At 43.6% G+C, this 72,089-nt stretch overlaps 2 protein-coding genes across 12 annotated transcripts; both read right to left on the bottom strand.

Annotated features, from left to right (window-relative positions):
- Positions 1-31,927: 31,927 nt before the first annotated feature.
- Positions 31,928-57,979, bottom strand: RWDD3 (RWD domain containing 3). Of its 9 annotated transcripts, XR_012804082.1 has the most exons (5): positions 57,729-57,979; positions 40,616-41,100; positions 38,907-39,022; positions 34,470-34,593; positions 31,928-32,596 (listed from the first exon to the last, which is right to left on the bottom strand). XR_012804082.1 is itself a non-coding variant. In XM_075616468.1 (4 exons), the coding sequence occupies exons 1-4, from the start codon at positions 57,811-57,813 to the stop codon at positions 34,530-34,532; spliced, it is 750 nt and encodes a 249-aa protein (XP_075472583.1). In that variant the 5' UTR covers positions 57,814-57,979; the 3' UTR covers positions 31,928-34,529. The 9 variants fall into 9 exon arrangements, 8 of the variants coding, with proteins under 8 accessions (XP_075472583.1, XP_075472582.1, XP_075472584.1 ...); XM_075616468.1 differs by having other exon boundaries at positions 31,928-34,593; XM_075616467.1 differs by lacking the exons at positions 31,928-32,596; positions 34,470-34,593 and adding an exon at positions 35,512-37,612.
- A 3,455-nt stretch (positions 57,980-61,434) lies between these two features.
- HCCS (holocytochrome c synthase) lies at positions 61,435-67,469 on the bottom strand. Of its 3 annotated transcripts, none has more exons than XM_075616460.1 (7): positions 67,333-67,469; positions 66,533-66,677; positions 64,919-65,058; positions 63,638-63,786; positions 63,075-63,194; positions 62,161-62,247; positions 61,435-61,807 (listed from the first exon to the last, which is right to left on the bottom strand). In XM_075616460.1, the coding sequence occupies exons 2-7, from the start codon at positions 66,654-66,656 to the stop codon at positions 61,609-61,611; spliced, it is 819 nt and encodes a 272-aa protein (XP_075472575.1). In that variant the 5' UTR covers positions 66,657-66,677; positions 67,333-67,469; the 3' UTR covers positions 61,435-61,608. The 3 variants fall into 3 exon arrangements, with proteins under 3 accessions (XP_075472575.1, XP_075472576.1, XP_075472577.1); XM_075616461.1 differs by having other exon boundaries at positions 67,285-67,434; XM_075616462.1 differs by lacking the exon at positions 67,333-67,469 and adding an exon at positions 66,875-67,188.
- Between the last annotated feature and the right edge of the window lie 4,620 nt (positions 67,470-72,089).

Below are 72,089 nucleotides of genomic sequence, written 5' to 3'. Positions count from 1 at the left end.
AGGATAGGACAGAACTAGGGAGGCAGAGAGTGATGAGACCAACTGGTTCTATGCTCAGCCGATGAGTTAATAAAGCTGCAGGGTATATATAGGCACGAGGGTCCAATGGCCGAGTAGCAAGGTGGGGGGGTGTGAATGGGCCAGACTGAGGCAGGGATAGGTCCAGAGGAACTCTTGGAGGAGGGAGTAGACGAACGGATGCATTTGATTGCAGCATTATAAATGGGAGATATGCCTTTAAGAGGCTGGCGCTCCTCTATGTGGGCGCGCCCCCGTGTGGCCGTCCCTGCGGGCGCGTGACCGGACACACGCCCAGACCCGACACTAGAAGGGAAGTGCTGGCGTGCGCGCGCGCATCTAGGCAAGATGGCGACCGGCGTCATGGAGGGAGGATCGCTACGAGGCGCGGGAGAGCCCGGTGGGACCGCAGGTAAGTGAGGAGCATGCCGAGGGCGGCGTGACTCCCAGGTCGTGACACTGAGTACCTAAGTTACTTATATAATGTTATAAAGCACTTCACCAGGTCACGGAGAGTGATTCAGATCTATCCCGGACTAACAAGGTCTTCAATAAGATGGATATACCTCCTCTCTATGAGCCTTCGGCTCCGTCAGCGCCCACACTGAAGTTATGATGTTCATCTTGGTCCCTGGCAGTCCTTTACACACTTCCGCCCACACCTATAAAGAGGCAGCACTTCCTCCAGGATGTTGCCAGAGCATAGTTCTTGTATGTTCCGGTCTGGATTCTGTGTTCCTGTTGATCTTCACCCTGCCTTGTTTCCAGCCGGCGACCCCGACCTTGTACCTCTGCATTGACCATTGCCTATGACCCTCATCTTGCTCCTCTCCAGCTACTGACCCGACTATTCTATTCTCAATTCAGGACTCTATCTCTCGGTTCAGGTCGGTGATCTATATCCTACCGCAGCCTTGCGGGTCGCTTCTTCTTTAGAGGCAAGCATCGTTACACTCTCATACATGATGAATAACCAGGAAATGAGATCCCGTGGGGGAAGAGTATCAACGGTGCACAGCGTGATGCAAAAATAGATAAGGCTGGGTTGTGAATGTATAAAAAATTATTTATTTGGCCAGTGGCAAGTAGTAAAAGAGGGGATAACCCAACACACAAGCTCTGAAAGGTTTACCCAACCGGGCTTTGACATTCGTTTTGAAGCTAGAAAAGCCTACCTCGCAGAGACTAAGTCCCGTCTTTTGCGGCCGAGTTCTACAAATCATTGAAGCGGTCGCGGTCAGAATTTTGTGCTGAAATTGGTTCCAGTAGATTCAGGACTAGGTCCCAGACAGGATTTTCTGCTCAATTTCAGTCCAAGACGTCCGGAACAAGGTTCCTCTCAGGGTAAGCCCTCGCAAGCAGGCGCCCTGCACCTAAGAAAGGCTAGGTCTCATACCCCAGACACCAGTAAGTGTGTATATTTCTGTATTGTGTGTTTCTGTGTGTTTCCAAGGTCTTTATCCAAATAAACATAATTTTATTTCACTGCCTTGTTTTGCCTATTGACTAATCCCTAAAATATAAATGTGTTAAAAGAACTGGTCTACCGTGACAGTTTTTACTTTGGACACAGAGTCCCAGCTGTTCCCAGGTAAATCCCTCTGGGAACGTGAACCTGCGTCCTTGCAGGTTCCGGAGATTTGCTTCTTTGCAGGCTTGTAAAAGTGTGTTATGCAGGGTTTTGAGTCCCTGTTGTTTCCAGGTAAATCCACTGGGCTCAAGAAGCCTGGGTCCCTTCAAGCTTGGCTTAGGGTTAGGGTCACCCTAAGAGTGTGAATCCCATTTGGTCCCTTGCTGACAGGGAGTAGCTGCCTGCCTTTTAAACCCTGCTTTAATCAGGAGTTGATTAAAAACACCCTAGCAGACCTGAAAGCTAGGGTTTGGTCTCCTGATCCAGTCAGAATGAGGGTGTTCACCCCTTCACTCCCTCGCAATCACATTCTGCGTTTCATTGCATCATTCTTTTTGCCTTTTATTTGCCAAAAAAAAATCCTCCATATCCGTAGTGGCATAAGTCTAATATACTTAAATATACATTCCCTACCTATGCTATAGCTCTGCTCCAAAAAAGAAGCTGTGCGTCTAAACACACTTTTCTCTGCACCAATACATGGACCCCTGCATTCGATGCCATGATGGGAGCTGGTAGGAAATGCTGGATTTTATTTTACAGCACATGAGATCACTTATCACACCTATCCCATTAAAGTTGCAATCCCAGAGGTTCATTTATTGTCGCATTTGACATTCATGGGGCAGTATTTAAAAGTAGCAGAGGTAGTACTCATTTCTAGAATTTAGCTTTAAATTGAATGGTATGCCCCATAGGAAGCTGGTGGTGGGACCTGCAGAGCAGAGACAGCGTGCTAAGTGTTCCAGAGCAGGCATATATAAATGGAGGAGACACCGGAGCAGTGAGACTGGCCTCGGCGGTCACACGTGGGGAGGAGAGCCCCTGTAGTCCGGTCCCGCGGTGGGTCTGCCTGGTGAAGGACACATATTACTTCTACTGACCCATGCTGGCTTGTTGTGAGTAAGGTTCCAATTTTTACCCCACCGGAGCAGATTATATGAGTCCATACTCCCTGCATATGCTTTATTTTATAGTGTTTGTTTATTAATTCATTTTATTAAATTGGTCTTGTCCAATTCATAGTTGTTAGTGTCTATTGTTATAAATGTGGTCTGTGTTCGTTTAAAGTTTGGTCCGTGTTGTACAGTATGTGTGTGTTTTAGCAACATTCTATCTGGTATACGCTATGATTGGTTGTTTTCTTTCTTTTTTTTTCTCTTTTACATATTGTGATGTCACCTGCGAGATACGTCTGAAGGACTACAGGTTTCCAAGATTGGACTTTATATATGGTCAGATAATTATCTGCACTTTATTCACATGTATTGAGGTGCCGGATTATTTGTTTGTATTTAAATTTAATGTAAAACAACCAAATAATTATGAGAGAAAATCAGATGTCTTGATCTATATGATTTGTCTTGGTGGATGTAGCATTGGGGTTCTGTCATTTGTTTGACCAAACATTTTCACAGCATAAATGACCCTAGGTAACTAATTCAGAGACTTTCCCTGAAATCATGAACAGAAACGTCTTGAGTTCTGTTATTAATTACCGCAAACCGTTTTAAGATAGCTCCTATAATAATTAATGTATTAAGGCTTACAATGGGGTGAATAATTTATGGACACCCTGTATATTTCATGATTCAATGATCTCTCTATATATATATATATATATATATATATATATATATATACACGTTGCATCTACCGGCCGAGGAGGAGATCTCGGGGGAGCTGGGGCACAGAAGATCAGTACCGGACCTGGGTTCGTGTCCTGCTTCCGGGGATCCTGCAGGGGGGGCTTGGTCACAGAGATGCTGTGAAGAGGGGAGGTGGGTGATTGCGGAGGTGGGTGCCTGTCCTCGGTGCGGGAGGAGACTCTCGTGAAGTGACTGTGGTGGTGCATGTGCTGTTGTGAGCTGCCAACACTCGCTACGGCGTCCTCTGCCAGCAGTGATGTCACTTCCGAGACTGCACTACCGTCTCCATGAAGGTGATTTTACTGCAAGGGAAATTTTCGTTTTGGTAGGTGCCAATAAAAGTTTCACTTTAAAAAAGGTGCACAACTCCATAGAACAAAAACTGGGACTAAAACTATTTATTGACTCATTCGGATAGTGCATGGCACATGCAGCAAAGTCTCTAACGCGTTTCGCACAAACAGCGCTTTGTCATTACTGTACATGTTTAGAATAAAACCGGCAGTGAATGTCTACCATAGAATTTTAACCTATAAGTATATTTAGGAAATTATAAGCATGCTATATTTACTATAGTGTTTTAAAACTGCAGACATACAGTAAAGTAGGAATACTATAAACGAGCCAAACATACGGCAGATCATGGTAAATAATTTTTACCAAGTCAAGGCAATTGTGCAATCTTTGAGCTTCTCATACCGGTGATTTTCAGAATTTGATTTTACACATCACACACTTACAAACAAATCATTCTAGGAGAAAGGAAAGGTAGAAAAAACTATGTATAAATAAATCAAATGCTAAGTGAAGTGTAATACAAGACATGTTGCAGTGAGCATGGGTAGTTTTACATTTGTTGATGCCTGATCTAGGATTTGATAGGTCTTCAAAGAAGTTTAATAATATAATATGTAGGAAAAGAATTCAATGGTGGTAATATACTCTGGTGTAATGTCCATTTGTTCGCATAAAACCCAAATAATGCCACCGGAAATGTTTTGGACCTAATTGTAGCCCAGCCTTCCAGTTTTGTACACTTGCTGTGGCTCTGAATGTTGCATTATTTGTAGCATTAAGTGGAAATGGAATAAAAATGTGTATGTATGGAAACATCAGCTATTTGATATTGCAGCAATGGAATAGAGATTTGAGCTGAGGATGTAGATGAGGGGTGGACAACTCCCATCCACAAGGGCCACCAACAGGTCAGGTTTTAAGGATATCCCGGCTTCAGCACAGGTGGCTCAATCAGTGGCTGTGCCACCTGTGCTGAAGCAGGGATATCATAAAAACCTGACCTGTTGGTGGCCATTGAGGACGGAAGTTGCCAACCCCTCATGTAGATGAAGATGTCATGGTTATCTCCATGTGTGTCATTTCCTGCGATCTGTAGTTCTTGTAAACCTTGCATTTACCAATTTCCCACGAGAAATATCTAGTCGTCCTTTGTAGTTTGATTTATTTATTTTCCCTTTGATCCGTTTTTTTTGTTTGTTTGTTTGTTTGTTTTTTAGAAAAAACAACATTTAAAGGTCTGTAGTTGTGTTTCAAGAATTGTGATGCTGTGAAATTGTGCTTCCTCTTTCTAGAGACCTAGTCCAGTTGTGTTGTTATTAGTTAAGAGCAAGTGCAGAAATGTCAAGACATCCCTAAGCATATTTCAAATATTTAATTTCTTAAAGTTTTATAATGTCACACAAGCTCCTTTTTGCAATCTTTGTCAATACTGCTTAAATCCTTGCAGTTCTAGTCAAAAGTGGAGACAAAGAACAGTAGGTTATAATTATATGTTCACAAAGTTACACCAGCTATTGCTCCATATATCTGTGTAGACGGACGTTCACAGAGGTACACAATTGGAGGCTTTTATAAGGTGAAATTATAATAAGGCTTTATTGTGCCTTTTCCTTTTCATCAGGAAATCATCCAAACACAGGGGGGGGGGGGGGGACAAAGCTTAATTCACTTGGGCACTTGGGAGTATTTCTAGTGAAATCCCATGCAATTCACAACTCCTAGTTAAGCAGGTCTCCCAGCCCCAAACACATAGCATGACATAAGCAGAAATAAGAAGTCTCTTTAGAATGAAAGTCTTATCTGTTAGCTGCTGTAGAGTAAGCTTCTCTGCTCTCCTGGAACCGCACCCGTGCGTGCACAGAAAATCAGCATCCAGGTTTAGAAGTCTTATTGTTACGCCGGTGCTGCCCGCAGACCAGACCCGTCCCCTGTGCTGAGGTGGGACGTAGGGATACACGCACCCGCAGCAAAGGGAGCGTGTCCGGAGTGTGGTGTTATTGTTGCCAGGCCAGGTATAGTAGTGAAGACAATACTTGCCGGTACCGGTAGTAGAGAAGGAGTAGTTATTGCCGTTGCCAAGGTCAGGGATGCCAGAAGTCACGAAGTCCAAGTAGAGCCAAAGTCGAGAGCCAGAGGGGTAGTCGTCCAATCCGCGTCAATACCTGAGGAGTCACTGAGAGAATAGTCAAATGCTTCCATACAGAACTATGTCGATTGACGAGTGATGGGAAGCACAGGCATAATAAAGCTGGGCAGGCCAATGGGAAAAGGAGGCAGGCCTGGAGGACTGCAAGGAGTCCTCCCTGATAGGAGAGAGGTGTTACAGCCCAGCTGAGTGTAATCATTGATTTGCCTTGAACTGTGTGATGCTTGGGGGCGACGCCTCGCTGCAGAAGCAGTGGTTAAAAGTGCTCTGTTAGGCGTGTGCTCTGTAAACTGAGAATGCATGCACATAACGTCTGGGGCTGGCGTGCGTGTAGGAGGGCGTGGGCGCGCCCGGCGCTGAGCAGAGGAATCGCCGAGGGGAGTGATCCCGCGACGGCGGCAGGGGCGAGGAGCCGTGGAGCCCGGTAAGGCAGGATTATTTTGTGTGTCCAGGGACTCCTTGCGGAGAGGGAGTGCTTTGTGTGGGAAGCGAGGAGAACGCCGATTCCTGACACTTATTTGGTGTCTTGCAATCAGCTATGCTGTCTCTTCTTGACAGAGCTCAAGACAGGTCAGCTCCAGAGATTTGTGTTCTCCAAAGTTCAGCCCACAAGTGAGCTAAGGAGTCACTTCCTGTCTCAAAGGCAGGCTTTTTCTACCACCTCTAATCAGGCAGGTGGTGTTAGTTAATTTGCTACCAGCAGTTAACCACCATCTGTTCCCCACTTCTTCTTCTCTGGATTAGAGGCACATTTGTGAACAGGGATAAATCCCCTGTTACAATCTGCCTTAGGGGTTATTGAAATATATATATATATATATATATATATATATATATATATATATATATATATATATATATATATATATATATATATGCTGCAAATATGACACAACTAGTGCAACAAAAGAACATTACATTATCAAAAAGAAAAATTCTCTCTCCTGTTTTTTTTTATAACCCTCATACTTTCTTGGATAACTGTAATGCATCAGGTTTGTCCCAGTTGCAGTTTGAAGATTCAATTGACTTTAAAAGATTCACATTTTGATGACTCTTAGATGTAATTATTTCAGAATAAAATGACCAGTCAAGGATCTCAATACATGGTCCCCATTATGCCATATTATATCCGATGCAAAGCCTTCATAGTTTCATCGCTGAAGCAGTATCCTAACATTTTGTTGAAATTACCATTACTGGAAAGTGGTGATTTTTTTAATATGATTTATGCAGAAAAATAAATGATACTGAACAAATCTGCCTGGACATTTCTTAGGTTCTCCTGCCTATTCCCTGTAGGAGACATGTCTTGCCAGTTGTACTTTTCCTTAGCTATTCATTTAGCTATTTTGGTTGTAATAGTACTTGAGAGTTTAAATTTCACAGCAATATCTGAGTATTGGATGTTTCTTAAAATGACTTTCTAATATGCCTATCATTTGTCTTTCAATTATAATTTTAATCCCTCTATTAGAAAATGTAACACAACCTGAGAATGATCCACATGAAGCCACTTGTATCTATAGACATTTCCACTATGGCTTACAATGCCCACACTGAGTGACACTAATATCTAATTATAATGAACAATAAAAGCTGCCTACAGTGAAGATTCTAAACTTGTATGGTATCAGATATCACCGAAATAATGAACTCTTTTGTGATGTTATGATGTATTTTGAAATATACATATTTATGTTGCTATATTTCTGAGAAACTATTTTTTTTTATACTTTCTGAGGTAGATTAAGAACTCTGCTGGATGCCATTGTATGGCTTCCATTCTGTCCGTGCAGTCCTGCAGTTATTTTGAAGGAGTTTCTGATTGTTTTTATCCTGATTCAAAGACTACTCTAGATTTAGACAATGTTATTATTCATACTGTGGTTCAAATACAACCTCTAGCTGTTTTATTGTATTTTAAATGAAAAATATCTGGACAGGGCTATTTTCCACACTGTGTGAAATCACTAACTGCAGAAAACAAATAATAAAGTAGGGATTATCAACATGGACATCTGGGGTCCTATTTGGGGAAACAATATTATAACTGTAAAAAAAAGTACAGTACTAATTAAAACAAGGAAAGGTAACTTTATAGATAATCCTTTCTACAAGGCGAGACTCAGTATGGTTCATGATGTATAGTTTTGTCAAATAGAATAACTTCCATGGAGTGACATAAAAGGTATGAGCAGAACTCAATATGTGTAACAGCTGTTATTACCAAAAACAAACATAAGATTTGGGGAGTTACTATGACTTATATTGCAACAAACTATAATACTTTATACAGTAGGAGATATTACTCATATAATTCAGGGCTATAGTTTGGCCAGTAGTGCCCGAACCTAAGGCAAAAGCGAGCCAGAACCTTGTTTTCACTTCAGGTTTGGAGGATATACCCTCCTCTCAGCATTTCCTCAAAGGAGGTACACTCCCTTCTCCCAAACCCAAATCCTTTCTCCCAATCCCTAGTCCCTCCTCCCAATCCCTTGTCCCTCCTCCCAATCCCATGTCCCTCCTCCCAATCCCTAGTCCCTCCTCCCAATCCTGTGTCCCTCCTCCCAATCCTGTGTCCCTCCTCCCAATCCCTCGTCCCTCCTCCAAATACCCCTCCTCACAATCCCTAGTCTCTCCTTCCAATCCCTCGTCCCTACTCCATGTGTTCTTCTCTGGTGTCTGCAGCTTGCTGGCATCGGCATCTGGACAGAGCCCTCCTCTGCTCTCGCGGGGACAGACCTCTGTGATACTGTAGCTTCAACCTCCATTTCTCAGACTGCCTGTGGGAGTGTAATTACAACTGCAGATTCAGACCTGCAGATTCAGACCTGCAGATTCGCCAGGGGCTTGCCCAACTGTAGCATGCAGATGGTGGTGGCAGATTCACATGTTTTCAGATCGAATACGACCCAAATTGGTGATGAGCAGGAATATCAGCAGATAGTCAGCAGTGAATGCGTGGGACCACCCTACGCGTTTCGGAAGACCCAGCTTCCTTCCTCAGAGCTAAGTTACCGATCGATCGGCGAAGATTCGGCACGGTAGTTTACTAAATGGCTGTCAGTGCAGCAGAAGAGGACCAAAGATGCAAAGTTCTGTGGGGACGATCATGAAACCAGGCAGTCACTAGATATAATTGGTGCACTGCTAGAGAGAGAGCAGCGCTCAAAAAGGGGTGTGGCAGAGCCTGTTTCAGAAGATGAAATATTTTCTCATAGTACAGAACTAATTTATTTTAAAAAAACACACATCCTGTAGGATATTGCTTGAACTGCAGCTTTAAGGCAGGCAGTCAGGAAGACATCATCTTGGTTCGGTTACCGCCATTTTGGAAATACCATATCACAGTGGTGCGCAAACTCGGGAGCGCGGTGGTTAGAAGCCCCACGCTCTTCCCCACGGCATTTAAATTAAATGCCAGGGGAGGCGTGAGGCCCCTCTAACTCCCTTACCTGCTCTCTGCCGGGTCTTCGGCGACACATCGCCATGGCAATACAGCTTCAAATGACGCCGCAGGGTCATGTGACACATTGCCATGGCAATGCGCATCAAATGACGCGGGGTCACGTGATGTGACGTCACATGACCCACGGCGTCATTTGACGCCGAGTCTTTGGAGAGGGGGGGCGCGAACGCTGCGGCTGCCGGGCAGGGGGGCGCAGCTCAAGAAGTTTGCGCACCCCTGCCATATCACATTAATGTGAAATCATGTTGCCCATTTGAAATGTTTAACATGTGCATGTATGGACCTCCTATTAGTCTTATCATTTGCAGATATATACAGATAGGCATACATTTTGCTATAATACAGATTGATACTTGTTGAAAAACATCTTTAAATAATGATAAAGAACCAAATCATTTTTTTGCTCCTTAATTGAGTAACTTCAAATTAATTATCTTGTTCATTAAAAGGGTGAAGCGCGGCGATTATATATTTGTTTTACATTTTCTGTTGGGCCGATTTTAATCCTTAGCAGCACACTCATAGAGGGCAACACTAATATGGGGTAATTAATATATTTAGCCAATCACCTGCCACTGCTTATTGAGCAGTCTGTGGGAGACCAGACCCTCCTTCTTCTACGTATATAGTCTCCTAGCAAGGTCCCTGTATTTTACTTGCAGACATGTGAGTATCTGTACTGGTATATACCAGTTTTTAACTGCACTATGTTATAATATAAGCATATGCTTGGATATATTAACCCTTTCACATAACATTAGTTTGCATTTAGCGTAGGGACCTACCTTGACGTGGTTAGCAGGCTTGGCATTATTTGATCAAAGGATGCAAATCAAAAGTCTCCTTTATCTTATAGATTTTCACACACACACACACACACACATATATACATATATATATATATATATATATATATATATATATATATATATATATATATACGCATTTATTGCTATCCCAAAGAGAGAGGCGCAGGGATTCACTTTCTGGTTTTCACATGTGTATGGCCAATCTCTTCGCCAGCTGCATGCTTCTTACATGGAGAAGCGCGGCGGTTTTATATTTGTTTTTCATTGAAAGGGTACATCATGTATAGAACAATTTACCTGAGTATCTCAAACCCCCCTATTTAAAATCTTTCAAATCTTTCTAATAAACAGAAGCACAAAAAACACATGTGGTGAAGTTCTGTGAGTAAAATGTACTATTTAAATAAGCGAACACATGGCCTTCACTGGAAAGCTAATTATCAATTGCTTATCAGCTAGAAGGTGCTCGTGCCGGTCAGATCGCTATACCAGTAGTGCACAACCTCCATTGTAAGCGTGGCTTCCTTGGCGTCTGTGATCCGCACACACTGACAAGGTTTGGTTGCTGGCCATGCTACGTGTCATATAAGACAAACTACTTTTTATTTATTTATACCTTTTTTCTTTTTTTTTTACCAGGAGAATACAATGTAAATATGTCCTGGGTACAGAATATTATGATAACCACATTAGATATTAAAGTTACAAACGTGCAGACGTTGATTGGATCACGGACACCAAGGAAGCCACGCTTGCGATGGCGGTTGTGTAAAAGCACTACTGGTATAGTAAGCCAGGATCAACTGCTTGCTGGTTGGAGAGTTTGGGCCATGAAGATGCTGCCTTGCGTATGTGTATGTTATAGTACGGTGGCTTCATAGATCTTACAAACATTTTGTCCATTCTGAATACTTTTCTCCACATAGACGCATAGTAAACATTTCCATAAACCAATAAAATAGGAAAGCTGTTCAGTGTAGATTATGTATGTAGTAATATTCTGATGTCATGCTGTATTATGAAATAAATGAATTCGGTTTCATTAGACCAATTTGTAAGGATAATAAAGCAGAAGAAACCAGAATTACGTTGGCAATAAATGTATTATAAAGTGGTTAAAAATGAATTAGATACAACAATGGAGGTCCTTTAAACTGAGCTTCTATACCTCACAGGTCCTATATGTTCTGTACTTTGTGGCTGTCGCTATGGTAACATCCTTTTATTCCCATTGAATAGCGATGTGCACAGATGTGCATTGCCCACTAAAGTTCTTGCAGCAAAGTTATGCTTCCTCCAGAATGCAGTAAGAAGTCTTCCTTCACTTTATATAATTGATTCAAAGTTTTATTGTTGGTAGTATTGAGAGAGCTGCTTTTAGATGATGTGTTAGCAAGGTTCAGTAAATTTAAGGAAATACGTGTTAAGCCATAAAACATAATAATAAAGCCAGGATTCTGAAATGGTTCAATCAAGGACATTCTCACAATACTGAAATGTTTCAATGTCTAGGTGAACATTTTTCTACCAAATAGACATCTGAAATGGATGAAAGCCAACTAGCCAGTCTCATGTTCAATAATATATATATATATATATATATATATATATATATATATATATATATATATATATATATATATATATATATATACTGAGTTAAGTTATGGTGAGTAAAAAAAGTGACAAAAACCCTCCACAGGAAAGCAAATATGCAAATATAGCTGTATGCTCATCTGCATGTCTTAGGCAGGTCTGCAACCCCGCCTTTCCCCATTATCACCCAGCATACAGCACTTCCACTGCAGCAAGGGATTCTGGGAAATGACATGCAAATGAGCACACAGTGTCACTTTTTGCCTCAATAACCATTGAGGGGTGGGGGGGCTAAGGAGGGGTGGGGGGGCTAAGGGCAGGGAGGGGCAAGATGACAGGGAGGGCAGGGGGGGCAAGAGGGCAGGGGGGCAAGAGGGCAGGGGGGCAAGAGGGCAGGGAGGGAGGGGGGAGGGGGGCAAAGGGCAGGGGGGGGAAAGGGGGGGCAAGAGGGCAGGGGGGGCAAGAGGGCAGGGGGGGTAAGAGGGCAGGGAGGGATGGGGGGCAAAGGGCAGGGGTGCAAGAGGGCAGGGGGGGCAAGAGGGCAGGGTGGCAAAGGGCAGGGTGGCAAAGGGCAGAGGGGCAAAGGACAGAGGGGCAAAGGGCAGGGAGGCAAAGGGGAAAGGGGCAGGGGGAGGGAGGGCAGGGGGGGAAAGGGCAGGGGGAGGGAGGGCAGGGGTCAAAGGGCAGGGGGAGGGAGGGCAGGGAGGGAGGGGGTCAAAGGGCAGGGGTGCAAGAGGGCAGGGGGGGCAAGAGGGCAGGGGGGGCAAGAGGGCAGGGGGGCAAAGGGCAGAGGGGCAGAGGGGCAAAGGGCAAGAAGGCAAAGGGCAGGGAGGCAAAGGGCAGGGGGGCAAAGGGGAAAGGGGCAGGGGGAGGGAGAGCAGGGGGGGAGGGCAGGGGGGAAAAGGGCAGGGGGCAAAGGGCAGGGGTGAAAGGGCAGGGGGAGGGAGGGCAGGGGGCAAAAGGCAGTGGGAGGGAGGGCAGGGGGCAAAGGGCAGGGGTAGGGAGGGCAGGGGGAGGGAGGGCAGGGGGCAAAGGGCAGGGGGAGGGAGGGAGGGCAGGCAAAGGGCATTGGGAGGGGGGCAAAGGGCATTGGGAAGGAGGGCAGGGGGGGCAAAGGGCAGGGGGAGGGAGGCCAGGGGGGGCAAAGGGCAGGGGGGGCAAAGGGCAGGGGGGGCAAAGGGCAAGGGGAGGGAGGCCAGGGGGGGCAAAGGGCAGGGGGAGGGAGGCCAGGGGGGGCAAAGGGCAGGGGGAGGGAGGGCAGGGGGGGCAAAGGGCAGGGGTGGCAAAGGGCAGGGGAAGGGAGGGCAGGGGGGCAAAGGGCAGAGGGGGCAAAGGGCAGGGGGAGGGAGGGCAGGGGGGCAAAGGGCAGGGGGGGCAAAGGGCAGGGAGGGCAGGGGGGGCAAAGGGAAGGGAGGGCAGGGGGGGCAAAGGGCAGGGAGGGCAGGGGGGGCAAAGGGCAGGGGGAGGGAGGGCAGGGGGGGCAAAGGGCAGGGGGAGGGAGGGCAGGGGGGCAAAGGGCAGGGGGGCAAAGGGCAGGAGGGTGGGGGGGCAAAGGGAAGGGGGGAAAAGGGCAGGGGGGAAAAGGGCAGGGGGGCAAAGGGCAGGGGTGCAGGGAGGGTAGGGGGGCAGGGAGGGTAGGGGGGGCAAAGGGCAGGGTGAGTCAGGGACGCGTTAAATAACCCATTCCCCTGCATTTCCTCACCTTGCACACGGCCGCGCTCCTGTTCCTCCGGGTACCGGCCGCCCTCCTCCTCCACTTCGGTCTCCTCCGCGGAGAGGATGAGACGCTCTGGTGAGGAGGGACGGGGAGCGGCCTGTGTGAGGGGAGAGCCGCGTACTCTGTGTGTGTGTGTGGGGGGGGAGTGCCGGGGGGGGAGAGCCGCATGCTCTGTGTGTGTGTGGGGGAGCGCCGGGGGGGAGTGCCGCTTAGTGCTCTGTGTGTGTGTGTGGGGGGGGAGCGCCGGGGGGGGGGGAGAGCCGCTCAGTGCTCTGTGTGTGTGTGTGTGTGGGGGGGAGCGCCGGGGGGGGGGGGGGGAGAGCCGCTCAGTGCTCTGTGTGTGTGGGTGGGAGAGCCGCTCAGTGCTCTGTCTGTGTGTGTGCGGGGGGAAGCGCCGGGAGGGGGGGGAGAGCCGCTCAGTGCTCTGTGTGTGTGGGTGGGGGGGGTGAGAGTCCCCCGCTGTGTCCCGGGCGCTCGCTCCGCTCCCCCGCTGACTGTAGCGGCGCCGGGGGGGGGGAGAAGGGGAGGAAAAAGTGCGGGAGAGGAGGAGGTGCGCGCGGGTCCCGATGAGCGCCGCACAGAGACAGAGAGACAGAGAGAGAGAGAGAGAGAGAGAGAGAGAGAGAGAGAGAGAGAGAGAGAGAGAGATAGTGTGTGTGTGTGTGTGTGTGTGTGTGTGTGTGTGTGTGTGTGTGTGTGTGTGTGTGTGTGTGTGTGTGTGTGTGTGTGTGTGTGTGTGTGTGTCGTCCAATGAGATTTCCCCTAGGGACACAGGAGATGCAGACAGGCATACAGTGCTTTCACAAATATATAATAAGATATATATATATATATATGAGAGAGAGCTGTAGCTGTTTGCGGTTATCATCTGATCAGGTGCACCCTATATATCCTGGACTCCTCCACCCCTGTTGATGATCACTTATAGAGATTTCTCTCCCATGTGTGTGTTTTTTTAGAATCTTGTAAGTGTAATTCCTTGGGACTGCTTGTTTTATTAAATGTACTCTCATTTTTATACAGTTACATGCTATGGAGCCTGCGCTTCTTTTTGTTTTTTTGTTTTATATATATATATATATAAATATATATAGAAAGATGAAAAGCCGGCACTCCAATGAAGCACAATAGGGTAGGTGCATGTCCCATAATAAGTAGATAAACATATGATACAGTTCGCACGGGAGTCAGCAGACAGAACTCAGGTTAAAATTTGTAAAATATATATTGTAGAAAAGACACAAATCACCAACGTTTTGGACCTACAAACGGGACCTTCCTCAGGGTAATATATTATATATATATATATATATATATATATATATGCAGCAAAAAGGGAGACAGCACTCAGGTGAATGAAAATAAATGTATTAAATACAGCACATAACTCTATGTATTTAATACATTTATTTTCATTCACCTGAGTGCTGTCTCCCTTTTTGCTGCTATGCGGTAATGTATACTTTTATTATTTATATGGGACATGCACCTATTCATTATTGAATTTCTATTGGAGTGCCAGTGATTTTTTATCACATATATATATATATATATATATATATATATATATATATATATATATATATATATATATATATATATGAGAGAGAGAGAGAGAAAATATGGCACTTGCTGAAAAAAGTTGGATCAACTCACATAGCATGCAGACGGCCTAGATACAATTAGGCAGGCACTCCATATTGCAGAAACATCTCATTTCAATAACATGTTATTTTACTGCAATATGGAGTGCCTGACTTTCTTGTTACTGTTGCTCTCTCTCTCTCCTACTTAAAAAAAAATAAAAAAAATTAAGGATTGTATATATAGATATTTAATATGTAACCATATTGCTATGTATATTCATTTCAATTTAGAGGTTATCCTTTTCCAAAATCCATTAAAACTTAAATCAGAAAACAAATCACATACAGTACCAGCCATGTCAACCCATTTGCTGCCAGCGAAAGGGTTAAACTGCTGTTAACTATAGAAATATGTTTTCAAGCGAGTACAAAAAAGTCATAACATACACTGTAATTAGCCAAGCTTATAGTGATTGTGAGCTAATCTAGGGACAGTTCTAAGGTGCGGGGAAACAGTTTCGGGCGAGGGGAATCCTGCATTTGCAGCCAACACAACATAGACAAATTCCTCACAGTGCAGGTCTCCTCTGGGACAGAGGTACAAAGTACATCTCTACTCACACGTTCACAATGCAATTCTCCATTTAATGTGACAGCCAAGAACAGAGGAGGAACAACGTTTCAGGTCCCAAATGGACCTTTCATCAGGGGATGTCCATATGGGACCTGAAACGTTGTTTCTTGTTTGCAGAGCTTTACTTTGTACCTCTGTCCTAGAGGAGACCTGCATTTTGAGGAATTTGTTTAGCTAATCCAGGGGAGACTAGTTATTTCTGGATGCTGAAAATATGATAAGAAATATGATATAGTTCCGCTGGAGCTTAATAAAAATGTTCCCGCAAACACAAGTTGTGGGATACATAGATAAACAGGCAACAAAGGGTAAATTTACAAACATTTACTTTGAATTTGCACTTGGATGAAAAGACATCTTAATGTATTATTAAAAATATTTCACGTGTCACTTTTTTGTTGCTGTAAATTTTGTGTGTTTGTTTATGTAGGGCTGGCCAACTCCAGTCCTCAAGGGCCACCAACAGGCCAGGTTTTCGGGATATCCTTGCTTCAGCACAGGTGGCTCAGTCATTCTGGCTGAGTGACTTATTGAGCCACCTGTGCTGAAGCAGGGATATCCTGAAAACCTGACCTGTTGGTGGCCCTTGAGGACTGGAGTTGCCCCCCCCCCCCCTGGTTTATGGCATTTCACATAAAGGGAACTCAAAAGTTCAATTACATTACAAGTGAAAGTTTGAAATGATGTGAAATGAAAGTAAAAATATTACAAATTGGAGAGAAATGATCAATGACATTCAGGAGTACGCTGCTATATTAAAACAAGTTGGACTATCTGTGGAGCCAATTAGACGAGGCTCTGTTAACTTATTAATAAACCATGAATAGTGGAAGGTGCATTGTTTGTGAAGAACTAGAACCTCTTGCAGGTTATGATGACCCCAAATAGATTAACATGACACAGCTCTCACATTATTAATAGCGACCTGTCTCCCTCCTGCCTTTTGCCTCCAAACTCCTTGAACGTCTTGTATTCTCTCGCTTGCTCCATTTTCTCAACACCTATTCTCTCCTAGACGCTCTACAATCTGGCTTCCGCACTGCTCACTCCACAGAAACAGCCCTCACTAAAATAATGGATGACCTCCATGCTGCCAAAGACAGAGGTCATTACACTGCTCATATTACTCGACCACTTTGACACCGTGGACCACCCTCTTCTCCTTCACATTCTCCATACTCTTGGTATTCGTAACAAAGCTTTATCCTGGATCTCCTCTTACCTCTCCCATCATACTTTCAGTGTCTCTTCTGCTAACACCTCCTCCTCCTCTATTGATCTCTCTGTGGGGGTACCCCAGGGCTCTGTCTTGGGACCTCTTCTCTTTTCTCTGTACACACTCTCTCTAGGGGACCTAATAACATCTCTTGGATTTAAATATCACCTCTATGCTGACGACACACAAATTTACATTTCAACACCCGACCTTACACCTGCTGTACAAACCAAAGTTTCTGAATGTCTCTCCGCTATATCATCCTGGATGGCCCTCCGCCGCCTTAAACTCAACATGGCTAAAACAGAGCTCCTCATACTTCCTCCCAAATCTGGCCATATTCCCTCCTTCCACATTACTGTTGGAACTACGATCATTCACCCAGTAGCCCAAGCACACTGCTTAGGGGTCACACTCGACGCATCTCTCACATTCTCCTCTCACATTCAGAACGTTTCTAAAGCCTGTCACTTTTTCCTCTGCAATATCACTAAGATACGCCCGTTTCTCTGTTGCTCGACTGCTAAAACTCTGACTCAGGCCCTCATTCTCTCCCGTCTTGATTTCTGTAACCTCCTGCTGTACAGTCTTCCTGCCTCTCACCTGTCTCCCCTACAATCCATCCTAAATGCTGCTGCCAGGATCACTCTACTCTTTCCTAAATCTGTCTCATCATCTTCCCTGCTGAAATCCCTCTCCTGGCTTCAGATCAAATCCCGCATCTCGCACTCAATTCTCCTCCTCACTTTTAAAGCTTTACACTCTTCTGCTCCTCCTTACATCTCAGCCCTAATTTCTCGTTATGCACCATCCCGACTCTTGCTTTCCTCTCAAGTATGTCTTCTTTCTACCCCCTTTGTATCTAAAGCCCTCTCCCGCCTTAAACCTTTCTCACTTACTGCCCAGCACCTCTGGAATGCCCTCCCCCTCAATACCAGACTAGCACCCTCTCTATCCACCTTTAAGACCCACCTTAACACGCACTTGCTTAAAGTAGCATATGAATAGCACTGTGGATTATACTGGACATGATACATAAAGCTTGGCCCCCTGCAGACACACTTACCAGAACTCCCTCCTACTGTCTCTGTACGTTCTCCCTACCTACCAATTAGACTGTAAGCTCCTCGGAGCAGGGACTCCTCTTCCTTAATGTTACTTTTATGTCTGATGCACTTATTCCCATGAAACACAGAAGACAGGACACACCGCTCACATAATTATTATAGATAATTTTCTTTTTGTATTATTATTTCCATGTGTCATAATTTTGACACAAGTGAGTGCTACCTATGTACGATAAGTTAATAGTTTTAACAATTGAATGAAGATTGTGACTTGGTCACAAGATCATCCACAGAAGGTACATTTGTACACCACACTAATAATGTTTAATTTTGAAGTGAATATACACAGTGAAAAACCTTGGTGATAAAGTGAAAAAATAAAATATATAATTAAAACTGACACGTGGTGCTATCTTTTCTGATTCCTATTGCCTTGACTAATAACAATGGTTAATACTACTTCAAAACTGTAGGATATAAATATTTTCACTGTTTATATTCACTTAAAAATTAAACATTATTAGTGTGGTGTGCACCACACATGTACCTTCTGTGGATGATCTTGTGAGCAAGTCACAATCTTCATTCAATTGTTAAAACTATTCCCATGACCTGTTATATATATTATCTATTATTTATTTGATTACCACGTGTATTACTACTGTGAAGCGCTATGTACATTAATGGCGCTATATAAATAAAGACATACAATACAATACAATAGTGATGTAGCTCATGTCCCGTTATTTTTAAGTGGAGAAATGCTATGCCAATTTGACCTAAAGGGGAAAAAAGAAACCTTTGATTGAAATCTGCCCGATGACCCTAATCCAAAAGAAACGTAATAGATACAGAAATACAGTGTCTAAATTATTTGTTTCAAAGGAGCAATCCAAACCATTGTGGGGTTTTTTTTGTTTGTTTTTTTACAGGGGGCCTCCACCGCTGAACCCTGTTAATTTCAGCTCAAGGGAGCCCCTGATTCCTGAGGTATTTACCCCTGAAGGGGGTACTGGTACCCCTCTGCTTTTTAAAGCTCCCGCGTGACATGGGACAAGAGGACGCCGCATCGATGATATCACGACTTGCTATTGGCTCACAGGGAGAGGGAGCGTAGAAAAGCGGCCATTACGTGATCCCAGCTAGCTGAGTGGCTACTGGCACCTACTACGGAGGTATCTCAGGAAGCAGGGGGTCCCCAAAGTTTAAATTAATGGGGTTCAGCTCCGGAGACCCCCTGCTTCAATCCTCTTTTTTTTTCTTAATTAAAACCTTACAAAAATAAAATTAAAACCCCTCCGGCTTCGGTTGCCGCTTTAATAGGAAGCTCATTCTTTGTTTTTTTTTATCAGCTACAGAGAACAGCTGAGCTACTTTTTAAGTCAGGGAAGAGAGTTACGTGACTTTTTGGGGGGCACTTTGTTATAGCGATGTTGAGAGATGCTGAGCCATTAAAACAAGGCAGAACTTCTACTGTACTTATTGTTGTGAATTCGCCTTGTATAGAATTGGTTAGGCCCAATTGATATAGAAGTACTGTGATACAGCGAGTTAATTTTTATCAACACATTAAAGGCGCTTATTTTAACAGGATAGTCATGAAAATTGTTTCAGTAAAATACCTGTGTTTTAAGTTATTATATACTGTAGATCAGGGACGGCCAACTCCAGTCCTCAAGGGCCACCAACATTTCTGGTTTCCAGGTTTATCCCTGCTTCAGCACAGGTGGCTCAATCAGTAGCTGTGCTGAAGCAGGGAGATCCTGAAACCTGACCTGGTAGTGGCCCTTGAGGACCGGAGTTGGCTACTGTATGACCACCACTGCACTACAAGAAACGGCCAGCCCCTCACTGCTCGATCCTGTATTACAGAGCTATAGCTAGTGTCACAAAAGCCGGGTGACACTGATAATTATAAACCTTTCCTCATTATATGTATACAATTTATTTATTGAATTGCACAGTGTGCCTTCAGAATAACATGCCTTTTATGCTTGCTCCTTTGTTCGTACAAAATGAAACTGGCAGTTATCCTTTTATAAACTATTCTAAGAACATTTTCTCATTTTTATTCTGGAAACTGACGGATGAGCGCCTTTAAATGCTCCTACAAATATATTTTCAATTCTAGTTTTTGCATAATGTAATAAGAAGATAAAAGAATTCTTTACTTCAACAAGAGACGTTACAAAGCAACGAGAGACATTATTAAGAGCATTAACATGTTCCTAATGGCATATATAAAAAAAAAACCTTTTAACTGTCGTCTATCGAACGTGTTCCTGCTAAACCACCACATATTATGCTAATTGGCTCCATTCTCTGATTCTTCCAATGCAAAGTTGCAAACAGGTACGTAAAATTGAAGATAACCCAAAATACTCATCATATCCCTCTGCAGAACGCTCTCATCTTTATGTTGCTGGCGCACATACCATATCCTTATTATTGTTGTTCAGGGACGAAGCGGTGCGGAGTTCTTGTTTGGTACAAGAACAAAAAAAGTATGTGACACCTGAACCAGGTGGATTTATTGCTGCTAAAATAATGTACTTCCATTATTTGCCACACATGTCCAGTATGGCTAAGAAACCTTATATACGTCATTAAGAGAGCAGCACATTGCAGAACATTATGACATATCCTTAATGAATGAAACACATTGTAATTTGCAATAAGCACATACTCGTTCGCGGTCTTACATAAGATCAAAAAACATCCTATGTGGATGTAATTACTCTTCGTACTTAGCTCATACTTTGCATATTCGGAATCTCTGTCCAATTCTCCCTCTTGCAGCGTAGATTCAATCTGACCTTCAAGCTGCAGACCAAGCAATATCCTACATGTGTTTTTTTAAATAAATCAGTTCTGTACTATTTTTTTTTTTTTTAAATCAGTGAAAGATATTTTTAATGTATTATAATGTAACGAGCATTTTTTGTTTCCATAGCAACCATTTGCAAAGTCACATCTCCTTCCTCTTCTGAAACAGGCTTTGGCACACCCCTTTTTGAGCCCTGCCCCCTCTCTAGCAGTGCACCAATTGCATCTAGTGACTGCCTGGTCACATGATCTCCCCCACAGAAATTTGCATCTTTGGTCCTCTTCTGCTGCACTAACAGCCATTTAGTGAACCCCCGAGCCAAATCGTCGCCGATCGATCACAGGTGAACAGATCGATTAGCACATTAGCTAATTACTTATTATTGTGTGGATTGTATTGATGCACATATTAAACGGGTACGGGGTTGGGGGACAAAATGTAAAAAAAAAAAAAAAAAGGCAGCTTGACTGCTGCTTTAAATAAAGGTAAAATTAACAGGTATTCCAGAAATCTTCATGGCTAAAGTTTTGCCCCACACATGATCCATTCGCTGGATTTGACAATGAATGTAGCCTCACAGGAAATACTTGTATCTTTAGAACTAGCGCAACAACAATTAATGAACCCACCCCCACATTCCGGGATTGTCAAGAAAACTACTCACTGAATAATTAAATGAGGTTATTCAAGACACGTGTTTTTTAGCTGAAAATAAATATTTAAAGGTTTTGTTTTTTCCAAAAAAACACCTTAAATTTAAACACAACAGACGACAGAGATCTGTCACGCTCAATAGCTCTCCTTTTTGACACATATACATATATATTTTGTGGGGGGCTCAGGGGTTCCCAAAAAGAGCTTGCTGGGGTTTTGTGTGTTTTCTTAAATTTAAACACAAAGAAATGTAAAACAAAGAACTATTAAGAAGGAAGTTATCACAAGAAGAAGAAAACAATTACAGATGTAGCACTGTTATTGCACCCGTTGGCTTGTTATGGCTGGATATTTTGTGATATTCTGCATTATCAGTGCTATTAAATCCTATGGAAACACTGTAATATTGTGCTTCATAACACGATATTCTGCATTTCCAGCTAGTGCAATTAAGTCTGCTACATCTGTAGCTCGTAAGTAGTGATTTAAATATTAACCTCTGGTAATGAGCTAAAATGTCGATTTTTAACAGTAAAATTTTTTTATTTCTTTTGTTCTTTTTTTATTCTGTCATATCAATGATGTATGGATTTTCCTAGAAAACTATTAACAAACTATGGTGTTTTCTTCTTCATTTGTAAAGATTGATTCTTATTCTCAGTTTTATTCTTCTTCAGAGACGTAGGGTCCTATTCTATTAGCTCCGAAGTTGTCGTTGTCAAACTGTACGGATTGCCTTTTTCAGAAGTAGCTAAATAAAATGCGAGTAAAAACCCTTTTCTCTATTGCAAACCGCGTCTAAAAAAAATGTGACCAACCATCCGGTTTTACGGCCAAAACGCATGATTTGAACTTGCTTTCGAAGCGGAATGACCTGAGGTGGAGCTACTGTAACTCCATCCCCAGTCAGTCTGACTTATGGGTTTTGCTCCCTCAGACAAACCCATATTTCAGGCGCCGGCTGGAACTGGCAATACCAATCTTGCAAGCCATGAGGTGGTGTGAAAATAATACACGTTTTCAGAAGCGGTTTACATAATGGAGCTACTACTATAGCAGTTTTAGTTTAAAAAAATGCGAGTTGGATGCTTTTTGACAATTCAATCGGATTGGCAAAGCCAGAGTGAAACCGCATAGAAGAATTCTTAAATTTTAGGTCTGTGGATGCATGTATAAAAATTTTTTTATGTGATGTCAATTAAGTATTCCCTGAACAATGAAGGCTGCGTTTGGTCCTTCTTTTTTGTAGGTTAACGTAAAATAATACCCCAAGTCGTGGGACATCACAGATTCATATAACTGTGTACGTAAGGCCTCGTGCAGGTTGCAACCGAGCGCTGCGACGCTCTTGCGCCGTGACGTCAGGGGCTCAGGATGCCCGGGCGATTCCTGGCCAACTAGTTGTTCATGTGGGGGGGGGGGCTTGTCCGGGGGTGCGGCCATGACGGTACAGAGCTGGTTTGCCCTCATTGGGGTGAACCGCTCATGTGACATGCCGGGGAGCGCAAAATCAAATTGATTTGTCTTGCGAAGCAGCCGGGTGCCGTGGTCAAACACATTGTCGCAATGTGTTTGATTGCGCTGGACGAGCGTTAGCCTGGACGAGCCCTAAAGTGTGAGAGAACAAGAGACATCAGATGTGGTTTATTTCAAAGAAAAAATGACAACGCGTAAGTTACATTCTCTGCCAGAATTTTCTTTTTTTTGCTGCAAGCTGGCAGCAAAAGGGTTAACAAAAACCACAGAATCCAATGTGCAGGATACTATTCCCATGTGGTTACATTCATTCCTCCTTCTAGATAGGCTGTAAAAACTAAGGGTTTGTAGTCTGTTTATTGTGTTGATGTTGTTTTCCTTTAGATTTATCATGATTTTAGTTGTGAAAGTTCCATCTTGCTTTGTTTTAAATATGAACACTATGTGCATGTGTGTTTGTGTAGCTAAACATTTGTTAATAGATGGACTGCTAACATCTCCATTAAAAACTCTTTTGCAAGCACATTTACATGCAATAGATTAGCAGGGACCAAGGACCACATTCCAAACAATAAGGATATCTGTTCTGTTTGTTTCCTCCACACAACCCTCAGCCTTAGGGGGGCAATAGTCTAGAAGAAGATGAAATGCAGTTCTGCTTTAACTTTCCTGGACCCCTTGTTTGTTGTTTCTATAGGCAGCATATGAATGGGAAAAAAAAGCTTCAACTGAACATTACACTCAAGGATATGAATATACGTCTGCAGCTTAAAAGCTTTCTTCCCGGTATAGTATATTCAAAATAAAAGAAATGTCCTTGATTCTTAGCAAAAGAAAATAAAGTCTGCGCTCTGACTTTGTATGTGAGTAACTATCAGCCGCAGAACATACATCAAATGGACTTTACTGCATAAGGCATACAACCGCTTTTTTGGCCTTTCAGCTTTATAATGGTACTAGCTTTTGTGCCCTTCTTCGCCCGGGAAATCTAATATTGAATACATCCCCCCCTTCCCCCCGGCACATCTTCCCAGCCCCCCCCCTCCCCCAAAAAAATACCCAGGTACATGCTGTGTACATGCTGCAACATTTCAGTGACATTTCTGCATAGACTAATGGCCCATCGCATTAACACAGCAGGGGTCCCTGGCAGTCCCATTCCGTTTGAATGGGACTGCCAGGGACCCCAGCTGTGTTAATCCGTTGAATGGGACTGCCAGGGACCCCAGCTGTGTTAATCCAATGGGCCATTAGTCTGTCTGCAGAAATGTCACTGAAATGTTGCAGCATGTTCACAGCATGTACCCAGGATGTACCTGTGTCTTATTGGTGATTGCCCGAGATTTGTTTTAGAATACTCGTCGGGACTACAGTACAAAGAAACATGGAATTCAACTTAGAATTATAGTGTAGATGACATTTTAAAGGTGTGTTCACACTATGATCTAAATTAGGATGATGGCAGGTGGTACTCACCCTATACATGTACAAGCCATTTTTAAAATAATTTAATACACATGTAGAAAAATGGAAACTGAAGCCAGACATGATCCTACGCCTTCGGAAAACTCAACTCTGCATGATTTTCAGCTTTTGTGCGGTATGCCCTTGTTCAATAAGAAGCACTTGTGCTTATCCCAATAATTGTTTATCCTTTTCTTTGCCAGGCAGGTTGGCAACACCTCAAGAATAGGAATGAGCTCTTCTTCGGCGGTCCTTCTTGCATAAAGGCTTGCTACACGAAGCTTACTTATAATAAAGCCTCTTAAAGAACCATTCATTTCTACAGTTAAGAAATGGAATGGGGCGTTTCGAGGCGGACACCTCGCCACAGCCATTCAGCCGCAAACATTTAACAGCCGATCAGCCGTAGCGGACAGCTAGCTGCCGGCCGTTTCACCGCGAAGGTAAATGGTTAACGGGTTTAGTGTTAGTATTTGGGGTTAGCTTTATGGGTTTTAGGGTAAGGGGTCCAATTAGGGGTTAAAGTTAGGAGGTTTAGGGTTAGCGGTAAAGGGTTTTTAGGCTAAGGGGTTAAGATTAGGGACTTACCTTTGCAGTGAAATAGCCAGCGGCTAGCTGTACCCTGCGGCTGATCTGCGCAGCTAAATGCTTGCATCTGATAGGCTGCGCGATATAGCCGCGCCGAAACGTCCTAGACCGGTTAAACTGTGCCTTTGTTCAGCTTCCCAGATCACGTTTTCCCCAAATTCATACTGTAGCTTTATTGGAGAGCTGTCCGTGATGAAGGAACGCAATACAAATGATGTATAAGTTCTTCCTTACTCTAGGGCACTATTAAAGTATTATATAACAATTTGTGAAATTACCATTGTAAAGAAATGAATCTTAGTTTGCTCACCTGGGGACTTCAGAACCTCTGCACCCACCGCATTATACAATATCGTTCCTCATTTATATGGTTGATGTAATTGAAAGTCTATGTCACAGGTGGCCAACTCCAGACCTTAAAGGCCACTAACAGGTAAGGTTTTAAGGATATCCCAGCGTCACTACAGGTGGCTCAGTCTAGCGTAGACTGATGAAACGCGTTGGGGCATGTGTCATTGTTGTAAGCAGTTGAATGCCATCGCAAAACACGCAGGAGAAGTGAAGCTCCAGTCCGTTTTTGAGCACTAGGGCATTTCCAACCTAAGGAATCATTGTTGATGGGTGGGGATTTGCCGGAGGACACTCCATAGTGCAACACCACGAGCAAGGAAGAGGAGTATACATATATACACACATACATACTGTACACACAAAAATAAAATGGTCAGACTTTGAAAACAATAAATCACAGTCTGTAGAGAATACAAACATTAATAGATCAATTATAGAATTGTGTCAACTGACCAGTTCAAACAGGAAAGGAGTCATTTTATACACAGGGGGTCATTCAATAAGCAGTGGTTTCTGCACCCAGATAGTGATAGTCATTCTAGTTAATTACCCCTTATTAAAAATTAAATAAATAAATAAAAAAACATTCAAAATTGCTTTTCTAGCATCAATGAAATTGCAACAAAAAAAACGTTTCCGGAGCTTATTTTATCCTGTAGTGCATCAGGTACCAACATATTAAAATCTCATAAGGACAGTGATATTTTTTAACACTGTACAGCACTACCTACCCTAAAAGAAAAAACATTATCCCTAAAACTTGACCAATATTATACAATCACACTATTACCGACTGCTGCTAATTGCAGGAAGACCATAATAGTCTGTGGGGTAATTATGCAGCTATCCAGTTCACTAGCATTCCTAACTTTAAGGATATGTATAAAAGCATTATTCTCTCTTTTGTAAAGGAAAAAAAAATGTGCAAGCAGGTTTCGTATCCCAGAGATGGCTGTATGAATTCACAGTCCTTACATCATCAAGTGAACTATTCAAATTATTATTTCTATGAGAATGGCGAGTAATTATCAGACCGAGCATCAAAACCAGCACGACCAAGAGCAACAAATAATGAAATAAAGTAAAAGGTCTCATTCGAAATGCTTAAAGGATAATTAAAACATATCTTTGTTTCCCTGGACATCTGTCTTTGTATAGCTTCACTTGGTGTAAACGATGTATGGAATATAATAACTACTGAGAGATATTTCATTTGGGGCACCATTGACACTTAGTCAACGTCAAATATGGAACGCTACTTGTCTGGATTTTCTGTGACATTCTTGTAGGCGGAGTTTGCGTCCCATCATTTATTTGGAAGTTCAACAGTACCCCCTGGTGGACATGGGAAAGATGTTGATTGGAGCTGCTATTTGCAGTGGCCAAGGCAAATACAATTGAGTTTTGCGAGGGCCGAGCTTTCATGCTGAGCTGCAAAAAGGACAAATAATGGGGGTACGCAGGCAGCCCCATCAAACTGTCGCACTGGTTTGTCAAGATAAGAATACAACCTCGACGCTGTACAAATGTAAGTCTTTGTCATGCTAATTGATTCCGAATGGTTCAGCTGTCACATTGAAAGAAATTATATACAGCAAATGGAATGAGCATTCAGCATAAATGCCACTTTCATTTTTTTTGCACAAACACAAATGATAGGGCCTTGAGTCTTATAAAAGGGCAGTTTTTCCTTCTAAACCTCAAGGGAAAGCAGGTGACTTATGTTTGATCATTTGTTTTTTTGCTGCTTTGATTTTTTTTTTCATGCATTTCTTACAAGCATTGGTAATGCTATATATTGTACAATATTTACACACACAATGGCCCATATATACTAAGGGGTGCTATTTCATAAGACTCCTTATGGCTTGTTCACATTAATGGGCCAGTGCTTCTTCACAGAATATTTTTTGCCCACCTGAGACAAAGTTCAGTAACATTGCTGGAACAAGGACACATCACGCTTGCACTGGGCCGTGAATCCATGGGACAGTGGGCCATTATTATTGTTTAGTTGTAAAGCGTCAACATATTCCACAGCGCAGTACAATGGGGGTACAGAGATTTGATCATTACATAAACAGAGTTGCATACAATAAGATACGAGGGCCCCGCTCCTGAGAGCTTACACTCTATGGGGAACGAGGGACAATGTTGGAACAAACGGTAAAGAGGCTGCACATTATGGGACAGAGTATGCACCAGGATGGAGTATGGTCCACTAAGATACACAGGGGGCACGTCGCTTCACCATACAGACACAAACAGAGTAAGGGTAAACTACCTATCAACGTGATGACGTCCACGCGGCTTGTGGGAGTAGGCACGATCAGTTCCGATCACTTCCTGGAACTTCAGCTGCCGACACGCTAGCGCTCAGGTTGTATATCACCTAACGGAGGGGTCTCCTACACTCCATTATTCACTGTAGCATGCCATTTATTATTTAATTTTGGTACGCAACCACACATACATACTGTGTGGATCTATGCAGCGTTGTGTCAGCCTATCCTTAGGCTTTGGACATTGATAGTTCTTTGCCTGCCTTCGTGCCTATACACATTTGGGGATTTTATTATGCATTGTGTATGCATTTTTATGGTGTCTCGTCGATTTTAAACATTATTGATTAAAAGTTTTTTTATTTTCATTTGAGTGTGACCTTTGCGGCTTACCCTAATAAGGGAATAGGCTATTCAGTGGCCTCCTTATAGATGACATTGTATCAGTAATGTCACCTACCTAGAGTGCAACTACAGTATAGGGGGCTTTATGTAATCATCTGATTATTTGTGTGTTGTTGCCTTGGAGTATGGTCCAGCCAGACAGCTGATCTCATTAAGATTTGAGGGTGGGGATGTTAGGGGGGTGTTAAGATTGGGGACGCTAGAGTTATGCCAGATAGGCTTCCTTTAAAGGGTGAGTTTTCAAGCAGTTTTTAAATGTCTGAAAGCTGAGGGAGAGTCTGATGGTGCGTGGGAGGGTATTACAGAGAGGGGGGGACAGCACGGGAGACGTCTTGTAGGCGAGAGTGAGAGGAGGTAATAAGGTTGGGGGAAAGGCCGATGTCGTGGGCAGAACATAGGGGGCATTTAAGGATGTGGAAATTTAGGGATAGGGATTGTGCTAGCCACACCATCAAATGTATTGAATTTCATCGGCAGTGCTGTAATAAGGGGTGAGTTTTTAGTATATACCAGGTTGAGAATGGAAGTCGGAATTTTACGAAGGGGGTTACCCCCGAAAAGTTGTGCATTATTACTTTCTATTTTCTTTGCTGATGTGTTTAGCGATATTGCTATGTTTGTAATGCTTTACTAAATAAAGACGTTTTATTTTAAGAAGACGTGTGCCGATTGCTACATTGTATGCACAGTAATAAGGGGTTATAAGTTCACTATAAAATAACTAGTAGGAAATCTCAATATCAGTGTCTCTTGATGAAATGTATTGGGCATAGAGATTTTTTTAATGGTTAAATTCTGCAAATGTACATTGCAATAACCAACTATAAAATGTCACAAAACATTTTTTTTTTTAACTTTAAAATTTTCAGGAAATGTTTGCAAAAATTGACACTGCGTGAAAATAGCATCCACCATCATCCTCTCTCCCCACCTCTCCTCTTCCCCCTCCCCTTCCCCCTCTACCCACCCCACCCCTCCTTGTCCTCTCCCCACCCCACCTCGTCCCCCTCTCCCCACCAATCCTCGTCCCCATCTCCCAACCCCTCCTCGTCCTCTCTCCCCACCACTCGTCCCCTCTCCCCACCCGTCCCTGCTTTCCCCACCCTTCTTCATCCTCTCTCCCCACCCCTGCTCATCCTCGCTCTGCCCACCCCTCCTCATCTCATCATTCTCTCTCCCTGTCCTCATTTTCTCTCTCCCCATCCTCCTCCTCCTGTCTCCCCGCCTCTCCTCATCCTGTCACCCACCCCTACTCATCCCAATACATTCTCTCCCCATCCTCTCCCCTCCTCCCCCCCCCCCCAATTAAAATTCCTTACCTGGCTGCGGAGCGATGAAGGTCTTCCGGCGGCAGACATCAAAAGTTGTTCCTCTCCCGCCATCCTCTGCCACAGCCGCACACATCCTTCTCTATTCCCGGCCTCCCGCTGCCATCAATCACCCTCCACCACCCGGTTCCTTCTCCCCTGCTCCCGCCATCACCCACCACACTCCACAATGCGCCGCCCAAGGCGAATTCCTACTTTGCCTAGGCCTAGCACCAGCCCCTTCGGTGTATATAGAATAACGCACTTGATGTAATGTTAAAGTAGATGTAATAACTAGGCTGAGCAAAGAGCACTATTTATGATAATCTGTCTTTGTTTCTGCATTACACTTGTATGAGGCCGTTTGTGGGATTACCTTGGATGGGCTATGTCAAACATAGCACAGCTATTCTTTTATTTCCAACATGTGGCATTTCACAAGCTGCCAAGAGACCAGTGTTATAATCAGAGATCAATTGCAAATCAAACCTCAAAAGAATCTTTCATGGATGGCATACAAATACCACAACTAAAACAGAGAACAATCTCCTTCTTAAAAATGTAAGCTGTCAGCATCAAATTAAGCCTACAAATTGGTACATTTGTTTATCATTATCAATCCTCAGGTGTTTGATTTCACAGGCAGAAGATTATTAAATGGCACTAAATTAAAAATGCAAAGGAAATTTCACTCCTTAAATGTCAGATGTAATAGCAATGGCTTTGTACAATTCTATAAGCCTCAAATAAAATGATAAAGTGACTACTAATATTAGCTAAAGCAATTTGAAAGTATATGTATATGTATATGTTTATTTACTTCGTTGCAGGACTGCTGACAAAAAAAAATTATGCACAATGGGGTCATTTGTTATGCTAAATTGACACAAGTAGAAGTAGTTTGAAAGAGTGTCTCTAAGCATTAATTAATCAGGGTGATTACTCGGTGGTGCTGGTTCCCAGAACTGGTGAAGAGTTCAGATCCATTCCAATATATCGGACAAAAATCTTTTCCAAAGCAGGGAAGCAGCTGGACAGTTAAATAAGGGTTTTGGATCCACTTGTATTAATGGCTTTATTAAGTATGCAATGAAGCAAGCTCCAGTCATTTAAACGTGGCTTCCCCTGAGCAAGATGGGGTGGGGGGGGGGGGGGAGAGCAATTTGGTAAATGATGATTGGTCAAGTTGTAGATGAGTATTGCAATGCATTTAATCTAATGGGATGTATCACTATATTTTGGGTAACATATGACTAAAGTAAAGCAATTCATCAAACTTGTGTATAATTCAGGTCACATAACGTGGCATTTCTCTTAGCCATCTGTCCAGTCATGGGCTTTGTACAAACAGATAAAGAGATTTATACCTACTAAAATATTTCTATTTTGACAAGTCTCCAGAATGACGTGGCTAAAATCCCTCAGGTCAGAATGAGTAGTCAACCTCTCATAAATCCCAAAACAATGAACGTTCGACATAAAAACAAGCGTAGCCCATCTTCCTTCTGTTGTGTCTATGCAATTCTGATATCCTTCCTGTTACTGATTTACCAATGATATCAAGGACCAAAAGGTTTTCAGATTGATTAAAACATTGGGTGATACGCTCGTAGCTGCGAGAAGTGTGTATCCATGCGGAAAGAGCCCTTTTAGCTTGGATATGCAGGCTCTCGTATTCTGTAAGCCCTTCTCGTATGTCCAAACCGTGGGAGAAGCGGTTTAATTCCGGATCTGCAAATCTGAGCAGTATGACAAAAATATCTCAAACTCACAATTTTAGCAAATTTGCTGGATTCTAGTAGGAGTCTTTCATACTTCTATAGTTAAGAATATTATCAAAACATATTGAGCTACATTATTTGTGCCAAATCTACAAAGATTGAAAGAAATTGAATAGAACTAAAAGTCGAAGACTGGTTACCTTGGCCGGAAAATAACAATGGATGGTAACGTTTTGAATTAAATTAATAGGAGAATGAAGATGGGATAGAGCGTATTTGGAAGAAACAAGTCCATATTTTCAGGGAACCTTCCACTGTGCCTCATGAAAAAAGTTTCTGACCAGTGTATTCTGCCAGTGCGCAAGTATGGATGTTAAACTTGAACCCTAAAACTTCAGACAACTCAAAGAAGTATAGAGAGATGTGTGCTGCGTATTACCCAAAGAGACTGGAAAAGAGAATGAATAGGGTTGAAAAACAAACAAAAGTCTGTAACAATCAGAAGGCTGAAAAAATTAAAATGGCAGTGGGCCAGACATATTGCAAGAAGAAATTACCATCGTTCGACAAAGATGGTACTACATTGGATTCCAAGAAAGATTAAAAGAGCAATATGACGACCAATAGTAAGATGACGGGATGAAAAAAAAAATTGTTGTAGAAACGTGGAGAAGAGAGTCTGCAACCACAATACCGTGAAGATTATTGGGGAGGCCTTCATCCTGCAGTGGCTCGACAAGGGATGATATTATTTGTGCATACTGTACATCTATATATAAGCACCATCTTAAAATGTAACGTCATGTTTTGGGCCCGTGGGGGTGCAAATAACGAATTACTTCAATTACTTATTTCATTTTGTTTGTCAGGTTGATTTTTTCAACACATTTAAGAACTCAATATGATTTTGATGTTCTTGGCATATTTGTCATCTCAAAATATGAAGCACTTTAGGTTGTGGATTTAAATTATTTTAAACAACCGGTTTTTGACTAAATATAATACAAACACAAAATTATTTTCAGAAATATTTGTTTTAATCATGTTGGTTCCAATATTGTAAGCTCTGGTAATTCCACTTCAAACCAAAACAAAGTACCATCCGCACGGATTGGATGTTTAACCTAACGGAAAATTAATTTTTATAGACGCGGTGCAAACAATGCGATTTCTGATACAGAATTCAGCTAGTTATCAAATTTTATTCTACTACTATTGACCCTGTCAAACTGTGCGGTTTGACAAGGGCAAACTCACAGCTACTAGAATATCCCAATTTGTCTTGCAAGATCAGGATCGGGTCAACAAGTCAGGAGAACTTTGGCCCCAATAATATATTAAAAAGCGGACTCTTCATTCATAATCCATATATATCGCTTCCATCTAAGCCGCTTATACGTGGTCATATAGGTTTGTTCATATACAGTCAGGTCTTTTGTACCAGAAGGTATTTACATTGTTTCAAAGAGGTACATTTCTTCTATCGTGACTTGAAACACTTTCTTGGCAAGCTATCCGCTTTTCTAAACAAGCTCCTCACTCCTACCACACGCAGGTCTTATCACCCGAGATCCGACTCCAGAAGACTGCTTACGGTCCCAAGGCTCAACACGGAATCTGGTCACTTCTCCTCTTCCCGTGCACCTCATGGCTGGGACAACCTACCAGAGGCTCACAAAACCGCCTGCAACACAAGTAATTTCAAGACTTCAGCTGTCTCACCTTTTAATCTGGTCTATAACTGTTACATACGCCCATAAATCATATCTCTGTCCAAGAAATGTCTGTAAATTGAATTTATAACCCTGTTCATTTAATGTAAACATGTATGGTTATCATAACTGTGCCCAGGACATACTTGAAAACGAGGGGTAACTCTCAATGTATTATTTCCTGGTAAAACATTTGATAAATAAATACAATTCTCATTCAAGGATATTTCAAAACTACTTCAGCTACTTTCTTGCGATCCACAGGGAGGGTTATAGTAGGGCCACGATTTCCTGCTTTCTTATTGAATTGGACGAGGTAATGCATTTTTGTTCTTTCCTCTAAGTAGAGTCCAGACCACATCAATAAGGAAAAGTAAAGCCAGACTTAATCATTGAGTTTAAAATCAATGTTATTTTTAGGTGATAGCAACAGCTTTCATTCAGATTACAATATAATTTACACACCACGTAGAAGCACGCAGGGTAATTACAATTATTGTATATAACAAAGTTCTAGCAGCCATACTAGTCCCAGAAAAAGTTAGATTTGTTGTAGGTTATGATACCTTGTAGGGAACCAGTGTAGGGACTCTTTATACATGAATTTCTAGTGTACAGAACTTTCGATTGTATAAAAACATAGAACATCTCATCTATTACTCAATATGAGTACTGTAACTCAGCTGTTAACTTAGCGAGTGATCCTAATTCTGCACAAAGCATTATTTTAGGTAACAGAATGGGCCACGGTTTTACTTCAAAATATGTTGCCACTGGAAGACCTTCTGCAAATATTGTCAGGTTTATATGTTGGTTTCATGCTGTAATGTCCATATTCGCTTGAACGATGTCATGTTTATTAAGGTATCATGAAATGAATCGAAGCCATATCCCGCTTTTAAATGGCAGAGTATTAAAATCAACTCAGATTTTATTTAATCATCCAGTTGAAAATGTGAAGGTAAATTATTCCCCGCACATATGATTTAAGTATTAATAGAAAATCTAAATCCCCAACTTAATTAAAAAGGGAGACTACCTTGGGAACTTTTTAATCTAAGAGCCATCTTTGTAGAAGGCATTCAGACATTAATTCACCATGAATCCATGTTGATATCCTTTTTATAACGTTAATAGCCAAATGTGTACAGAAGAGAAGCAGAGGAATAAACGTTTGAGAAAGTGACAACGAAAATTATTCAAGTTTCGCTTTCTCTTTGGGGTCTTTTGGACTTTGTGGATTTGTTTTTTTCCCCACTTGCAAAACATTTTGTTAATGTTATTTGCATTTACAAAGTAAATTGTATTTATAATTGAACTAGATGGCATGGCTTATGCTTTCTCACTGTGCTTTATTGCAGGGGTGCGCAAACTGTGGTGCACGAGATTTTATTTGGGGGGCAGTTGCACAGGCCCCTCGCTCTTCCCCAAAACATTTAAATTAAATGCCGGGGGACCGCGCGAGGCCTCTTTAACTTTATTTACTGTGATTCAGAGGCTTGGTGTGACGCAACGCGGCGTCAAATGATGCCACGGGTAATGTGACATGACCTTGCGGCAACATTTGACGCCGGCAAACAGGTAAGGGGGGCGCGAGCAATGGGGGGAGCAGGCAGGGGGGGGCGCAGCTCCAAAAGTTTGAGCACCCTTGCCTTATTGCATCCTTTAGTGGAAAATAATATCCGAGAAACAGAATGTAACAATTCTTAAAAATAATCAGCATTAGTTTTTCCCCCCAAAAAAAGTGAACCTAATTTTTCTAACTCTAAGAACTCCTGTAATTTTTTAATTCATATTTTTTATTTTATTTTTTTTAAAAGGATACTCTCCAAGACTTTGCCTTACATTTCCTGAGCTTATCCCTCAACCGGTAGACAAACCCAGTGGTTCCCAGTTGACTTCCAGTCAACGAGGGTACGGGGTTCGGTCATCAAGTGGGATGGGCCAAGAGCAACGATGTGAGTTCCTTCTGCAGAGGAAGACAGGAAGCATAGTAGTAAACTCTTAGGCTGCGGTCCCAGTCAGTACTATAGCACGCGCGCCCAGCGGGGGGCGGCGCGTGCACGTGTTAAAACCGCGATCTGTGGTCTCACCTATGAAGGAAGACTTGCGACTGAACGCGCGTCAAAGGGGTGTGGCTAAAAATGTCACAGCCTCTTGTTCCACAGCACAGCACACACAAAAACCAGTGCTATGATTGGCTGCTGGTTCCTGCGGTCTGATTGGCTAGGGAAAGCTGCAATATGGTTGTTCTCCCGGACACACGTGACGCGGTCGCTAGGGCTAAACACAATTCCCTTGTCTGTCTGAAAAAACTGTCGTGCACCGCAGGGGGAATTTGAACACCAAGGTATGAAGTGGGGGCAGCCAGATTGAGGGGCGGTACTTGTTCGTACAGCGCACGCCGAGCCTTGCGCTGTAGAACGTACTGGGGACCTAGCCTTAGGTGGTTATTCATCAAGCTCCATTACGGGTTAACGCCCCCCCACCAGGCGTTAATTCCCATCCAAGGCAATAGGAGTTAATTCCCGTTTGGTGCGTTAACCCGTAACGGCGCTTGATGAATCTGGACGTTAATGCTGCAAGTACCATGGAGAATTAGTCTATATAACTGTTTGATTTACATGCCCATGGAACTATTTATCAATATGGACAAAAATAGGATCATGGTGCACAGCCAAGAGAGTGGGTCACAAAAATAGATGAGTAAAAATATAAAACTTTATTGGTCCATTTAAAAAAAAACATTTTTTAAATGGACCAATAACGTTTTATATTTTTACTCATCTATTTTTATGACGCACTCTCTTGGCTGTGCGCCATGATCCTATTTTTGTCTATTCTGATACCACTACTGGCAGCACGCCCAGAGGAACATCACAATGCGAGTATATTAGTATTAAGTGAATCTCTTGTGTTAATAGCAGTCCAGGGATGATCCCAACGAGGTTTTGAGGAGTGGGCTTATAACCCACTAATTCTTACCTTCAGGGTGTATTTGTCTCTTTATGGACTTCACACGTTTTTGAGAATCACTATTTATCAATTATATACCACTAGCCTCCTGCACTGTGCCTCTGTTTATGCATAATATTGAGTGTTTTAACACTAAATGGATCCAGCGCTGGAGTGCTTAAAATCACTACAATTTTTTCTTATTTATCAATATGCCAGCTTTTGTAGTACATTGCCAGAATTGTGGCCCAAACCTCTATATTAATACCTTATTTCATATAGCGCTTTTCTCCCAATGCGTGAGACGCAGCACATAGGAATTTTTACAGACAGTCTGTGCCCACATGAGTTTACAATCTATGTTTTTGGTGCCTGAGGCACAGGGAGATAAAGTGACTTACCCAAGGTCACAACAAGCAGACACCAGGAATTGAACCAGGGTCCCCTGCTTCAAACTCAGTGTCACTGTTTACAGTCAGTGACTTTACTCACTGAGCCACTCCTTCTCCCTCACACAATAAAACGTGTTATAGTCTAGTCAGTTTTAGTCTTACAAGACTAAAGTAAGCATCCACATTTCAACATTTCCTACCTTGGATCGAGTGCAATAAATTCTTGACACATTAAGGGTCATCGTAAAGAGTTGATACAAACAAGAAATTATGCGATTATGAGTGTAATTATAGCATATGCACGTCCTGCTTGGTCTCTGATAATGTTCTATAAATGTGCATACACACAGACCGTGCCTTCACACACACTTTTTAATTCAAGCTGTTTCCCCATCTTCACACAAGATCGCTTCTTAATTCTTTTCGTACACAAGATTGACTGGAAGGTTGAAGCCCTATCTTTGATGGAATAAAAGGACGACATTCACTTTTATGTTCTTCTTCAACAGCCTATGAGCTGTACTCCCATCACCTGCCAGAGTATAAGGTTATTAAAGTATGCCAGATTAAGCAGAAAATCTATCGTCAGTTCCCGGGCTGTAACTGTCACTAGCACAGAACCTTTTCATTTTATAAGAATTGTAGATGTGGCTACTCTTAAACAAACTGACAGTCATTCAGTAACAAAAAAACAATGTAGATGGTTACTTGTTGCGAAAGAAGAAAGATTAAAGTGTATATTATTCCAGACATTCAAAAATTGATTTTTTTTTTTTATTTTTTTTTTAAACGGTCAGGAAAAAGCTCACTGACCTGGATGAGTGACAGGATTTCCTGAGCATATTCTTAATAAACATGCTCTCTCTGAAAGAAATAGCGTTTGCATATGGAGCAACGCAGAAGCAAGGCATATTTACCGAGACAATGAGCTTCAAATGCTGGACATTAACATGCTATTGTTGGGGAGGGGGCGTTTATCTACATTTAGTAAGCCGATGGAAAACGGAAACTTTGCTAGGCCAGAAGCAAAAGGACATTGCTTAGTTTGCTTTAATATATTAACTCAGGGGCTCTCAACTCCAGTCCTCAAGACCCACCAACAGGCCAGGTTTTAAAGATATTCCTGTTTCAGTACAGGTGGCTCAATCAGTGGCTCAGCCGAAGAGCCTGCTTCAGTACAGGTGGCTCAGTCAAAAACCTGACCTGTTGGGGGGGTCTCGAGGACTGGAGTTGAGAACCCCTCGATTAACTCGTTCAGTGGTGAAGGGTACTGTGATGTATGGATGTATATCTTTATTTATATAGCGCCATCCGAGTACATAGCGCGTTACAATACACGTGACATAATATAACACAAATCGGAATAAACACTTCCGACATAAAACAATAGGAAAAGGAGTCCCTGCCCCGAAGAGCTTACAATCTAAGTAATGCATTGTATAACCACACACTGCAGTGCCAAGAGCCACAGAAGCCTTGTTCTGTGATGGCAGCCAAAGCTCCTCAAGTGGTTTAATACATGACCACCTATTAAAGCAGCAAAATGTTTAAATGATCATGGCCGTCATCAATGATCATATGCAAAACTCCCCCGCTGAAGGGCTTCTCAACAGTGACGGTGCTTTCAGGCTGCAGTTCAATCTGTCGTTTAAAAAAAAAATTTTTAATTCAGTATGTGCATCAATACAATCTACACACTAACAAGTGATTAGCTAAGTTGCCGATTGATCCGTTCTCATGTAATCGATCGCTGAAATTCGGCTTGGAGTTCACTACATGCATCTTGGGTCCTCTTCTGCTGCACTGACAGACAAAGTTCTGTGTGGAAGATCATGTGACCAGGCAGGCACTAGATCCGATTGGTTCACTGCTAGGCAGCGCAGGGCTCAAACAGGTGATGCTGTTTCAGAAGGGGAAGGAGATGTGACTTTGTATATGGTTGCTATAGGAACACAAATGCTTGTTACATTAGAATACATTAAAAATTTCTTTAATACATTTTTTTATTCTACAAGTATTTTCTCATTGTACAGAACTGATTAAAAAAAAAATACACATGTAGGATATTGCTTGAACGGCAGCTTTAAATGAGTTAAAGGAATAATATACATGCCACATCTGGAGACTATGCACATACTCCGGAAAAGATCTGATATAGTCAACAGAAAATAATCACTGTCATTTATAGTTAACCTATTGCTGTGAATACCAAATGTGATAAACGTTCCAGTCAAGCTTTCCAAAGACAATGAAGAACGTATATTATTTTATGCAAATCGTCTTTTGCTTTCAAAGATGTAACCGTGTCGACATTTTGAAACTCTTCTGCTTTTGACTTAAAGGTTTATTTTTCCCACTTAAAGCAGCAGCACAAGCTGCAGGTGTTTTCCCCCTTTCACTTGTGCATCAATACAATCCACACAATGATAAGTAATTAGCTCAGTTGCCGATCGATCGGCGAAGATTCGGCTTGGGGGTTCACTAAATGGCTGCAGAGGCGTATTGACTCAGTATCTGTGACTTTGTAAATGGTTGCTATAGAAACAAAAAAGTCTTGTTACATTATAAAACATTAAAAATGTAATTCAGAGTTGTTTAAAAAAATGCTAGAAGTATTTTCTCATAGTACTGAACTGATTTATTTAAAAAAAATCAAAAAAAATCAAATGTAGAATATTGCTTTAACACGACAAGGTACTTTTCCTTTTCAGACTGCCGGGCACTTTATTTCCATTAGAAAAGAGCTTTCACAAACTCAGTGAAAATTGGCCCAAGTTCTACAGTTTCAAAGTCTCTTTGTAAGTCGCTTATTGATGAATATTCTTTCACTTCAAATGTAAGAAATCTAGAACACAAGAGATACATTTATGAATGTGTACTTGGTTTTATCAGACTGTCTTTAGAATTATTTAATCGACAGTAACACACGATATACCTTTTCTGTTCCAGTAGTAATCGGGTTTCACAGAGAACGCTGATCATTTTCTCTTTGCATTTCTTTCCGCTCGAGTCTACATCCACTTTACAGGTTTTCTGCAGCACCAAATAATCCTAGAAGACAAAATAAAAAAACCTGTAAACAAAGATTACATTTATATGGTGGCATTTTCAGAGTAGCCAAAATAGTTTTCTGACAGATTTGTGCCAAAAACCATGGAGCAAAAATAGATGTGTAACATTTGTGTATTATTGAAACATCTTCAACGGGAACAGAAACCAGAAAGATCAGATTTTATGCAAGTGGTTTCCCGGGCCTCTTGGAAACTGTGCTAGTTGGTAGCAAGGAGGCCCAAAGATGGTGCTTATCCAACTGAAACCAGAGACGAGTATCGGTGATAAATAGTGTAATTCAGGGGTGCACAAATTGGGGGACATGCCTGAGATTTTCCAAGGGGAGCGCGGCGGTTACAGAGCTCCCGCGCTCTCCCCCAAGGCATTTAAATTAAATGCCGGGGGACCACGCGAGGCCTCTGTAAGTTTCTCCTGCCTCGTCTTCGGCGACGCATCGCCAGGGTAACCCGGCGGCAAATGATGTCGCGTTGCCATGGCAACATGATCCTGCAGTGTCATTTGACGCCGTCGCTGAGCAGGAGGGGAGGGGCGCGAGCAGGGGAGGGGACCAGGCAGGGGGGCACAGGGGGAAAACTTTGCGCACCCCTGGTATAAGAATAAAAAGGTCCACATGTAAAAGTACAAAAAGTAATGAAAATATATAAATTACACTCATTTTAAAGCTGCAGTTGAGGCACCCGCTTTTTTTTTTTTTTTAACTTCAATAGTTTCATGTGGGCAATCTCTACTTACCTAAAAAACTGCATAGCTGCCGGTCAATTTGTTCTCCGTCTATTGATCGGCAAAGTTTGGCAACATCTTTAAATATGGGGAATGTAAATCGTTGCTATAGGAACAAGCATGCTTGTTAAAATAGAATACAAGAAAATTGGTCTTTCAAAGTTGTTGTTTTTAAAACAGAAAATGCTAAAAGTATTTTTTCTTACTATAGAACTGATTTATTAAAAAAAACACACATGCAGGATATTGCCTGAACTGCAGCTTTAAATGTAATCCAAAAAGGTGAATGTGTGTTTAAAAAAAAAAAAAAAAAAAAGACCGCCAAGGAGATACAGAAGTTATGTTTGACAGCGCTTTATGGCTATCAGTGTTTATACTAGACGCATATTGGAAAACTATGTGGTTTTTTTTGTTTTTTTAAACTCAGTATTAAGAAACCAAATATTTATGTATTTTTATGAACTGCTGAATTGGGAAAGGTGAGACTCATTTCAAAGTAATGTCATGTAAAAAATTTGAGATTTGTAATTCTTTAATATGTAAACTGCTCAGTAAAAAAGTAAATTCACTGCTGGCAGAAAGAATATTGATTGGCATAAACCCACAAATTATTTGTGTGTAATAATAATAATAATAATAATAATAATAATAATAATAGAAAGGTAGCCCCATTAGAAAGTACCTACAATGCAAACAGTGGTTGACACACGTCTCAAAATTGTTTTTTCGCGTACTGGCCTTTCCATCTATTCTTATTTTTTTAAGATGTGTCTCATACAATGATCAATCTAATCCTTAAACCACGTCCCAGTGGGAAATCAATACAATGAGTAATTTTTCTCTGTTACTCACCTTAATGCTACATCTGTGCCCCTGAAGAAGAATCAGTATTATTTTGCCCATAAAGATCAGTCTTCCGCATAACTTCAAATCAGTTGCCCATTTTTCCACAGTTTTGACATATTTGCTTTTGGCTCTCATGTGATCTAAATGCAAAAGGATTGTCCATGTCCCTTCATCTGTCATAATGTCCACTGGCAAAGGGTGGCTTCCATTTAAGATAGATGTTTCAGGTTCCCCAATGAGTTGTTTTAGATTCTGCTGAATCCATAGAACCAAATCATGTATCATGGGTTCGAAAAGATGCTCCTTAGCTTGTTCAAGTAATTTGTCCTTTACGTCTTTACATTGAGCTCTCGTAAGCTCTTCAGAGCAGACGGAAATATTTGGAAGGCAGCATGGGTACGTAACTGGCAAGTCAAATGTAAGCCTTAGATGTATTTCTGATTCTGTTATCATTTGCACGCTTGTCTGAATCATTACGGTTATTGCACTTTCTGGAAAACATGGAAACAATTTCTCACTAAGCTACAATGCTACACACAGACAGCAATTCATCAAATGAAAGACATTTGGTACATTCTCAGATAGCTGAGGCCATTCATCATTTATAATTCATCTTGCTTTAGGCCTCATTCTCAAACCATAAAATACACTTCCTAAATCTGAGACCAAAAGCATGAATCAGATGTTTGTCAAAGCAGTTGATTATGGGGCTCGCTCTAAATATTAACACACTATAGTATTTAGTATTTGTAACCATTTCATTTGCTGTTACTAGTGATCCACAAAATATAAAGCTAAGGAGAAGTTACTCTAGAGCTGTGTTTTTCAACAGGGGTTCCTAGGAAGCCTTGGGTTGACGGAGCATCCATAAAATGTTCCTTTCAATTTTCATGTCATTTGAAAATTGTACGAAATACAGAAGGATTTACAATGCATCTGATCTCAGACACACTATTAGAGAAAGTTGGGGTCCCTTACAATGCATCTGATCTCAGACGCACTATTAGAGAAAGTTGGGGTCCCTTACAATGCATCTGATCTCAGACGCACTATTAGAGAAAGTTGGGGTCCCTTACAATGCATCTGATCTCAGACGCGCTATTAGAGAAAGTTGGGGTCCCTTACAATGCATCTGATCTCAGACGCGCTATTAGAGAGGGTTGAGGTTCCTCAAAATTTCACAATATAATTATAGGGTTCCTTAACCAAAGAAAGGTAAAAAAAAAAAAATATGCTCTAGAGGTAGGCTTTTCCTCTTGGTTATTTCTGAGGCTCACAAGGCAGGTTCTGGCACAATTCATTATAAAAATAGCACATCTGCCAAGGGTCTGTAAATAGGAACAATTATAAACGGAATAAAGCTGTTTTTTATAGTGAAGTTTAGAGTTACGAGTACAGCAAGGCCCCGCTTCTCGGCGATCCTCCAATCCATGCGCAGAACGGCCGGTACGGGATCGCGCATGCGCAGAACGGCCGGTCCGGGGTCGCGCATGCGGGGAATGTTTTTTTTGCCGATGTTGCGCATGCGTAGAACGGCGCATTGCCGGTCTGTGCATGCGCACATAACGAAAATCACCGGTTCCGCTTTCCGACGATTTTCGCTTTGCAGCGGGTCATTAGAACGGAACCCGCCGCATGACTGGGGCCCTCCTGTATATACAGGATGTGTATATGATGCAGGGTAATTATTAAATGGTGACAGAATTTTTATAAGCAGGGGTCAAAAATCCTCTTGCACGGACAAATGATAGATTAAGAGCGCTGGAAAGTATGCGGGAGCAGAAGAACATTGGTGTCAGAGTTGTCAAAAAAAATAAACTTTCCAAAGGGAGAATGCTTCTCCAAAGTACTGATATATAGCACACCTTTCTGCCAAGTTCTGTTGCTCTGCAATTTTTGGGGAGCATGGGACAGTTGCTTCAGAAATTCCGTTAAGGTCCAAGTCACTACAACAGTGGTTTTGGGTTCGGATACAGACCTCAAGAACGCTTTGCCTGGATCCCGAAAAAGGCTCTGGGAGCAGCTGTCTCTGCTCCACAATAACACAAGGTACACACAATCCCTGCAAGCTCTAACCCCCAACACACCATGTATATGTGTCAAAAGGAGTGCTATTGGGAGTGACCAAATGTATACAGCAAAAAACAAAATTCCCAATGCTACATCCAATATGACAAACAATATAAAGTTAAATATTTAACTGTTATGTCTTCTCATAAGTAACGGTCATTTAGTTAAACTCTTTACGCATTCAACCCTGTCAATTCATGGCTCCCTTGCAGGTCCTAACACTACCTGTGGAAAAATCTCATTCACCTCTGTAGTGGAGGAAGAAATGTGTCTGACAAGTCTTCTAAAGGTCATGAAAAAACCTGCTACTTAAAAAGTGGGGAGGAGTTTGGAGGGATTGTGTATATGTGTAAAATGTCAACTGGTAACAGGTTTTTTTTGGAGATTAGTGTCCCCTCCTCCCTGGGTTTAAGATCACTCCTCCCAACTTTCTAAGTAGCAGTTTTTTTCACGACCTGTAGAAGACTTGTCTATTGAGACATTTCTCTCTCCATTAGAGGTAAATTAGAATTTTCACAAATAGTGTTAGGACCTGCAACGTTGCCATGCCTTGGTAGGACTGCAGGGTTAAAACGCTTTGGCAAAGGAGTTTAACTAAATGACCCTTACCATGAGAAGACAAAACAGTTACGTATTTAACCATGTATTTTTTTGTCCTATTGGATGTAGCATCGGGTATTTTTTGCTTTTTGTTGTCCACAATGCAAGGTGCCTTATTGTCCAAGCCGTGTACATTTACAGCAAGTCGACGAGAACCTCTATAAAAAATAATTAAGTATTCCTGGTCTGGGCATACACGGTAATGTTACATTTAACTACTCGAAGCCATGTTTCCTTATGGGGTTTATTTCACCTTAAACTAACCCCAGCAAATAGGTAATAAGTATAGAACGGTTTTTAAAAACTGCTCTGTAAGCGAAGCTCAGGTGCTTTTAATGTTAAAACAACGAGTTCGTGTAGCCGGGTTTGTGACCCTTTTTTGCAGTATTATATTGTCATTCTGAGGTATGTGTTATACCGCCATCCCGGCTTTAATTTAAAGCCACTGACATCCTCTCTGCCATTCAACACGTGAGCTCTTTGCTGCACAGTGTTACGTGCCCATCCAGTTCTGTGTCTATGAACCTCACTTAGTAAGGTTCAGCCCATGGTTTTTTTGTAGCCGTTTCCTACCCGAAAATAAGGAGATTAGATGGTAAAATAATGCAGTCTGCTGATCCTTCCAGCATTAAAACGGCTTATTTTCACACTGCTTGTTACTATGGTTTGACAGGGTATTTATTAAACCCCATTTTCACCGGTTCATAACCCTTTCATATAATCTCCGATCCAGATAACAAATACCACCATCAAGTCATGAAAATGAATTGGGCATGTTATTGGTGATCCAGGGTTTCGGGAAGCTAAAGCAAAATCACATTTGTAACGCTAACTGCAGAGGTATGAAAAAGCAAATAACACAGTACTAATGCGCAGTCACTCAGAGGAGCCGTATACAAACCTGTAATGTATTCATATCACTCAAACATTCATGTATTTTCCCATTCATTTTCTTGCATGAATAGGATATTTTAATCTCAAGAAGTGAAATAAGTTATGGGCCAGACTATTCTGTGATGGCAACACAATTTATTTTAACTGTTTGGCTGCCGTAAGAGCAAACAGAAAGTTCAATTGTTTTAGTCCAGTTTTCCACTGGATGAAAATCACATCGGTCAGCGATGGTTATTTTATTATCTGTAGGACTTCAAATAGGAGAATAGGGGTGACTAACTCGTTAGAATGTAACTGTTCCCTGCTGGCCATTTAACTAGGAGTCAAATTACATCTTAGCGGTCCAGATATCAGGTGGCCAGTGGCAGCCAGCACACAACTCACACATACACACGCCAGCAGAAACACACTGGCCAGCACACCGCTTGCAAACACTGGCCAGCACAAACCTTCTCACACTGGCCAGCGCAAACCTTCTCACACTGACCAGCGCAAACCTTCTCACACTGACCAGCGCAAACCTTCTCACACTGACCAGCGCAAACCTTCTCACACTGACCAGCGCAAACCTTCTCACACTGACCAGCGCAAACCTTCTCACACTGACCAGCGCAAACCTTCTCACACTGACCAGCGCAAACCTTCTCACACTGACCAGCACAAACCTTCTCACACTGACCAGCACAAACCTTCTCACACTGACCAGCACAAACCTTCTCACACTGACCAGCACAAACCTTCTCACACTGACCAGCACAAACCTTCTCACACTGACCAGCGCAAACCTTCTCACACTGACCAGCACAAACCTTCTCACACTGACCAGCGCAAATTCACACACACATACACACACACACACACCAGCACAGATAGACACTGATCAGCAAACTCTCACACACCAGTACAAACTCACACCCAGACACAAAGACGATCGTAGCGGGATATTCGAGTAGCTACGAGTTTGTACTTGCAAAAACGTGCAGTTTGACAAGGTCATAAATCGCGGATTAAAACCAGCCATTAATGCGTATTCTGTATTACAGATCGCATCGTTTAAACTGCTTCTATAAAAAGTGACAAGATTGTGCTTGCTTTTGAAGCAGAATAACCTGAAGGTGGTGCTAGGTCCCTCCAGAACCTGGAATAGGGCTTGTGTGTGGTGGTGGACTTCCAATTTAGTAGTGTCTCCAGTTGTATATATATTGTATATTGTATATATAACGGGAGACACTACTAAATTGGAAATCCTCCTTTTCCACACAAAAGCCCTATTTCAAAAGACAAGAGATCCCCAATGCTACATCCAGTATGACAAATTAATTAGTTCATTACTATCTGTTTGTTCTTCTCATAAGTACGGGTTATTCAGTTAAATCCTGTGGCCAAAACATTGCCGATAGGGTCACCTTGACATGGTTGCAGGCTCAACATGTTTTATGTGAATAAGTCTATAAATGAGTGGTAACCTCCACATATTTGTATTTAATCTATGAACCAGTCTGCAACTTCAGCCTAACCCATCAGTACATTCTGATGAATCTCCATCAAAATGTCTCTTCATTCAAGAAAAACCATATGAATGAAATAGGTAATCATATTCATGAACATTTCGTAAATGAAAAGTACCCCATTGAACAACAACAGCGCCTAGGAGAAACTAGATTTTGGCATGTCTGAAAAATCAATTTTCAAAAAAGGGTCTGCTGATTAAAAGGAGCTATCTTGTATATCACTTTTAAATGTACACCAAAACGTTTGCTGTACTCTTGAATCTCCTGTCACTCAATGCACTAAGTTAACGAGCAGTTTGCGCACTACAGCCACAGACAAACACAACACGATATGAAATGCAGTGTGAAGAATAATAGCTTATGCCACTACAATGTTGTTGGAGATTTCGCCACGCGAGATATAAATGATACATGAGTAGACAAGCCAGGCTTCCCCCTCTGGCAAAAGTCTATTGTCGCCCTGATCATCTCACCGTACATTAGCAATCTCACACATTCTACTGTAACACAAGCACACTGTTGTGTGACTTATTAACAATGAAGTATTGCAAAGCAGCTCTAGAGAGACATAGCACGCAGTGGAAGCATGGTGAAAATAGCATGCATCAAACTATTCATAGCATGGGGTTTTTACCCGGACAAAGAAAGATTGGTGCAGAATGTGACATGGAATTCATATCTGAAATGTAGTCATTATTTTCTTCTGTGACAGCTGCCAACATGTGTATACGTTTCTGAATCACAGCAGCCAGGCACTCAAAATGTAAATACAGTACCATTGAACAAACTCATTTTTTAAAATAGTCCCGTTGCATAAATAATCCCTGTGCACACAAATTCCCTCTCACCTGCATTGATCCCTAAAATAATTTGGTTTAACGGGTGATGTGAAGAATGTATACAGTACATGAAAACAAAATTTCCCTCCGTTGCAAAAAAAAAAAACCTCTCTGTGTTCCCTAGGCCGGAGAACATTTGAGTCTCATTAATTTAAATGGAGCTGTACTCTTCTCCGGTGCTGGGAAGTGGCTTCACATCACACTGAATAGATATGTGCGAAACTTTCACGACGCCACCAACCGCGCAAAATTGGTCCTTCTTGAGTCGCGAAAAAAGCCGCACCCGAGTCAGAGTTCGCAAGCGATTCGCCGAGCATGAAGTAAACGTGCATGGAATTTTATTTAATATGGCACATCAGCAAACTTCTCTAAAACCACCAGATTCACTTAATGCTATAATTAGAACGCGCACTCCACGTTTCGCTCACTGATGGTGATATTTCGCGGATGGCTAACTAATTTGGTCACATTATTAGCTCTTTGAAATTCGGTGAAACATTTTGCAAGAAATTGAATCTGGGGGAAAAAAAACAGTAGGGGCTTCCTACTAGCCCGTGTGACGAGGGGGGCTATCACAGGTACCACGGGATCTCCAGAGCTAAAATTAACAGTTACCCAGGTTTAAAAAAAAAAAATAAAAAAAAAAAAAAAAAGTGTGTGTGCCCCGAACACGTGCATTTTAAGTGAAACTTCGTTGTCTTTTTCCACTGTTTTGTCACAGAAGTAGTATTTGTGTTGGTGATGTTTTTAATAAAAATCAAAATTCAATATCAGTGACAAAACGCAAAGAAGTTTGACTTAAAACGCGGGTGCTCGGCACACACCCGTTGTTTTAGCTACTTGCACTTCTATATTTATACCAACTGTGAATTCCTGGTGTGTGACTGTGTGTGTTGTCTCGGTGTCTTCTCCTAGTGTTGGTGTTGCTGCTGCCCATGCGTGATGGGCCGGCGGCTGCCGAGCTCCAGAGGCCTTTCGCATGCGTCAAGGCCCGAGGACCCTTCTGCGTATGCGCTTGTTCGCTCCGACGGACGCATCTGCGAGCTGACAGGCGCATCTACGCATGCGCTCTGCAACGGCCCCTTTTGCCTACAATTACCTCCATTTGCTCACACTTACGTCACGCCCGTTACTGTACTTCTGTCTCCACGAAAGGAGATTCATGCCAGCAAAGAAGTTTCACTTCAAAATGGGAGGGGAGTGCGGGGTGAACTGCACCCTTAAACTCTGCACACGAGAGCCACATTATTCTGCATGATTAACAATTAGTCGCTACACTGGTATATTAAAACGGCACCCACATGTCTGCATGCAGGCTGGCATTCTAAATAAACATGTAGAATATCATTGATCTAACATTTATAGTGCTAATAAAGTCAGATCTCATAAAAGTGTAACGTCACTTTGTTCTTAATGTGGCTGTATCTGCACATTTACTAAGCAACAAGGAATTTCAAAGGATTCGAGTGGGCTGCGTGCGTCCGCAGATTCGATTTGCAAAACATCAATGTACAGTATTAGGGGATTTGGAGGCTCTTGTGTTCTTGTCATCAGCAAACAATATGGAATCCAAACTCCATGACCCGGAGAACTCACCATTTTCTAATGAAACGGAGATAAAGGAGTTTGAGGGGGGGGGGGGAAATCAGTGATGGGGTTTGAACCCAGTTACAGTACAGAACATCCTATGGGTTAATCCCAGATTGTTCATATATTAAATAACACAGATTATGTACACAGCTGTTTTTTCTCTGAATGCAGAAATATTAGGACTGCATTCTCTAGAAGAGCGATCTTACCACTTGCAGTGAGATATACAGGGGCGAGAAAACGTTTGTGAACCCCTTAGGATTTTCACATAGTTCACATATTTCAAACCTAAAATGTTATTAGTTCGTAATCTAAATCCTAATAATAGATAAAGATAACCTGATCAAACAAATGATACAAAACCATGATACTTTTTCAACATTAATTTATTTATTCACAAATGATTCAACATTCAATATCCATGAGTGAAAAAGTATGTGAACTTTTAAATTCAGTGCCTGGTGGTTCCCCCTTGAACAGCAATGGCTTCAACTAAGCGTTTCCTGTAACTGCTGGTCAGTCTCTCACATCGGTTTTGGGAAATTTTGACCCATTCCTCCTTACAAAACTGCTTCAACTCAATGACATAAGGGCTTCCTTGCATGGACAGCTCTCTTCAGGTCCTGCCACAAAATTTTGATGGGGTTTAAGTCCGGAGTTGACAAGGCCATTCTAAAACGCGGAATTTTTTCTTCTGCAGCTATTCTTTTGTAGATCTGCTTGTAAGTTCAGGATCATTGTCCTGCTGCATGACCCACTTTCACTTCAGATTCAGCACACGGACGGATGGCCTAACATTCTGCTCTAGAATCTTCTGATACAATGCAGAATTCATGATTGTCAATTGTGGCAAGCCGTCCAGGTCCTGAGGCAACAGAACAGCCCCAAATCATTCCACTCCCACCACCATGCTTGACGGTTGGGATGCAGTTATCTATTCAAACGCAGTGTTTGTTTTTCATCAAACAATGTTTCACATTAAGGCCAAGAAGTTCTACCTTTGACTTGTCTGTCTAGAGAACATTGTTGCAGAAGTCTTGTGGATCATCTATGTGCTCTTTGGCGAACTTCAGATGGGCAGAAATGTTCTTTTTTATAGAGCAGTGATTTTCCTCCTGGCTATCCTTCTATAAATACCATTCTTGTTTAGTCTTTTTCTGATAGTTGAGTCAGGAATGCTCACATTAGCCAAGGTGATAGTGGCCTGCAGATTCTTGGATGTTACTCTGTGGTTCTTTGAGACTTCCTGGAAGATTTGTCGGTTTGTTCTTGGAAAGATTTTGGTAGGACGACCGCTCCTGGGTAGAGTGACTGTGGTCTTGAACTTTCTCCATTTGTCCGACAGTGGATTGGTGGAGCCCTAAATCCTTAGGAATGGTCTTGTAACCCTTTATAGACTGATGAGCATCAATAACTGCTTTCTGAGGTCCTCAGAGATGTGTTTCCACACACCAGTATCGTGAAGACCACATTCACAACGTTTCTGATCTTTATATAAGGTGGGGCCTCCCAAACTAAACATCTACCTAATTATGTAAACTCCCGATTCTAATTATCCCCTTTAATTTAGCTTCTAAAACCAGGGTTTCGCTTACTTTTGCACATACCCTGACTCTTAATGACTCCTTGTTTGTCTATTTCAGACATCATTTAGTTTCAAAAGACGTGGAATTGGATAATATAAACCCTATTGGATATTTAAGAAAACAATGGGTTTGATTCAAGAAGGTTATCATCATGGAAAAACTCTGGAATTTCCGTAATTATCATTGAGGTTCACAAACTCTCTCACCACTGTAGGTTGGCAACCTCAAGTGGATTTCATCCAGTACAGTAGGCAAGACATGACTGCAATGTACAAACTAGAGATGTGTACAAATGAGTGCCAACCAAGGGCACACAAAGGACTTTACAACAGTAATCCACTCTTATCAAAGCGCTTTTTGTTTGATCATTTTCACTGTAAAACACGACCACTTCTAAATAATGACATCAGTAAAACAAAACGTTATCTACACAATCCACAATCATTGAATCTCAGATTGGCCCCATAATCCCACTCCAAGCACCCGCCAAGGCAGGCCCCCGTGACAATCACCACTTCCTTCAGACCAAAGTTTCTGAATGTCTCTCTGCTATATCATCCTGGATGGCCCTCCGTCGCCTTAAACTCAACATGGCTAAAACAGAGCTCCTCATACTTCCTCCCAAATCTGGCCATATTCCCTCCTTCCACATTACTGTTGGAACTACATCTTTTGGGTTTAAATATTACCTCTATGCTGACGACACACAATTTTACCTTACAACCCCTGACCTTACACCTGCTATACAGACCAAAGTTTCTGAATGTCTCTCTGGAATATCATCCTGGCTGGCAATCCGCCACCTGAAACTTAACATGGCAAAAACAGAGCTCCTTATACTTCCTCCCAAACCTGGCCCTACTACCTCCTTCCACATTACTGTTGGAACTACGATCATTCACCCAGTAGCCGAAGCACGCTGCCTAGGGGTCACACTCGACTCCTCTCTCACATTTGCCCCTCACATTCAAAACATTTCTAAAACTTGTCGCTTTTTCCTCCGCAATATAACAAAGATACGCCCTTTCCTCTGTTGCTCGACTGCTAAAACTCTGACTCAGGCCCTCATTCTCTCCCGTCTTGATTACTGTAACCTCCTGTTGTCCGGCCTTCTTGCCTCTCACCTGTCTCCCCAACAATCTATCCTAAATGCTGCTGCCAGAATCACTCTACTCTTTCCTAGATCTGTCTCATCATCTCCCCTCCTGAAATCCCTCTCCTGGCTTCCAATCAAATCCCGCATCTCACACTCCATTCTTCTCCTCACTTTTAAAGCTTTACACTCTTCTGACCCTCCTTACATCTCAGCCCTAATTTCTCGCTATGCAACATCCCGACTCTTGCGTTCTGCTCAAGGATGTCTTCTTTCTACCCCCTTTTTATCTAAAGCCCTCTCCCGCCTTAAACCTTTTTCACTGACTGCCCCACACCTCTGGAATGCCCTTCCCCTCAGTACCCGACTAGCACCCTCTCTATCCACCTTTAAGACCCACCTTAAGACACACTTGCTTAAAGAAGCATATGAATAGCCCTGTGGATATTCTGAACACATGCTACATAAAGCTTGGCCCCCTGCAGACGCACTTACCAGAACTCCCTCCTACTGTCTCTGTATGTTCTCCTTACCTACCAATTAGACTGTAAGCTCCTCGGTGCAGGGACTCCTCTTCCTTAATGTTATGTTTATGTCTGAAGCACTTATTCCCATGATCTGTTATTTATATTATCTGTTATTTATTCGATTACCACATGTATTACTACTGTGAAGCGCTATGTACATTAATGGCGCTATATAAATAAAGACATACAATACAATACTTCCTCCCCGATTAAGAAGTTGCAATAAATCCACAAAATGGGCCAGGAGCGGCAGACACTGGCATTCCCCACCCAACGGTGGCATTCCCCATCCAACACTGGCATACCCCATCAAACCAGTGACCCTGATTGAGCCACCTGTGCTGAAGCAGGGGATATCCTGAAAACCTGACCTGTTGGTGGCCCTTTGGGACTGGGAGTTGGCCACTCCAGATGTAGAGAAAGGAGCCCTCACAATTCCAGCAGAAAGTTGCTGCCATGAGAGCACGTCCTTCCAAGGGTATTTGGAGAAGTATGTGAAGTATAAAGATACATTACTCCAGTGGTCATAAAAGGTCCAACGAGGGACCGAAACATTGGTCTTTTCTAAATAAATTCTCACATTTAACACAAGGCCACTGTTGTGCCACTTATCTTTATACTTATCCAAGGTTAAGGACACCAAATTGCTGAGCCAATCACTCCTAACAACATCCCTGAAAGCAACTAGCAGTCAGTTTGTGCCCAATAGGGATTTGCCCACAGACCATAATTAAAATTGCTATGAACCTATTATTCCTGTTTATAATTTGCATAAAGTACAACAATAATTAGTATTAGGGAGATTGCTGCTTTGAATTCCTGCAGCTTCCTCTGCATGTAACTGTTACAAACGCCCATAACATATATTGTCTCTTATGGGCCATAAAATGTCTGTAAATATACAGGTAGTCCTCGCTATCCAACGTTTCACTTTACAACGAATGGCATGCCCAACGCAACCCTATGGGCTGTTTTTCGACGCCTGAATGCGTTATCCAACGCTCACCGCCGCTGATTAACATGGGACTAACTTTACAACGGTTTCACTATTCAACGCTACTTCCAGAACGGGTTTCGTTGGATAACCGAGGACTGCGAATAATGTATAAACTCTGTTCATTTAACCGAACCATGTATTGTCATTGCCATGCACACCCATCTTAGAAAAACCATTTGCTTTAACGTCCCTCACATGTGCTAATTAAGTTGGTTGGGCCAGCCAGGTGACTTTGTAAAAGTATATAAGTAAACTCACAGCAGCCAGTGCTGCCTGCAGCCATGCTCTTAAGCAGAAATGCTTTTAAGTAGAAATGTTTAAAGTAGTTATGAAGTTTAAAAAGGAAGTTAAAAAAAGAAGAAGTGGAAAAGTGGACACCACCTACTGATTCTGATTCCTGCATTTGATCTACGCTGGAAAGGAGGATATCATCCCAGACTACACATCTCAACACTTTACTATTGCTGTGATGCCACCTTTACTTTTTATATTTGCTGTAACCTCACTTATTTTCAAATTATGCACTTCCTTCCACCAGTCTCCTTATGTCTCTAACTCTATTCATATATCTCCATCTATCCTTTCTTCCCCACTTCTCAGTTCACATGAACTACTTTCTTACCTGCGCCCTCTGTCACCACACAGCTATACACCCTGCACTAAAACACACCCCTACAAATCATCCTCACACATTCTCTTTCTTTCCATGCTTCTCCTCCTTGCTTCTGGGGATATCTCTCCCAATCCTGGTCCCTGCCTTATTTCTACATGCTCTCGTCCTCGCCTCCCACATGCAACTTCTACACCTTCTGGTGTTCTCCAACCTCATACCCATCCCCTGCCACCCTCCCTCCTCTCTTCCTTTCTCATGTGCCCTTTGGAATGCTCGCTCCCTCTCTGTGCATGACTTCTTTCTCTCTCACTCCCTGCTTCTCTTTGCTATAACTGAGACCTGGCTCACTCAGTCTGACTCTGCTCTGGAAGCTGCCCTCTCCTACGGTGGCCTTTCCTTCTCCCACACTCCGCGCCCTGATGGCAGGGGTGGATGCGTGGAGCTCCTGCTCTTACCGAACCCTTCCTATTCCCCCCTCTCTTGCTTTACCCTCCTTTGAGGTTCACACAGTCCAGATCTTCTCGCCTCTCCCAGTCCACGTGGCGGTCATCTATCGCCCACCTACCTCTACTCATCCCCCCTATGCCTTTCTCTCTCACCTTGAATCCTGGCTCCCTTTCTTTCTCGCCTCAGACTCCCCTGTTCTTCTCCTTGGGGACTTCAACTGCCACATTGATGACCCCTCTCTTCCTTGGGCCTCCCACTTTCTCTCTCTAACCTCTTCTTTGGCCTGCAACAGTGGACTGCAACAGTGGACTGAAGCTAGCACCCACAAAGATGGCCACTACCTAGACCTGGTTTTCACTAAAAACTTCTCTCACCGATTTCTCCATTTCTCCTTTTCCTCTCTCTGACCATCACCTCGTCTCATTTTCTCTATCACGCTTCTTCCCCTCTCCATCTCGCCCTCATTTTTGCAGAAACCTGCGCTCTATTAACCTACCAGCTTTTGATTCCACTTTACGCTCCTCCCTCAGTTCTACTTCAGACCCCGACAATCTGGTCATGAACTACAACTCTGCCTTATCCTCCTCTCTTGACCTACATGCACCGCTCTCTCTCTGCCGTCCTCGCCTTTCTAACCCCAGACCCTGGCTAAATTCCAACACACGCATGCTGCGTTCCTCCACTCGCTCCTCTGAACGCCTCTGGAGGAAATCTCATACGCTCACAGACTTCCTTCACTACAAATTTATGCTGTCCTGTTTCAACTCTGCCCTCTCTCAGGCTAAACAAACCTACTTTTCATCACTAATCAACATGCACAAGTCTAAACCACGTCGACTCTTTTCTGTCTTTGACTCTCTACTCAGACCACCCTCGGCTGCCTCCTCCTCTTCCTCCATCTCCCCTCAGGACTTTGCTGACTTTTTTAAGGAAAAGGTGGAATCCATACGTCAGAACATCCCATCTGTTGCCTCCTCCCATCCCACACTGCTTCCTAACTCTCCTCCTGCCTTTCTGGACTCTTTTTCTGCTATCTCGGAGGAGGATGTGTCACTGCTGATCTCCTCTTCTCCCTCTACCCCATCTACCCCTCTCTCCCATTCCTTCCCATCTCCTAAAACCTCTTGCTCCTTCTATAATCCCTATGCTCACACAGATCTTTAACTCTTCCCTCTACTCTGGTACTTTTCCATCCTCCTTCAAACATGCAACCGTGATACAATTGCTCAAAAACAGCAAGCTTGACCCTACCTTTCCTTCTAACTATCGACCTGTCTCCCTCCTGCCTTTTGCCTCCAAACTCCTTTAACGTCTTGTATTCTCTCGATTGCTACACTTTCTCAACACCTATTCTCTTCTAGACCCTCTACAATCTGGCTTCCGCACTGCTCACTCTACTGAAACAGCCCTCACTAAAATAACCGACGACCTCCATGCTGCCAAAGACAGAGGTCATTACACTCTGCTCATATTACTCGACCTCTCTGCAGCATTTGACACCGTGGACCACCCTCTTCTCCTCCACATTCTCCATACTCTTGGTATTCGGAACAAAGCTCTATCCTGGATCTCCTCTTACCTCTCCCATCGTACTTTCAGTGTCTCTTTTGCCAACACCTCCTCCTCTATCGATCTCTGTGGGGGTACCCCAGGGCTCTGTCCTGGGACCTCTTCTCTTCTCTCTTTACATACTCTCTCTAGGTGACCTAATCACATCTTTTGGGTTTAAATATCACCTCTATGCTGACGACACACAAATTTACCTTACAAACCCTGACCTTACACCTGCTATACAGACCAAAGTTTCTGAATGTCTCTCTGGAATATCATCCTGGCTGGCCATCCGCCAACTGAAACTTAACATGGCAAAAACAGAACTCCTTATACTTCCTCCCAAACCTGGCCCTACTACCTCCTTCCACATTACTGTTGGAAATACGATCATTCACCCAGTAGCCCAAGCACGCTGCCTAGGGGTCACACTCGATTCCTCTCTCACATTCTCCTCTCACATTCAAAACGTTTCTAAAACTTGTCGCTTGTTCCTCCGCAATATCACAAAGATACGCCCTTTCCTGTTACTCGTCTGCTAAAACTCTGACTCAGGCCCTCAATCTCTTCCATCTCGATTACTGCAACCTCTTGCAGTCCGGCCTTCTGCCTCTCACCTGTCTTCCCCTACAATCTATACTAAACGCTGCTGCCAGAATCACTCTACTCTTTCCTAAATCTGTCTCCACATCTCCCCTCCTGAAATTCCTCTCCTGGCTTTCGATCAAATCCCGCATCTCACACTCAATTCTCCTCCTCACTTTTAAAGCTTTACACTCCTCTGCCCCTCCTTACATCTCAGCCCTAATTTCTCGCTATGCACCATCCCGACTCTTGCAGTCTTCTCAAGGATGTCTTCTTTCTACCCCCTTTGTATCTAAAGCCCTCTCCCGCCTTAAACTTTTCTCACTGACTGCCCCGCACCTCTGGAATGCCCTTCCCCTCAATACCCGACTAGCACCCTCTCTATCCACCTTTAAGACCCACCTTAAGACACATTTGCTTAAAGAAGCATATGAATAGCACTGTGGATAATCCTGGACACATGATACATAAAGCTTGGCCCCCTGCAGACGAACTTACTAGAATCCCCTCCTACTGTCTATACATTCTCCATACCTACCAATTAGATTGTAAGCTCCTCAGAGCAGGGACTCCTCTTCCTTAATGTTACTCTTATTTCTGAAGCACTTATTCCCGTGACCTGTTATTTATATTACTAGCTAAGAGACCCGGCGTTGCCCGGGATTAAAATTTCCCGCTCCCTCCTCACTCCAATCCCACAGTCTTTCTCCGCTTCCCCTCTGTCTCCGTCCCCCCCCACTGTGCACAGCTCTGGTCCCCCCCCTGCGCAGGTCTGGTCCACCCCATGCGCAGCTCTGTCACATACACAGTTAGACACACACACAGTGTGAAACACACACACACAGTGTCACACACACACAGTGGACAGGAGGAGGGGGGGGGGGTAGGGAGAGTGGAACGTCCGGCGATCCGAACAGGCGGCTCCCCACCTCCCGCCAGCCGTGACTGCGCACCACCACCCCACCCCCCGCGCCCATCTCCCTCCCCACGCGGGCAAGCAAGGGAGCGCCGTGGGGAAGGGGACCAGAGGGAAGGGCATGTCCCGCGCGGCCGCCACTGCCCTGTTTCCCCCCCCCCCCACCCCCGCTGGCATGTCCCGCAGCGTGCGGAGAGTCACTGTGGGTGGGGCGGTTGTTGTCGCGCTCACCTCGGTCCCCAACCTGCATGACCCCCTGACGGTGTGCTGTATGGGTCTCCCTGTAACCCGCCTCCCATACCTGCAGGACCCCCTGATGCTGTGCTGTGAGGGAGACAGCACAGACACTACCCGCATGCTGCTGCTGGCCGGGGCTCGGGTGAGCCTGGTGGATTCCCTGGGGGAGCCGGCGGGGAGGTGAGCTGGGGGGGTGATGGGTGGGGGGGCGCCGGCGGTCCGAGCCACTGGGTGAAGAGGACAGTGGCCGGCTTGTTGTGCGTGTGTGTGGGTCAGTTGGGTGAGGGGGAAGGTGAGCTGCGGGTGAGGAGGAGAACAGAGTGGCAGTTGGGTGACGTCATAGAGCCACGCAGGCCAATGAGAGGGGCAGGGATACAGACCAATCTGATTGGCCAGGGGCTGAGTGACAGACCCACGGACCAATCAGATTCACCACATCTAGGAACAATCTCACAAAATTCAATTTTATATATATAGATTTGTTATTTATATGATTACAACATATATTACTACTGTGAAGCGCTATGTATATTTATGGTGCTATATAAAGACATACAATACAATCATGACTGTGCCCAGGACATACTTGAAAATGAGATGTAACTCTCAATGTATTACTTCCTGGAAAAACATTTTTATCAATAAAAATTCATTTTTAAAACCGTGGTTACAATAGTAGGGATTGACAGCTGATATCATACATTTGCTGCACTTGATTTGACAATAAACACAGGGTTCTATTCATCAAAAGTTTCTTACCCGCAGAAAGAAAAGAAAAATCAGCATCAGATGCATTGAAAGAAAGAGGCCCTACTGCAAGCAATGGCTGTATTTCCATGAATAAATCTGATGCAGTTTACTGGTTTTGCAGCCAGACGTATTTTATAGAAAGACACACAATTCAAGTTCACGTTTTGAACAGGATACTTAATAAATGGGGCAATCATTGGACTGTTTATCAGTTTGTTTATACCTGGAGACTTCAGTGAAATTACTCACCCCTCCCCCCCCCCCCTCCCTATCTAATGAGACACTCAGCTGGGATCCCATTCAAAGCTGTCACCTGAGCATGAGAGCACTTCAAACTCCCTCTCCTCACAGTATATGGCCGCCAAGGCTGAGACTTCCTCCAGCGCTGCCTCAGACATCCCTACTATCAATGTTATTCCTTGCAGTCCTGGCTGCAGCTGACAGGGCTGCAAGTTTCAGATCCTTTCTGTTTCCACTTCCCAGGACTTCCCGTTCCGCCTCCTCTGCAAACACCAAGGCTGACAACGCAGTGCGCTTATTGCATGTGTCCGCCAGGTGGCAACATTGGCCACAGTTCTGCCAATGCCGTTAAAAGAAAAGTCCTGTGCGATATGCTAGTCACCACTTGGTGGCGCTGCCCGACAGCATTTTTTTATTTTTTTTTAATATCTTCCTAAAAAATAAATTGCACAAAAAACTCAGCTCATGTTCCATGCATCATTCATCATTCATCAGTCATACACACTTTTCATTCCACTCATGTAAACTTTTCCAGTTTTGAGCAGATCTGAAAACCCCTATTTCAATGTACAGATCAACTGCTACTACTCAAATAGAATTTTTGTCAATAAAAAGAGGAGATATTTCAACCAAGTAAACTCTCAATGATTTGGAGACTGTGTCACTGATTTTTAGCATAACTTGTTTCAAAGATTGACAATTGAAATGATCAGTTTTGAGAGTTCTGGTGCAAAAAAAAAAAAAAAATACAAAATTTCATTTTTTGTAGGTTTAAGGCAGGGGTGCACAACTTCAGTCCTCAAGCCACCCCAACAGGTCAGGATTTCAGGATTTCCCGGCTTCAGCACAGGTGGCTCAATCAGTCCCTGCTTCAGCTGGATATCCTGAAAACCTGATCTGTTGGGTGCGGGGCTTGGCGACTGAAGGTGAGCACCACTGGGTTAAGATTTCCCTATATTGGGTCTTTGTTCTGTTTACCTTATTCCGGAAACTAGTTTACAAACCAGCTTATCATTCAGGGAAAAATGACACTTTTGCAGTAAAATAATTGAGCACACATCCCATAGCGTTGATGTGTTATGGTATAGACCAGGGGGGCTCAACTCCAGTCCTGAAGCCCCCCTCAGGTTTTCAGGATATCTCAGCTTCAGCACAGGTGGCTCAATCAGAGGCTCAGTCAAAGACTGTGCCTCCGATTGATCCACCTGCACTGAAGCTGGGACTGATTGAGCCACCTGTGCTAAGGCTGGGATATCCTGAAAACCTGACCTGTTGGGAGGGCTTGAGGATGGGATTTAGCCATCCCTGGTATAGACTGTGATTTAAGGACATATCGGAATTTGCTGCTGGGGCTGTAATTTTTTTTTACTGTCTTTTCATCATAAAAAACTGCCATGTCTCATCTTCCTATCTGCCCTATTGTGTGAAATATGATTAAGAAGTTCTTTGTAAAGTGTGTCAATGCATTTTCCCAACACAGGCCTCCAAGTACTTCTAAATAAAACATTACTCTTCATGTCAGGCACCACCTACCTCCTTCGCACACCCAAATACACTCAGCTAATTTTCCCCTGTGACTCAGGTCTCCTCTCACCATCTCGCTCTACAATCTGCCCCCTTCATCCTATTTTCTCACGTCTCCTCCGCTCCCCTCTCTGGCACACTAAGCCCCACCATAATTCACCTTTTTAACCTCACACCTCCAGCACATTCCTCATCTTTCTTCAAAACATGCACTCATCACGCCCATTCTATATAACCCCTCTCTTCACACAGGCACCTTCTCCAACTACCGCCCTCTCTCTCTCATCCGCTTTGCCTCCAAGCTACTTAAACCACTTGTATATAACCACTTAACTCACTTTCTTTACCAACTCTCTGCTTGACTCTAGTTTGCATCCTCCACACATCACTGAGACAACACTAACAAAAGTAGCCAATGACCTACTCATAGCTACGTGTAAGGGTCACTTTCCTTACTAATGCTCATGGATCTCTTTCCTGCCTTAGAAACGGGTGAGATCACCCACTTCTCCTGCATACTCTCCACTCCATTGGACTCTGTGACGCAGCCTTCTCTTGTCGGAAGACACGTTATGGTTTATTCACAAGAATAAGGCGCTGTAAGGCTGTGCGCTATTTAGCAAACCTGACAACCCCTCTCTCTCTCCTCTCTCCCCCCCATCTTCAGTTCCAGGCAAGTATGAGATGTTAATACAAACATGTACAGATAATGTATTGCCTCTTTGTTGAAAGTGTCCGTTTTCGTTTGTGGGTTTACAAATCGAGGAGAGGGGTTTGCTTCCCCTGCTCGGTAGAGCACTGTCTCAGGTCAGCTCACACCCCACTGCCTCCTCCTCCTATACCACACCTTGTGCACTACTGTAAAAAGGTACGATAGCACCAGAAAACTCCATTGACTTCAATAGGGCTTTCCAATCCTGCGTTATCGCACTATAAAGAATAGAACCCTATTGGGCTTATTCTATATCCACCGAAACGGCCCGACAGCGAGGTCACTGGGGAATTTTAGCCGACATGGCTTTGGCAGATACAGAATAAGCCCCGGTGTCTTTTCCTGTGACTTGTGATCGCTTCTCCACCATAAAGGCACCTGCTAAGATCTGGAGAGAGGAAATATGCATTTCTTCCTATTGCAAGGCTGTCTATGTAGGTTGCCTTGTAATAAAATACAAGCGTATAACTATAAAATGTATGGATCGGTCTTCTGAAAATACAGCAATACATCCCCACCTAACACAACTTACATGAGCCCCCGGACGAAGCAGGTGGCGAAACATGCACGTCGGGGCTTGTTTGTCTCTTCTGGATCCGATGGTGCCCTCAGCTGACATCACTTCCTCCTGCCGCATCACGTGTTTCCGCCCTACGCTCCCACTACACAGGGAGGATGCGCAGTGTGGCGGTTGCGGCCGTGACTTACCAACACTGAACCTATGAGTATCTTCCTCGGCTGTGGACATTTTTTTACTGCTGGACTTGTGCTAAGTATCTTTTGCACCTTATTTTGACTCTGTTGTATATCATCTGTCAATTAGTCTACCTCTGTGTGTGCCAAATTATACTTACTCCATCTACTGCATATTATTGCTGTTATGCACACACTGACTCACTATAGGGGTTGTTATCTCAGTAGCTGACCGGCCAGTCTGAGTTGCTACAGGCAAACATTGGTTTGCTTCTACACGCATTATTTATTGGTGCAGTTATTTCATCTGCTAAGCATATAGACCAGCTTTTCATTATATGTCTCCACATTATAGTTCAGTAATATGTTCTCCTTTTAGACTAATTCAGTGCCACTAGGGCTCCGGTGGCTACAGCGGGCCCCAGCATTGGAACTTCTGTGGCCGGCGACCAGGCCTCAAATTGCTGTCGCGCCCCGGCTGCTGCCGGCCCTCTCTCCCCCGCCTCTTGGACTTCCTGGCGGGCCAATTGCCGCATCCGCGCGCGGCACCGGAGGCCTCACCCCACCTGGTGTGTGTGTCTAGGGAGGATTTCCAATAGATGTTTCAGTAGCTCGGGGTAATTTTAATTGATCAGAAGTAGCTCTCATTACACAAAAAGTTGGAGACCTCGATGTAGACAATGAAAAGCAATACATAAATGACTGCACTCTGACATACAGTATATATACTGAAATAAATGATTGACATTATAATGTTGCTAAATATAAATTTGCTTACTGTACATTACAAAAAACACATTTTTACAGTGCCATTTCTTAATGTCATTTCTATTTTCCAAAAACAAAAAGCTTGTTTCATATAGATGGACTTTATTAAAAGATTGATACAGCTGTAGACTGCAAATTGCACTTTCATCCCAGATCTTTGATGCAGAACAACCCTTTAGTGCTGGAAAAGCTTTGAACACGCTGCTCTGCACCGAATCACACAACTTTACAGCACTGAAGAGTACAAAGGAACAGCTTATGAGGACCAGCGCCACCATCCAACTTTCATTCTGTCCCACACAGCATTCATAGAGTCAAATGCCGGGCGGACATCTAAAATGGTAAACTGATAGTTCTTATCAACTTCGCCTCCGTCGTAGTAATCAATAACGTATCTGACTTCTGTTCCACACCGATCCACAATCCAATCATGCCGATCAAACGGGAGCTCGTATCTGTGGGAAAGAAGCGACAGGGAACGCTCACAATTGGCTTACAACAGGGGGTTCTCAACTCCAGACCTCATGCCCCCCCCCCCCCCCAACAGGTCAGGTTTGAAGGGTATCTCTGCTTCAGCACAGGTGGCTCAATCAGCGGCTCAGTTTTTGAGTGAGTCACTGATAAGCCCAGCTTCAGCACAGGTGGCTAAGTAATTCAGTCGAACACTGAGCCACCTGTGCTGAAGCAGGGATATCCTTAAAACCAGACAAGTTGGGTGGGGCTTGAGGACAGGAGTTGAGATCCCTTGGCTTACAAAGTAAGACCTAATTAAAAAGAATGTGCAGAAGATGGTATTAGGCATACATACCCCATCCAAGAGCGAATTCTTGCTCTAGGAGAAAATTCCTTTGCTTTACCCCCGAAGCGAACCAGTGTCGGACCACAAGGACATTCCCTAAATATTTAGAAACACAGATATTGTTAAAGTGGGACTTTAGTACAAGTAATTATAGGCAAATTGGGTACTGTTTTAACAGGCAGGTAAACATCCCGACACGAAATGACTTATTGATGTAACTGGCTTCCTTAGAAAGACTGTAATCTTTAGATGGCAGCACGGCACAGTAATCGCCTACAATATGAGGTTATTTTAACCATGTGTCAATTTAAAAAAACTTAATCTCCTCGAACAGGGGCTCTTGTCAATACTGCAGAGCAGTGAGAGGGAAGGGTCTGAAAGGCTCTATACAGCAGAGAAAAAACAGAACATTAGTGGAGGGAAAAAGGAAAAAAACATAGGCAAAAGAAAATAGGATGCATGCAATAAGAGCAACACGAGCTGGAAAGAAGGGATGATAAATCACTGCATAGGAAGAAATATGGCACAAAGTAATTGAATGGGATTCCTTCTTGATAGTCTGCATAAACTTTCTTCTTTAACATTGTGTGGTCAGTGTGCATCATGCACTGCATACAGTAGGTCACGGGTGGCCAACTCATGTTGGTGGCCCTTGAGGACTGGTCAGATGTTGGAGGTATCCCTATTTCCGCACAAATGGCTCAGTCACTGATTGAGCCACCTGTGCTGAAGCAGGGATATCATTAAAACCTGACCTATTGGTGGCCCTTGAGGACTGGTGTTGGCCACTCCTGCAGTAGAAGGTAGGGCACGAGTATTTATCAGTATAGCATTCCAGTACTAAAGGATCTGGCATTCCTCACTGAGCCTCGTGCTCCCTAGCAGGAAGATGAATGCACGGATGTGAAGGTGAGCGCTCTTACTTGGCATGGAGTGCTTCCCACTTCAGGATTTCATTCCAGGCCTGCTCATTGTTCTGATTGTGAATCTTAATGATGTTCTTCATGTCTTCTGCTTTCACATCTTCTTCTTTCCACCTCCATCTGAAGAACAGAAATCGTAGCTAGATTGTCATTTATTTTACTCGTTTGTATTAAATTACGCTAGGCAATTCCACATTTAGAGAATGCCAAAATAAACAATAGACCAGGAGTGGCCAACTCCAGTCCTCAAGGGCCACCAACAGGTCAGGTTTTCAGGATATCACTGCTTCATCACAGGTGACAGCCACTGATTGAGCAGGCACATAGTTAAAACCTGACCTGTTGGTGGCCCTTGAGGACGAGTTGGCCACTCCTGCTCTAGAGTGCGTTTCATCGGCAAAATTAATGACTAAAAAAAAACCTTAGGCATGTCCCTTAATTTCCCTATTCCTCTGGCAGCAAGGATTAGACTGCAAGCTCTTCTTGGCAGATTGCCATTGCGACTGTCGGTGCTATATAAAAACCCATTAGACAAGTGTATCAAGGAGGGACATAAAGCTTACCCCTTCTTTAGCATTGCATTCCAAAACATTTGTTCGGATGGATAAACCCATTTTTTTTCTGAGCTGGCTCTGGGAATGGAGGATTCTTCTCTGTTCATTGACAGAGGGAACGGCTGGTCTGGGGCTGGAGTCTGATTTGGAGGAGGCATCTGAAACAAAGACAACCGCTTTAGTCCACTTTAACATGCAGAGATTTCTTTATAGATTCCCTGTTTCATTCGTATTTGTTGAAGGAAAATAGGTTACTAATGAGGTCATTTTTCTCCTCCAGAAGGTAACACTGCAAAGTTTGGAAACCACAATGCAGAAAATGTGTTCTTTTATGTACACATTTCTGTTACGACAAACTCAAAATATTCGATGCAATGTCTCTATTAAACAAGAACATAATATTCTTTATAACACGAGAAAGAGAGCGAGAGACAGAGAGCGAGAGAGACAGAGAGCGAGAGAGACAGAGAGCGAGAGAGACAGAGAGCGAGAGAGACAGAGAGCGAGAGAGACAGAGAGCGAGAGAGCGAGAGAGACAGAGAGCGAGAGAGACAGAGAGCGAGAGAGCGAGAGAGCGAGAGAGACAGAGAGACAGAGAGAGACAGAGAGCGAGAGAGACAGAGAGACAGAGAGCGAGAGAGACAGAGAGCGAGAGAGCGAGAGAGACAGAGAGAGACAGAGAGCGACAGAGAGCGAGAGAGACAGAGAGCGAGAGAGACAGAGAGCGAGAGAGACAGAGAGCGAGAGAGACAGAGAGCGAGAGAGACAGAGAGCGAGAGAGACAGAGAGCGAGAGAGACAGAGAGCGAGAGAGACAGAGAGCGAGAGAGACAGACACAGAGACGGAGAGAGACAGAGAGAGAGAGAGATTCATTACACATTATTTAGGTTATGGTGGGTGAAAATGTGACTATAAACCCTCCACTGTATAGCATATAAAAAAATATTACTTGTGAGCCCATTCACATGTGTTGAACAGGTCTGCTACACTGCTTTTCGCCATTATCACCTAGCATACAGTGCTTCCACTGCAGCAAGTATATATGCATTCAAATACTTCTAGGTTTAAAGTTCTAGTTTTTTTCTGGTTTTACCATAAAAATTAAAAAAAGAAGAAGTATTGGAGGACCAGTTATTTTGCATGTTTATAGCCAAGTGAATAAATAAATACATAAAAACTAGCTGTTTTGGGCCAACGCAAACACCACAAGGCTATAAAACAGCTCCATCCCAATGGAGAGCGGGTACCATATGCCATATGAAGAGGAGTGGTAGAAATGTTTTGCCTTACCATATTGCTGGGATCAATGTCATCTTTATTTTGCGATTTCATTGGGCACTCCACATATTCATATGCCCTTTCCTGATGTGCAGGTAGAGAGCTGTTTTGACTCTCAGCATTTTGTGTGGACTCTTTGGGCATAGGACATCCTAAAGCATAAAATATATATATTTTTTAATATATTGGTTAGATTAATATAAACATTAAAAAAAAAGATTTTGTCCTGACATACAGTCCCCCGGCATCAAAAGAATTTGGTTCCCAAATTTCTGGAAGGCTCACCTGGGACAGGCAACATAATTCAGATAGAGTGAGACGTTTCTCTAAAATGTCATCCATTATACTGTACTTTTATTGTACAGAATACACAATTTGGGGGATTTTAAAACAAACATCATTTGCAGTTTACAGTTATGCCTGGGTAAAGCCAGTAGCTTTAGCCTCCAAAAATCATTTAAGAAGTAAGGCTGCGGACATGGTGCCGCAGCCCGTGCGGAGGCGCGCGGAGGCTGAGGGAAAGCAGGTGCTTTCCCTGGCCATACCAGACGGGCCGTGGGGGGCGTTCCTAGTGACGTCACGGAGCTGGTTCGCTGTCATTGGGTGAACCACTCATGTGACCTGTCTGTCACGTTTAGAAATCAGTTTAACTGATTTCTCACGCAAGGCCCGCCCCCTCCCGCGCGCACGCCGCATGAAAGCAAATGCTGCCTTAAGGCAGTCTATTCGCTCAGCGTGCAGGCGCGGTCTGCCATACCATGTCCGAGGCCTTAGGCGGGAGGGGGCGCGCGTTGCATGAGAAATCAGATAGGCTTGTTCTATTGTAGGTGCGGGCGCCTGTGCGAACGTGCGTGCACGTGACGCACACTTTTTGTGTGTACGGTCCGTGCTGCCGGGAGCGACAGGTTTGCAGTGGTCTGTGTGTATGTAGATTGTGTGAGTTATTAATTATATATATTTTTAAAATTTAAAAAAAAAAAAAAAAAGAACACGTTGTGTAAGAATAAATTATTTATTAACATCGTCCACACACACACACACACACACACACACACACACAGACACACACTACTGCGGCGGCGCAAAAACATTCGTTTCGCAATCTTGCCCCGTCGCCTGGCTCCGCGCGCACACCCACTATATTACGGGCCTTAAACTGATTTCTCAACGCGACAGACACGTCACATGAGCGATTCACTCAATGAGGACGAACCAGCCCCGTGACTAGGAACGCCCCGTCTCATATGGCCAGGGAAAGCACCCGCTTTCCCTCTGCCTCCGCACGGGCTGCGGCACCATGTCCGCAGCCTAAAATGGCAAATTACAGCAGATGTCCTATTAAAACTCAAGATCACTGTATAAAAGGAAAATAAAAAAAACAAGACAAAGTGTATAAGACTAAAATGCAAGTTGATCAAGAGTGGAAAAAGTAAATTAGAAAGACTGTTTTTGGGGCACAGACTCCATATGCATGAGTATCAGACAATCATATTGCTCCATATCTGAAAGTCCTGTGTATGGAGCACCTTTTGGCCCGACATACTGCAATAAACTCCATATGCTACTACACAGAAAGGTGCAGTCCGATTCTTGGTTATGTGTTCTCCCTGATCTCTAATGAAATACCTTCCATCTTCTGATGCATGGGACATCCTGGCGGTGGGGATGCCGCTGCTTGCAGTTGTTCCGAGACATTCGATGACTGCGGCTGCAGAGGTGGCGTGGATGGAATTGATGTTGAGGCGCCCATTTTAGTTGAACAAAAGAAAACCTGCACAAAAATATTCAGAAAATGGTCAGTGTTTTCCTGTGACTACCAAAAAGGCAGCAGCATTAAACTCTGCATTCATTCTCTTCTGGCAGGACCGAAACGTCGATCATTCCGCAATTAAACACTATTTTCCATATATCACAAATTGAGTGCGTTGAACATTTATTCGTTATATCACTATGCTATAGCACACGCACCTTGTAGCAACATTGTTTTGGAGTCACAGGTGTGTGATATCAACGTCACCTAACTCCTCCTAATCTGGGTGGGTGATTGGTTTGAGACATATAGGCACATACATGATGATGATGGTGAAAGTAATATCATAGATGTCTGCAACATGCTGAGTGACAACTCATATGTGATAAGTGATATTAAACTTCAGGGTTTAAGCGACAGATAAGGAAGGGATTTAACCCTGCAGTGACTTCCAGATCTCCCAGAGGTCACTGGCAGGAAGCCCCTCTGGAGGTCACGCCTGGCCCTTGGACCAGACGGTAACTTGTGACTGACTAAGGCCACCGGTCTCCCCGGATAAAAGATGGGGGGCAAAGACCCCCCCCAACAAACTCCCACAGGAGAGAGGAGCTCGCGGGTCACCGCTCACCCCCCAGCACTCCGGCTGCCGGGATTTCCATGTCCCGACGGTTGTTACCTGTCCTCGTCCAGACACCCAGCCCCCAGCTCAGGGGCCACCGGCGACCTCTAACAGTGCACGAGGGGGTTCCCACGACACCGACGTCACAAACCCCAGCTGTGACGCTGTGCGTGTCAAGCCTCACTGTGGATAAGTGGCTCCGCCCTTCTGCAGTGTTATGAAAACCTGTCTGATAGGAGCTGATGCTTCCCACACATGATCTGTAATATGAGCAACTTCCATACTATTGATCACTATTAGAGGATTAGAAACACTCCAAACTGTGCACATAGGGAATGTTAAAGATCCAAATGTGGGGGAGACACACAGAAACCAAAGTCAGGGCCTAAGAAATGGCATTGCCATGGAGAATACATAGAACATAATGGAAGGCCAATCTCATAGAGGTTTGCTATGCCGCCTAACTAAAGGGCCTATTTGTGCCCTGCGTCCAGGCAGGGAGCGGCGCGCTGGCGCTCATGTGCGGTGACGTCACGCTCCCTGCTTGGCAGGGAGATTTCTGGCCGGCTAGGTGCGCGCGCGACGTGGGTGATTCAGGGGGCGTGGCCATGACGTCACGGAGCTGGTTCGCCCTCATTGGGCGAACCGCTCACATGACGCGCTTGCGGACACTAAATTCAAATTTGCTTGCTCTGCAAGCAGCTAAGCGCCGAGCAGGCGCAGGCACGTGCTCACGCTGGCCACACACATTGCTTCAATGTGTTTCATAACGACCAGCATGAGCTCACTCGCTCGCTCAGCGCCACCTGGCTGAAGCCTAAGGCTGCGAACCCGCGGGCCACCAGCTCCTTTCCTCCAGTCTGAAGGTCCCCGCTGGCTCCTTCAGACATGGCTGACTGCGTGCTGTGACGCGTCAGCCGGCCGATGCTGCAAGCTTCTTGTGATCAGAAGCGCTGACGCGTCACGTGGTGCAGCAGTCAGCCAATGAGGAGGGAAAGGAGGCGGCTACGGGGAGGGAGGCGGCCACCCTGTCTGTGCAGCCGTGCATAGCGCCGCCTCCCCCCCCCCCCCCTCCTCTGGTGCCCGTTTCGTAGGCTGCCCCTGCTCCGGGAGGGGGGGAGAGAAGGGAGGGGGGAGAGGGACCGACAGGTTGGGGGGGGGGACAGGACGAGAGCCTCCCGCTCAAACCACGCCCCCAGCTCCCTACAGGCTGCAGGGAGCGGTCAATTGCAGGGGCTGAGGGGCGGCTGTGGGGCTGAGGGGCTGCAGTTCTGTGCTGTGGGGCTGTGGGATGGTCCCGCCCCCTCACGTCATGGCCGCGCCCCCCGTCCGTTTTGGCCACACCCCGGCTCCCGCCCCGCTCCGGCTCCCTACAGACCGCATATCGCGGTCTGTGTCTGTCAGTGCGCTGCCTGTCTGCAGTGCGGGCGCGCTGACTGAGGGAGTGGGGCCTTAGCCTAACACTGAATTGCCCTTTAAATGATTAGGAAATAGTTACAACTCAGAAAGTTAACATTAGGACAAAGTATGGGCACTGCTTGGCCCGAAATGCGCTTTGCAATAGTTTCTTTACACATCCAGCAACCTACTGATGATAAGTGACTGATCTGGCAGCCAGGGAGACACAGCAGCTGGTAGAACTCCATTAAATTCTAAGACAGGGTGCTGGAGCCGTGGGGGGAAAATATATGTATAATGTATGTTGCACTGGCCTTTCTGTTTTTGTTTTTATATGTATAATATATGCTTCAATGTGCAAGCCGTTTTAACATACGGAAATGTGATAGACTCCAGCATGGTACAACAATAGACACAGGACAGCCCTCAAAAGGATACTCGGTACCAAATTAAAAAAAGTAGCCCAACAGGAAAGGTGCTCGGAGAAATGGGTACCACAGGCCCATAAATACACAGTGAAAATGTGTGAATGAGTTCTCCAGTACTCAAAAAGACAAAAAAAAGTAACATTTAAGAAAGGCAAGACGTTGCTTCTCAAATTAATTAAAGCATGGAGGTATAAAAAGACAGGAAAATATGATATGCGGGTATTGTTAATCACATAGGCAGAGGCTCCCAGAACATACCCTGGAATATTAGTCCAAATAACTGGTAGTATGAGTAATAAAGTGAGATCCTGGAAGTGCGACGGGATCTTGTATCTGGGTCTGAAGCCCAGTGCAGTCATGTAGAGAAAACTCAGTGCAGTAAGAGAGCTGTTTAAACAAACCTTACGGGGGAGATGTATAGGTAAACAGGATCATTCTACCAGCCGCTGTGAAGGAGTGTTTCCCTGGGTGCCAAATCAGTCACTTATCATTTGGAGGTTGCTGGGTGTGTGAAGAAACAGCATTGCAACATGCGTTTCGGGTCAAACAGGTGCTCTTTCTCAAGGAACAGAATCCTGGGCACCAGTTTACTTTGTCCTAATGTTAACTTTTTGAATTGTAACTATTTCCTAATCATTTCAAGAGCAATTCAGTTTTTCTCTACCTCTTGGCACACACGGGCCTTTTGGAAACTTTAGTTGTGTATATAAAACATCTGGATTATTTTCAATGTATTTTTTACTGTATGCCTAAACTGTTATATTCTAAGTCTATCATTTGTTATAATTAAGAGGCGAGTAGCCACTGCCTTTGACTAACCCTATTAATAAGGGGTCAGAATTTTGCTGCGTAAGGCGCCTGCAAACTTTCAAAATTCTGACTATGCTTAATGTTATTTTGCAATAGTTCTGATGTGTAATCATTTGCCACCGAACAATACCACATGATACCTAAAAAAAGTGACTAGAGTGATGTCACAGGAAGACAGATCTACAAAAGGCAAGGGGTTTTATAACAAAAATAACCAAACAGAAAATACACCAAGGTTTTACTGCAATGTTTGATGCTTCACTATCATTTTGAACCACTAGATGGTGTTACACAACCACAAAGTTATGTGCGATTTCATGCACATGCAGGTGAGCCAGCGGGCGCGATCGGGAGGCGGGTGGAGGCTGAGGGAGGCGGGGCAGTGACGTCGCTGTGCCAATCGCCCACGACGTACCAACATCAACGTCATGGCGCCATGACGTTGACACTGCCTCGCGCTGATTGGATGTTTTCAGCCGACAGCGCTCTGAAAAACAGCTTGGCTGTCGGCTGAAAAATCCAACGCGTCAGCACGCCTGCGGACGCTCGCATGTGCCCCCTCTCAAGGCATCCTCATTGAGGATGCAGGGGCTCAGTGCGCGCGTCCGCACGATTCAGCATGGCTTCCCGTGCTATGGACGCAACCTTAGGGAGGATTTGTTCCTGTAAAGTACACCTAGTTTGGTATAGGTTTTGGATGTCAGGGTATCAATGTGCATTCCGAATGTTAAGTGGGAGTCAAACCATATGCCCAGGTATTTAAAACTAGTAACAGGGGTTAGGGTGGTGTTAGTGTTGGTTCTAATCTGGAGCTGTCACGGAAGCTTTAAAAATTTAGTCTTGGTCCCAAATACCATTGTTACAGTCTTGTCAGTGTTTAAAAACAGTTTGTTTTGGGAAATCCAGTTTTCGAGTCTCAAAAAGTCAGACTGAAGTATGTGTTGAAGGTCAGAGAGGCTATGGCTGTGTGCATATTGGATTGTGTCATCTGCATACATGTGTATTGAGGCTTTCTCACAAGCTGTGGGAAGATCATTGATAAACACTGAGAAGAGTAGGGGCCCCAGAACAGAGCCTTGCGGGACGCCACAGGTGATATCCAGGGGGTTGGAGTTAGAGCCTGAGATGGACACATGTTGGGATCTACCTGATAGGTAGGACTGAACCTAGTTTAAAGCATGCTTCCCTATTCCAGCGCTCTGGAGTTTGTTAAGCAGGATAGCATGATCAACAGTATCAAAAGCCTTTGCAAAATCTAGGAATATTGCACCAGTGAGTTGACCCTGTTCCATTCCACACTGGATTTCATTGCAAACTTTTAGCAGGGTAGTTACCGTGGAGTGTTTGGGGCGAAAGCCTGATTGGAATTGGCTAGGGAAATTTGTCTTGTTATAGTAATCACTTAATTGGGAGTGGACACATTTTTCCATGACTTTGGATAGTATTGGGAAAAGGGAGTTCTGTAGTTTGAAACAGTGTTTTTGTCCCCACTTTTGAAGATTGGGACAACTCTGGCAGTTTTCCAGGTCTTAGGGATATGGTCAGCAGACAGGATAGAGTTGACTATGGAAGCAATTGGTTTGGCAATTGCTGGGGCACCAAGTCTTAGGAACCTAGATTGTAGTAGGTCAGGTCCACATTGGCTGCTTAGTTTTAATTTGAGGAGCGCTTGTGTAATCTCCTCTTCGGATACTGGACCAAATTGAAAATTGTGGGCAGTGTTGGGAGAGGGTGGGGCTATATGGGTACTCCCAGGATGAGATTCAGGTTTGTGGTTTAGGTTGCGTTTCGCTAATAAGTTAGTAGCACACCCCACAAAGTAATCATTGAATGCATTTGCAATGTCAGTGGGGTTTGTCAGAGAAATATCCCGCTTAGTGATATTACTTGGCTGTTGATGGTTAGAAGGCTGGAATATGTTGTTGATAACCTTCCAGAAGTTAGCTGGGTTTGATGTATTCTGGAGGAGATTGTCAGAGTAATATTGTGCTTTTGCGTGCCTTGTTTGCCTTCTGCACATGTTCCACAGGCATCTGTAGTGATTGAGATCCTTGGTAGTGCCAGTAACTTTGTAGCTTTTCCACAAGGCATCACTGAACTGGTAGAGTGCTATAAGGTCAGGTGTAACCCATGGAAGGTGGGCACCCCGTACCCTTATTCTGCGTAGTGGAGCATGGG

Source organism: Ascaphus truei, chromosome 10 (genome assembly GCF_040206685.1).
Source record: "Ascaphus truei isolate aAscTru1 chromosome 10, aAscTru1.hap1, whole genome shotgun sequence".
NCBI classification, from domain to species: domain Eukaryota; kingdom Metazoa; phylum Chordata; class Amphibia; order Anura; family Ascaphidae; genus Ascaphus; species Ascaphus truei.
Note: the sequence above shows the minus strand (reverse complement) of the source record. Positions and strands in the feature narration are given on the sequence as shown.

Excerpts from the sequence above, each read along its gene's own strand:
- RWDD3 (XM_075616463.1), bottom strand. The coding sequence starts at position 57,813 with ATGTCTGAGGCAGCGCTGGAGGAAGTCTCAGCCTTGGCGGCCATATAC. Across the intron at positions 41,101-57,728 it reads TGAAGTGCTCTCATGCTCAG|AAAGTGCAATAACCGTAATG; the intron begins GTGACAGCTTTG and ends CATGTTTTCCAG. Across the intron at positions 39,023-40,615 it reads GGCACAGATGTAGCATTAAG|GATTATTTGGTGCTGCAGAA; the intron begins GTGAGTAACAGA and ends TTTGTCTTCTAG.
- HCCS (XM_075616460.1), bottom strand. The coding sequence starts at position 66,656 with ATGGGCGCCTCAACATCAATTCCATCCACGCCACCTCTGCAGCCGCAG. Across the intron at positions 65,059-66,532 it reads CATGCATCAGAAGATGGAAG|GATGTCCTATGCCCAAAGAG; the intron begins GTATTTCATTAG and ends TTTATGCTTTAG. Across the intron at positions 63,195-63,637 it reads AATGCAATGCTAAAGAAGGG|ATGGAGGTGGAAAGAAGAAG; the intron begins GTAAGCTTTATG and ends TCTGTTCTTCAG.